At 43.2% G+C, this 72,089-nt stretch overlaps 1 protein-coding gene across 1 annotated transcript; it reads left to right on the forward strand.

Annotated features, from left to right (window-relative positions):
* Positions 1 to 6,311: 6,311 nt before the first annotated feature.
* Positions 6,312 to 48,232, forward strand: EHD2 (EH domain containing 2). The gene is made up of 5 exons (XM_063431286.1): positions 6,312 to 7,056; positions 11,453 to 11,550; positions 30,255 to 30,667; positions 37,542 to 37,703; positions 47,043 to 48,232. The coding sequence occupies exons 1-5, from the start codon at positions 6,656 to 6,658 to the stop codon at positions 47,577 to 47,579; spliced, it is 1,611 nt and encodes a 536-aa protein (XP_063287356.1). The 5' UTR covers positions 6,312 to 6,655; the 3' UTR covers positions 47,580 to 48,232.
* The last annotated feature ends 23,857 nt before the right edge of the window (positions 48,233 to 72,089 follow it).

A 72,089-nucleotide genomic window follows, 5' to 3' on the forward strand; every position in this document is an offset into this window, starting at 1 on the left:
CCCTCTTCTATTTTTCCTTTACCCTACTCTCTTTCACCTTGACCTTTCTCTCCCTCTTATTTCTTGGGGGGAGGCGGGAGGAGGCGGTCCGAAATCATAGCCAAGAAACGGGGAAGAGGAACGGTCTATTCATAGCGGTTCACCCTAGACAGACACATGCCCATTAAACTGGTTTCACTTAATGTTAAGGGCCTGAACGCACCCAAGAAAAGGCGGCTCTTATTTAGGGAACTTAAACGTTTAGACCCGGATATAGCTTTTATACAGGAGACACATCTCCCCAGATCGGCCAAGTTTGCACTTAAAGACCACACTTACAACACCACTTTTGAATCGAGAGCCCTCAACAAGAGGAATGGCGTAGCCATCCTAGTACATCGTAGATGCCCGATTAGCATTCATAGGGTGAATACAGACTCAGCAGGGCGTAGCATACACTTGGCAGGCTCCCTGTTTTCCCACACGATTCACGTCTCCAACGTTTACGCTCCCAACGACCCTTCCAAAGAGTTTTGGGCAGACCTCGCCAACGTTGTAAATACACTCCCGAATGGTATGGTGATAGTAGGCGGAGATTTTAATGCAGCTCCTTCCCCGGCGGTAGACAGAGGGCCATGCAGGGGACTTCCACGGTCCCATAGGAGAGGAGGCCAGGACAAGCTGCTTCATACGTTTATACAACAGTCGAGCCTTATAGACATCTGGAGAGCCCAGCACCCGGACACGAACGACTACACGTTTTACTCGCAGCCCCCATGATATTCCCGTATTCCAGGATCGACTTGTTCCTAGTTAACCCCCAGACTGTTTCTAGGATTTCGGACTCCACGGTGGGGTCCATATCCTGGTCGGATCATGCGGATTCTCCATTACCCTGGACAAACTGTGCGCGGCAACACCATGGACGTGGAGGCTGAATAATTCCCTGTTGCGGGACCCAGAGATAGTTGAAATTGTCCGCAGGGAATTAATCGATTACTTCCTTAGGGAAGCCGCATCGGGGATATCTCAAGCCGTAATTTGGGCGGTGCATAAGTCTGTCATTTGGGGTATACTCATCAGGGAAGCGACCCTAAAGAAACGCCGAAAAACCCAATTGCTGACATCGCAGATGAACGCTCTGAGATCGGCGGAACAGAGACACAAGTCGGACCCCACGCGGGCTACCTTGGAAATAGTACAAGGGTTGAGGCACAGTATACGCGACATACTTATGGATGACACCACGAGAGCCGTCTTGTGGTCTCGGCGGTCCTTTTATGAGAAGGCCAACAAAATGGACACCTTGTTGGCGAGATCCCTCAGGTCGCGTCCGCGGAACACGCATATTACTAGGCTTAAAGATGCTACGGGAGTTTACCGGACGGATCCCGATGATATCGCCAAAATATTCTCTGAATTTTACTCTGACCTATATAACCACTCAAGAGGTGAAGACACGGAACCTCAAAGACGAATGGAAGAGATCCAAGGTTTCCTATCTGGGATCCATCTCCCGACACTGAGCGAAGCCGATGTGACCACCCTTAGTAGCCAGATATCGGCGGAGGAAATAGATGCGGCAATATCGACTCTGAAGAGCAACAAGGCGCCTGGTCCGGACGGCTTCGATGGAAGTTACTATAAGACGTTCCGGGAAGAACTGGTACCCCACCTCGAATCATGGTTCAACGATCTACAGGACGGGGGGATCCCGGATCGAGACATGTCCCTTGCGAATATCGTCCTACTGCCAAAACCGGGAAAGGATGACTCCCTCACGGAGAATTTCCGCCCGATATCATTAATCAATCATGACTCCAAGATCCTAGCGAAGGTGTTAGCGATCAGACTGAACCCGATTCTCACTGGCCTGGTCCATCCAGACCAGGTGGGTTTCGTGCCAGGTAGGCAGTTGTTCGAGAATACGAGACGAAACATAGATCTTATAGAGAGACAATCTCGACTGCAAATCCCGACGTTGATGCTATCACTAGACGCTGAAAAGGCATTTGATAGAGTCAAATGGGCATTCCTATTCGAAACACTGCGCCAATTCGGGACTAATGTCAGGACTCAGGTTAGGATAACGGGAGCGAGGTCGATCCCATTCCCACTGAGCAATGGCACGAGGCAGGGCTGTCCCCTGTCACCGCTGCTATTTGTACTATCATTGGAACCTCTCATGCAAAAGATACGCACCACCCCAGAGATCAGGGGCATAGCGATACGGGGACAGGAATACGTAATCTCGGGATTCGCCGACGATGTATTACTGTCGTTGACAGCTCCGCTGAAGTCAATGACAACCCTGCGGAGGATATTGGCAGATTACGGCAAAGTGGCCGGTTACAAGGTTAACCTCCACAAGTCGTGCGCGCTCCCCATCGGGATGAGCGACGCCGAGACTACGCACATTGGGAGGGCATTTAACGTTCAAGTGGTGAAGGATCATATTAAATACTTAGGCATCTGGCTAACAGCTGCCTGTTACACCAACAGAACTATGTACCCCTAACTAGACAATTAATGCGTGACTTGGAGGAGTGTGTAGATAAACCGATTTCGTGGATCGGGAGGATTCATTCGGTAAAAATGAATATTTTGCCTAGGATACTTTCAAGCCCTCCCGATCCACTTGAACAAATCCAGCTTGGGGCCGCTCCAACAGGCAATCGGTAGGTTTATCTGGCAAAACAGGAAACATAGGACGTCGCGAAATATACTCTACAGGGCGAAGGAAAGGGGGGTCTGGGGCTGCCAAATCTCTATTATTACTATGTGGCGGCCCAGTTAGCCCAGATAGCGTTGTGGCATACGCCTCCTGCCGAGAGGCGGTGGGTGGACTGGGTGGAGTCCTCTTTGTTGAGCCCGGACCTCCCCCAATTCCTCATATGGACCCCAAAAGAATTTAGACCTCTAGACAGAGTCCCGTGCCAAGCGGTTCAGACCTCTTTGAAGGTCTGGGACACGGTCGCCCTTAAACATGATCTGACTACCGCTTTATCCCTGATGACTCCGTATTTGAGAAATAGAGATTTCCCCCCAGGTATGCAGGCCCGAGACTTTAGAGGTTTGGAAACCGCGGGACTGCAGAGACTGCATCACCTATATGTCAACCAGTCTATGGTCTCCTTCGAGGTTTTAAATGGCAGGACCCCGCTAAAGCCTTTCGACTACTTCCGTTATATTCAACTTCGGGATTATGCCCGAGCTGTCAGGATCAAACAAGCGGCACAGACGCCCTTTACGTTCTTCGAGAAGATGTGCTCTAGGGAACAGTTTCCGAGTGGACTCATCTCCTGTATATACGTTTACCTGAGTACGCACACCTCGGAATGGGGGACCATAAAATACACCGATCAATGGGAAACGGACTTAAACGAAGTGTTGGAAGGAGTCGAATGGCAAGAAATATGGGAGGCAGCCGTGACTTCTTCAGTGTGCGTAACCCTGCAGGTACAATCGTATAAGACCCTTTTTCGATGGTATACCACCCCGGCGACACTTTTCCGCATGGGTAAAGTTCCAACGGACGTATGCTGGAGAGGCTGCGGCCAGAAGGGTACGTATATTCATATGTGGTGGGAATGCCCAATAGCGCAGACATACTAGAAGAAGATAGCGACATTGTTAGGAGACATATTTGACAGGGGAGTAGAGCTAGACCCGTGGGTGTTCCTGTTATCGAGATCCCTGGAGAATTGGTCACGAACAGAACAAACCCTCCTCCACAAAATAACCCTTGCCGCAAGACGACCCTTAGCGCAAACGTGGCTACAGAGTGATGCCCCTACCATGGCATTCACAAAACATAAAATAAAGGACACTTTTCTGATGGATAAACTGACGGCTCAGGTTAGGGGGACCACCAGGAAATTTGAAAAGATTTGGGATCCGTGGGTTAATAGCATAGCTAACGACTGAGACGCGACCTGACTCGATCATTCTTGATCTAAACCTCACCTCACTGACGAAGCCAGGGGGATTGGACTCCCACCGCGCCACGTATATCCCGTGCCACAGTGGGATTGCTAACAGTGGCGCCTAGGACGGGTAGATAGTGGGGGGGGGGCTCCTCCCCTCCCCCTAGTATCGCTAATGGTATAGAGGTGCTGCTCGGACCGACCTTCCTCCCATAATCCGCCCCATTCCAATTAGCCTTCCCTCCCTCTCCCCTTCTTCTTTCCTCACCTCTCTCTCTCTTCATATATCCTTTTCCTCGAATCTTCGAGGAAACTTACCTTCTTTCTTTCTCTTGAATTTCCTATATTTTGAACTATCTTACGTAGCCAGTATAAGGGATTGCTGGCAACTGCCGGGGTTATGAGGGGCTTGCCGTATAGCTCGAGAAGCAAATGCGATTATTCATAATCCCCTTAGTGGTGCGGAATTGTGACTAAGTCATGATAGTTCCTTGTTTTGTTTTATCTTATTGTTTCAAGATTAAAAAAAAAACTAAAAACACTTTGTGAGATGTACAGCGATACTCAAAAACGCTTCGGCATGACTGGAAATTACGGGCAACATCATGTTGTACGAGCATGGACATTGGACTGTGACACACTCGCACAGTGCGTCTTCACGGAAGCGGCTTTTTCGGAATACCATTAGATAGATGCATATCAACATGCCAAATTTCTGCTCTGTTTTGTTGTTGTTTTTTTCTGTATGATATGTATCTGCTGTCTCGCAAAGCAAAAAATAAAGAATATAAAAAAAAAAAAGAAAATGATAACTTCAAGTAATTGCTGCTAAATTTGGTTCCACGAGCTATTGAATAATAAGGTGTACATATGAAAACATTTGGGAGCCGGGTTTCTAGCGCATACAGTTGAAACAGATAGGCAGCTCAAAAAAACAAACCAGAGTTTCTCCATTCTGGTCAAGGAGAGGGAATAGCACCTTGAGGTAGATAGTTCTCAGAGGTAACGGAATATGTGGAAACAAAAAAATATAGTTTAGTATGTCCCTCACAAATGAGAATTTGAGAAAAGAAAATGCACTTACATATTTTAGAGCCAGGGTAGCTGTACGAAGACGCGCGTTGGCGGTATAATCTCCACCTAGGGATATTCAGTGACTTTGTTAAAGTGCTTCAGTGCAAAAGACCTCCAGCCAGGTATGGTGGCTCAGGGTGGTATACACCCCACCTTGGGGCCTCGCAGGCTTGTAGGGGGATTCGTAATTTATATAAAAAACTGAAAGTAAAAAAAATATAGTGCTCCCTCATGTTACTGTACAATAATAAGAAATTGGAGAGGTACTCACAGGTAAAGAGCAAAAAATAAGGTTTTGCTCAATCCACAGCGTTTAGGTGTTATTTTCCCCATCAAAGGAATGTGTGTCCAGGCTCCAATCAGAATAAAGTCCAAGACGGTAATCAAATTTACTACTTTATTGAGTATCTAAAAGTTAATAAAACAATAAAGCAACACGTTTCACCTTCACAGAGGCTTTTTCAAAAGGTGTACTTAGTTTTTCACACATGCCTTCTCTGTTTTCGCTTTATTTTTGTTAAATCATGACACGGTGTAATATGTCATGTGTTGGTGTTCATTGAGGTTGTGTTTACCTAATTTTAGAACCTGCTAAGGAACAGGCGATTGTGATTATGCCCTGATATGTAAAACCACAGAATTCAAAGAGGGGGTATTTTCTTTTTCCCATGACTGTATCTCACTTTGCTACAATTCTGTGCACCGCAATTGTGGAACGACCTCCCGCACACTTTCAAATCTTCCCTAAGCCTAAAGTCCTTTAAGAGATCCCTCTCTACATACCTCAAAACAGAATGCACCTGTCGTGGTTGATTATATATTTCCTGCCTGTTCTATGTTAAATTTTGTATATATTGTATATTAATATTGTCTTTATATTTTATTGTACCTTAATTGTAACAATGCAATGATTTGTGGACCCAGGACATACTTGAAAACGAGAGAAATCTCAATGTATCTTTCCTGGTAAAATATTTTATACATAAATAAACACTGGATTGGAAACTTTCATTTAGTTGGCTGTGCTTCCAGATAATTTTTTTTGGTCTAAATTTTAAATTCACTTTGGAGTCCTGAAAAACCTCACTTTAGAAAATAATCCAGTTTGGTTTACTGACAATTCTCACTTTAGTAAATAAACCAGTTTGAAGTCAGCCTACAGATAGCGGTGCCTGAAGGTTTGCAATCAAGCCACTAGATGGCGGTGCAGATGCAGAGATCCCCCTTTTATAAGCCGTTATATTAGTGCATTCCTTGGGTGGGGTTGGCACCCACAGTGCAGATCATGGAGGGCAGTGCTCTCCCACTCAGTTATTCTTGTTCTATTGTATAATTCCAGCTGTTTTCCACATTGTCAGTTTGGCCCTAACATCATCTCCCATTACTTCTGTAACCTGCTAACCCTCTGCTCTCTTTTTGGAGAGAATTAAGGTGATCCCTCCTTTCCATGCAGCCCCCACTCCCTGCGTCCCACACCCTGTTCCTGCCTCTTTTTCCAGCCCTCCTGTGAAATGTCTGGGGAGGCTCTGTGTGTTGTATCATACTGAGATCTGGACAGGAGAGAGTGGGAGAGCAGAGGGCAGGACAGGTATAAAAGTCAAAGAGAGGGACAAGATTTTTGGAAGATTTTTTTAGTTTTTCTGTTCCTGTGGTTTGTCTTTACACCACGTCTAAACATGTTCAGCTGGATGGGTAAACATCAGAAGAAGGAGACCCCAGAAGTCATCCACACAGTGACGGAAGGTCTGAAGGACCTTTACAAGAAAAAGCTGAAGCCAGTAGAGGACTTGTATCGGTTCCATGACTTCCATTCTCCGGCGCTTGAAGATGCTGACTTTGATAATAAGCCCATGGTGCTTGTGGTGGGTCAGTACTCAACTGGGAAGACCACCTTCATCAAGTATCTCCTGGAGCAGGACATCCCTGGCAGCCGTATTGGTCCAGAGCCCACCACCGATTCCTTCATTGCAGTTATGCATGGGGAGACAGAAGGGGTAATCCCAGGCAATGCTCTCATGGTGGACCCCAATAGACCATTCCGCAAGCTCTCTCCTTTCGGCAACACTTTCCTCAACAGGTGAGTTGGGTTGGACCTGGTAGATCTTGACAGGTGCAGAAAATATCTCCGGTCAGGGTCCTACAGATATTAGTCTATTTCAGGATCACTTCAAAATTCACTGGGCCCTGTGGAGCTTGGTTACATTTTCCCGGGGGACGAGTCCCACATTTGAGTTGTGGGAGAAGTGGTAAAAAAAAAGTTCCCCTGTGTTTTCTGGGCTTATTCTGTAACAGCATGGATTCCAGTCATTGTCTGATTTCATTAGATGTAGGGTCTGTCCCCCTAGACTATACAATACAGGACATTGTGCACCCCCGATTTAAACGCAGGACACCTCCTCCCCACTTTCCCCTCCCTCGCCGAAAATTCCAAAATTATCAACCACTAAAGATTTCATGGTCTCACGCACACTATAAAGATGGGTCTAGCCCCCACTGTACAATACAGTACCTCAGAACACAGCACAATACAGGGTCTGACCTGTCTCAGGCTGTTTAATACAGGGTCTATCCTCCCCACACTGTAAATGAAAGAACCTTACCCCTTCTGTGAATACACAATCTATACACATTGTATAGTACAGACCTCACTCCTATCTCTATACATGTGTTGTATAGGGTCTTGCACTATCTGTACAGGACTAACCCTAACTATACAACACTGAACATCCTTCCCCCACACTGTACAATACAGAGTCTGATCTCCCTCATGTTGCACAATACAGAGTATGATCTCCCCCCACCCTGTACAATACAGGGTCTGATCTCCCCCCACCCTGATCTGATCTCCCCTTACTGTACAATACAGAGTCTAATCTCCCCCATACTGTACAATACAGAGTCTAATCTCCCCCCACCCTGTACAATACAGAGTCTGATCTCCCCATACTGTACAATACAGGGTCTGATCTCCCCACATTGTATAATACAGAGTCTGATCTCCCCATACTGTACAATACAGGGTCTGATCTCCCCACATTGTACAATACAGGGTCTGATCTCCCCCACACTGTACAATACATGGTCTGATCTCCCCATACTGTACAATACAGAGTCTGATCTCCCCCCAACTGTACAATACAGGGTCTGATCTCCCCCCAACTGTACAATACAGAGTCTGATCTCCCCCCAACTGTACGATACAGGGTCTGATCTCCCCCCAACTGTACAATACAGAGTCTGATCTCCCCCACACTGTACAATACAGAGTCTGATCTCCCCCACACTGTACAATACAGAGTCTAATCTCCTCACACTGTACAATACAGAGTCTGATTTCGTTCACACTGTACCATATAGGACCTAAACGCCACAATACTGTTCAGTGCAGCGTCTGATTTCTTAAACTATTTAATATGGAGTCTAACCTCCCCACACTGTACAATACAGAACCTGATGTCTACAATGTGCAATAAAGGTTTTAAACCTATAGACTGTAAGCTTGTTTGAGCAGGGTCCTCTTCAACTTATCGTTCCTGTAAGTTTTCTTGTAATTGTCCTATTTATAGTTAAATCCCCCCTCTCATAATATTGTAAAGCACTACGAAATCTGTTGGCGCTATATAAATGGCAATAATAATAATCTCCCCTTCTCAGAATAGTACCATGCCCGTTGTTTGTTTAGTGCAGGTTTATTCCCCACTTGTCTTGTGCACGTTTGGCCAGGGAGGTTGGCATGCTGATCCCTGGTGGTTTAGTAGGTGGAACAGGTGCCCTGGTAAACTGGTGGCAATGCTCTGACACATTCAGGGTGGTTGGGTCTCCTGGGAGGAATACACATTGATATCAATATTGGGGAGGTAGCAGTGGGCAGTGCCAGGCTGCATTAGCATTTTGTAGTCCTGGCATGGCTCTGGGTGCAGTGCCAGTCTGTATTAGCAGTTGGTAGGTGCTGCCGTGGCTCAAGGTGCAGTACCAGGCTGTATTAGATGATAGTAGGTTTTGGCATGACTCAGGGTCCAGTGCCAGGCTGTATTAGCAGTTGGTAGGTGCTGGCATGACTCAGGATACAGTGCCAGGCTGTATTAGCAGTTGGTAGGTCCTGGCATGACTCAGGATGCAGTGCCAGGCTGTATTAGATGATTGTAGGTTCTGGCATGGCTCTGGATGCGGTGCCAGGCTGTATTAGGCATGCTGGCATGACTCAGGATGTAGTACCAGGCTGTATTAGCAGTTGGTAGGTGCTGGCATGACTCAGTATGCAGTGCCAGGCTGTATTAGCAGTTGGTAGGTCCTGGCATGACTCAGGATGCAGTGCCAGGCTGTATTAGATGATTGTAGGTTCTGGCATGGCTCTGGATGCGGTGCCAGGCTGTATTAGCAGTTGGTAGGTGCTGGCATAGCTCTGGGTGCAGTGCCAGGCTTTATTAGCAGTTGGTAGGTGCTGGCATAGCTCTGGGTGCAGTACCAGGCTGTATTAGCAGTTGGTAGGTCCGGGCATGGCCCTGGGTGCAGTGCCAGGCTGTATTAGATTATGGAAGGTCCTGGCATCGCTCAGGATGCAGTGCCAGGCTGTATTAGCAATGAATAGGTGCTGGCATGGCTCAGTGTGCAGTGCCAGGCTGTATTAGTATTTGGTTGTCTCTGGCATGGCTCAGGATGCAGTGCCAGGCTGTATTAGTAGTTGGTTGGCTCTTGCATGGCTCAGGATGCAGTGCCAGGCTATATTAGCAGTTGGTAGATGCTGGCATGGCTCATGGTGCAGTGCTAGGCTGTAGTAGCAACTGGTAGGGCCTGGCAAGGCTCGGGGTGCAGTGCCAGGCTATAGTAGCAATTGGTAGGCGCTGGCATGGCTCCAGGTGCAGTGCCAGGCTGTATTAGCAGTTGTTAGGTCCTGGCATAGCTCAGGGTGCAGTACCAGGCTGTATTATCAATTAGTAGGTCGTGGTATGGCTCAGAGTGCAGTGCCAGGCTGTATTAGAAGTTGGTAGGTCCTGGCGTGGCTCTGCGTGCAGTGCCAGGATGTAGTAGCAGTTGGTGGGTCCTGGCGTGGCTCTGGGTGCAGTCCCAGGCTGTATTAGCAGTTGGTAAGTGCTGGAAGAGCTCTGGGTGCACTGCCAGGCTGTATTAGTAGTTGGTAGGTCCTGGCATAGCTCAGGCTGCAGTACCAGGCTGTATTATCAATTAGTAGGTCATGGTATGGCTCAGGGTGCAGTGCCAGGCTATAATAGAAGATGGTAGGTCCTTGCATGGCTCTGGGTGCACAACCAGGATGTAGTAGCAGTTGGTGGGTCCTGGTGTGGCTCTGGGCGCAGTGTCAGGCTGCATTAGCAGTTGGTGGGTCCTGGCATGGCTCTGGATGCAGTGTCAGGCTGTATTAGCAGTTGGTGGGTCCTGGCATGGCTCTGGATGCAGTGACAGGCTGTATTAGCAGTTGGTGGGTCCTGGCATGGCTCTGGATGCATTGACAGGCTGTATTAGAAGTTGGTGGGTCCTGGCATGGCGTTGGGCACAGTGCCAGGCTGTATTAGCAGAGCAGTTGGTGGGTCCTGGCATGGCTCTGGGTGCAGTGCTAGGATGTAGTAGCAGTTTGTGGGTCCTGGCACGGCTCTGGGCACAGTGCCAGGCTGTATTAGCAGTTGGTGGGTAATGGCATTGCGCTGGGTGCAGTGCCAGACTGTATTAGCAGAGCAGTTGGTGGGTCCTGGCATGGCTCTGGGCACAGTGCCAGGCTGTATTAGCAGTTGGTGGGTCCTGGCATGGCTCTGGATGCAGTGCCAGGCTGTATTAGCAGTTGGTAGGCCCTGGCATGGCTCTGGGCACAGTGCCAGGCTGTATTAGCAGTTGGTGGGTAATGGCATTGCGCTGGGCGCAGTGCCAGACTGTATTAGCAGAGCAGTTGGTGGGTGCTGGCATGGCTCTGGGCACAGTGCCCGGCTGTATTAGCAGTTGGTAGGCCCTGGCATGGTTTTGGATGCAGTGCCAGGCTGTATTAGCAGTTGGTAGGCCCTGGCATGGCTCGGGTGCAGTGCCAGGCTGTATTAGCAGTTGGTAGGTCCTGACATGGCTCGGTAGGTATGGTCAGTTGGTAGGTCCTGGCAGGGTTCAGCAGTGGGAGATCAGGAGGCTCTATATTGGAGAGTTTCCTGGTATCACAGGATCCAGTGTTGTATTACTAGACGGGCTCTGTTTATGTTTGGTGGGGAGGACTTCCTGAAACACGCATTGCCCTGACTAATTTATAAACATGGATGTACCCTGCATCCTCTGCTTGGGGATGGAGACTCATCATATCCAAGATTAGGATTTTAAAAGCAGAGTCTGGCTAACCCTATGTATTTATAGTATATTAAATCCAGGTTCTCTATTGCTATTACTCCACCCTGTGTCTCTCCCCATTGTCTGTCTCCACTACCAAACCCCTGAACCTCCACTGTGTGCCTCTATTACAACAGTAACTCCTATTTCCTTTATAGGTTTATGTGCGCCCATTTACCCAACAAAGTCCTGGAAAGCATCAGCCTAATAGACACCCCGGGCATCCTGTCTGGCACCAAACAACGTGTGTGCAGAGGTGAGTTAGATCCATCACGCCAAAATACCTTCTTCCTGTGTGTCTGATATACATATTAAATAAATATATAACGCCATTAAACATTTCCCCAGGTTAAACATTATAAGCAAATTCTTACCGGGCTCTATAAAGTACTATCACTACCTCTCTATGTCCTCCTGGGATCTGCTCTATAGAACTGAACACAATACTCTAGGTGAGATCTTACCAGGGATCTATAAAGTACTATCACTACCTCTCTATGTCCTCCTGGGATCTGCTCTATAGAACTGAACACAATACTCTAGGTGAGATCTTACCAGGGATCTATAAAGTACTATCACTACCTCTCTATGTCCTCCTGGGATCTGCTCTATAGAACTGAACACAATACTCTAGGTGAGATCTTACCGGGGATCTATAAAGTACTATCACTACCTCTCTATATCCTGGGATCTGCTCTATAGAACTGCACACAATACTCTAGGTGAGATCTTACCGGGGATCTATAAAGTACTATCACTACCTCTCTATGTCTGCTCTATAGAACTGAACACAATACTCTAGGTGAGATCTTACCAGGGATCTATAAAGTGCTATCACTACCTCTCTATATCCTCCTGGGATCTGCTCTATAGAACTGAACACAATACTCTCGGTGAGATCTTACCGGGGATCTATAAAGTACTATCACTACCTCTCTATGTCCTCCTTGGATCTGCTCTATAGAACTGAACACAATACTCTAGGTAAGATCTTACCGGGATCTATAAAGTACTATCACTACCTCTCTATGTCCTCCTGGGATCTGCTCTATAGAACTGAACACAATACTCTAGGTGAGATCTTACCGGGATCTATAAAGTACTATCACTACCTCTCTATGTCCTCCTGGGATCTGCACTATAGAACTGAACACAATACTCTAGGTGAAATACCGGTATATCTCTGTATGTCCTACCAGGATCTGCTCTATATTGTGCAAACAGTATTCTATAAAGGAATGTTCTCCTTTAACCCCTTAAGGACCAAACTTCTGGAATAAAAGGGAATCATGACGTGTCACACACGTCATGTGTCCTTAAGGGGTTAATCAAATATAAGTTTGTTTTTTTTTTTAATGTTTAAAGAATTATATCTAAATAGGATCATCTTGCTTGGATTGCTGAATGCCTTTATTTGGGTGTAAGATAATTTTAGAGCATTCCGTCTTTGTTTAGAAAGTTCTCTGGAGGGTCAGTTTTTGCTGTATATATCTTATTACCCCAGAGCAGTGTATTAATTCTACTTAGCAGTGAAGGCGGAGCCTATCAATTTTAGGAAAAACTTGACTTTTTGATAGATTAAGAGCAAAGTACGACATAGAAAAGCTGCATTTACAGGACGCACTCAACGTTTCACTATGTGAGGTATTCATCAGATCTCTATTTATTACAATTCATGTACGTCTTGTCTATTGTCTTCTGATGACATTATTTATCTTTTATCAATGTTTTCCCAGCATTTGGTTATTGGACATGAATTACCCATTTCATTCTTTTTTTTATTTTTTCATTTTATTGGAGCAGAGATAATGAGTATTTTTGCCGAATGAGGTAACGACAAGTCATCATAACAAGTACAGTGAGTGTATATATACAACCTTTTGTATATGAGCATACATGAGAGAGATTTTAATCGCACAGTGTTTGTTTACTGGAGTTAACTGAGAGTGTACGATGGGGTAGACTGTTAAGTCGTGGTGTCTTGCGGTATCCCGCTAAGTATGAGGACTCTATTCTTTTGTGGTCTCAGTGGTTGGGCGATTACCCTAGGTCCCGACGGGGAAGGGTGTCTCTTGCGGACCCCAGTGTATGGATCTGTAGGGATGCTACAGTTAGTTCTCAGTGGGGGAAGACAGTCAGGATATCGGCGTAGCTATGTGCTCTGGCTGGGAACGTAGAGAGAGCAGATTACGTGCCCTTTATTATCTGATGGTTTCATGGGTGGCATTCGTAGGACAGCTCGCTGGTGTAGGGCAGTGCGACTCAGGATTGCTGCGGGGGGAGGAGGGAGAAGATAATTGGGGCTGTTCCAGTAGGCCTGAAGCCACTGTCCCTTAGCTGACTGCCTGAGGGGACTCATGGATGGGATTCACCTATGTGTTGTCTTGTGATAATGCATAGCATAAGTACGGGCTATTGTTAATTGAACAGAAAAGTAAACAGAAAACTAAGCAGTAAATAAAGCCAGAACTGAATCAAGCCTCACAGCATGCATACAGCATGCAGTATCTGGTATAGGTCTAGTCCAGGAGACCAACAGTGGGAGTTCATGTGGTAACCGCCACGTAGGCGTCTGCAGAAGGACTCTGGGGCACAAATGGGGCTGTGTTAGCCGGGTCCCAGATATGCGGTCTGGCCTTGTCGCTGTTCCCCTGTTAATGAGAGAGTCTTGTTGGAGACCCAGATTTTCCAAAATAGCCTCTGCTCCTTCAAAATCATGGACAGGTTAGGAGAAGCCGCCCTGCAGTACCACCAGCGCGTGGGATCTCTTCCATCTCTAGGAGATGTCGCGCTCTCGGAGGAGTGCCGTGAAGGGCTGCAGCGTTTTTCGCCATGCAAGGGTGCTCCCTGATAAGTCTGCGTAAAATGTGAGAGATTAATTCTCAAAGCTGTAGGGAGATTTCACCCACTACTGCTGTCTTGTCTTGCCCATTTTGGAAGCGTACAATCAAGTTCCTTGGAGCTGTGACAGGTGCCTTGATCGGTCTTAGGATCCTAAATATTACCTCGATCATTACCGATTTTGCCATTTTGGGGGAGAGTAGGGCACTTAGTAGACGTCTCATTAAGTGTGGTAGTTCCGCTTCTGGTACTGCCTCTTCTACCCGTCTGATTTTAAGGTTCTTGCTGTGCCTGGAATTCTCCATCATTGCGAACCGTTGCTCCATGGTGACATGTTGATTTTGGAGCGTGTTTATCTCCTGTTGCAGGTGAGTGAGCTGTGCCTTAGCATTGTGGGAGTTGTCTTCTACAGTGCCCATGTGGACTGTCAGGCCTTGTAGATCTTTGTGGAACGTGGCCATATCCGCGTGGATGTCTCTCCGGAGGCCCGCCACCAGCTCCTGTATGTCGGCTTTTGTTACTGGCGTTGAGTCTGGTTTGGAGGCAGCGGGTCCCGGAGTTAAGTCGCCTCCCGCGAAGCGCTCCAAGGTTTGGTTGTCTGAGAAGTCGGAGCGCTCTTCCAAGTAGGAGGCCATCTTGGGCAGTGAGGTGCCATGTGCCTGCTGCCACATATCGCCGATGCTCATGCCCACTCTCGGTTTATCCGCCTTCTGTTTTTTTGTTTTTCGGCCAATGGCAATGTGGGCTGTCCGGGGGACCAGTTGGGGTTGCTTAATTAGGGGTAGGAGTTGTTAATAGCAGTAAAGATAGCCCATACGACCGCTCGGTTCTGTACCTGGCTCCACCCCTTTATTCTTTTTTTATGTACCGTTTATAGAGAAGCATTGTTTTAATCATCTGTTTATTGTTATGGTATTGGCCATGGGCCACAGTTCAAGGATCGTGGCCGTAGTGACATGGTATGATACGTGACATGGTGGGGGACATGCGGTCACACACCTGCAGCCTATTTCACGGTGACATGGGGTGGGGGTCACTGTCTGTTTACAGAAGGGAAGGTCAGTTTGGAGGCCGGATTCAGCACTTACTAACTGATCTAAACATTAAGCTCCATTGTTTATGGCAACATCCTGACTGGTTTCTGGCGTCGTGCCTCCTGGCGCTGGCCACTCTGTAAATACGGTGATGTCCTCCCAGACAACAGGTTCAGGATCTGACATAGATTCGGCATAAAAAACAGTTAAAGGACAATTATCACCTCAACACAATTTATTTTATACAATAATCCTTTCATCAAGTTTTAAAAGGAAATAGATTCTTTGTTAAATGAAGTATACGAAAAAGAAAAAAAATATAAATCTCATCCTTATCTTTAGTATATGATGGGATAATTCAGCCGTATGCATACACCTTGGGTCAGACAGTAATTGAATACAGACAGTTAGTCTCTATGGTTTGTCTCTATGGTCTTTCCGGCTTCACTCTGTGCACAGCGCAGTGACATCATCAGACCAATAACTGTCACATTCAAACACTGTCTGACCCAATAACTGTCACATTCAATCACTGTCTGACCCAATAACTGTCACATTCAGACACTGTCTGACCCAATAACTGTCACATTCAGACACTGTCTGACCCAATAACTGTCACATTCAGACACTGTCTGACCCAATAACTGTCACATTCAATCACTGTCTGACCCAATAACTGTCACATTCAGACACTGTCTGACCCAATAACTGTCACATTCAGACACTGTCTGACCCAATAACTGTCACATTCAATCACTGTCTGACCCAATAACTGTCACATTCAATCACTGTCTGACCCAATAACTGTCACATTCACACACTGTCTGACCCAATAACTGTCACATTCAATCACGGTCTGACCCAATAACTGTCACATTCAATCACGGTCTGACCCAATAACTGTCACATTCATACGCTGTCTGACCCAATAACTGTCACATTCAATCACTGTCTGACCCAATAACTGTCAAATTCAATCACTGTCTGACCCAATAACTGTCACATTCAATCACTGTCTGACCCAATAACTGTCACATTCATACACTGTCTGACCCAATAACTGTCACATTCAATCACGGTCTGACCCAATAACTGTCACATTCAATCACTGTCTGACCAAATAACTGTCACATTCAGACACTGTCTGACCCAATAACTGTCAAATTCAATCACTGTCTGACCCAATAACTGTCACATTCATACACTGTCTGACCCAATAACTGTCACATTCATACACTGTCTGACCCAATAACTGTCACATTCAATCACTGTCTGACCCAATAACTGTCACATTCAATCACTGTCTGACCCAATAACTGTCACATTCATACACTGTCTGACCCAATAACTGTCACATTCAATCACTGTCTGACCCAATAACTGTCACATTCAAACACTGTCTGACCCAATAACTGTCACATTCATACACTGTCTGACCCAATAACTGTCACATTCAATCACTGTCTGACCCAATAACTGTCACATTCATACACTGTCTGACCCAATAACTGTCACATTCAATCACTGTCTGACCCAATAACTGTCACATTCAATCACTGTCTGACCCAATAACTGTCACATTCATACACCGTCTGATCCAATAACTGTCACATTCAATCACTGTCTGACCCAATAACTGTCACATTCAAACACTGTCTGACCCAATAACTGTCACATTCATACACTGTCTGACCCAATAACTGTCACATTCATACACTGTCTGACCCAATAACTGTCACATTCAATCACTGTCTGACCCAATAACTGTCACATTCATACACTGTCTGACCCAATAACTGTCACATTCATACACTGTCTGACCCAATAACTGTCACATTCAAACACTGTCTGACCCAATAACTGTCACATTCAAACACTGTCTGACCCAATAACTGTCACATTCAATCACGGTCTGACCCAATAACTGTCACATTCATACGCTGTCTGACCCAATAACTGTCACATTCAGACACTGTCTGACCCAATAACTGTCACATTCATACACTGTCTGACCCAATAACTGTCACATTCAAACACTGTCTGACCCAATAACTGTCACATTCATACGCTGTCTGACCCAATAACTGTCACATTCAGACACTGTCTGACCCAATAACTGTCACATTCATACACTGTCTGACCCAATAACTGTCACATTCAAACACTGTCTGACCCAATAACTGTCACATTCAGACACTGTCTGACCCAATAACTGTCACATTCATACACTGTCTGACCCAATAACTGTCACATTCATACACTGTCTGACCCAATAACTGTCACATTCAATCACTGTCTGACCCAATAACTGTCACATTCAGACACTGTCTGACCCAATAACTGTCACATTCAAACACTGTCTGACCCAATAACTGTCACATTCATACACTGTCTGACCCAATAACTGTCACATTCAATCACTGTCTGACCCAATAACTGTCACATTCAATCACTGTCTGACCCAATAACTGTCACATTCACACACTGTCTGACCCAATAACTGTCACATTCAGATACTGTCTGACCCAATAACTGTCACATTCACACACTGTCTGACCCAATAACTGTCACATTCAAACACCGTCTGACCCAATAACTGTCACATTCATACACTGTCTGACCCAATAACTGTCACATTCAGACACTGTCTGACCCAATAACTGTCACATTCAATCACTGTCATACCCAATAACTGTCACATTCAATCACTGTCTGACCCAATAACTGTCACATTCAATCACTGTCTGACCCAATAACTGTCACATTCAATCACTGTCTGACCCAATAACTGTCACATTCAGACACTGTCTGACCCAATAACTGTTACATTCATACACTGTCTGACCCAATAACTGTCACATTCAGACACTGTCTGACCCAATAACTGTCACATTCACACACTGTCTGACCCAATAACTGTCACATTCATACACTGTCTGACCCAATATCTGTTACATTCAATCACTGTCTGACCCAATAACTGTCACATTCAGACACTGTCTGACCCAATAACTGTCACATTCAATCACTGTCTGGCCCAATAACTGTCACATTCAGTCACTGTGTGACCCAATAACTGTCACATTCAATCACTGTCTGACCCAATAACTGTCACATTCAGACACTGTCTGACCCAATAACTGTCACATTCAATCACCTTGCGGCTAACTGACAAGCCGGGCAGGCGTGCGGGCTGCTGGTTGGGCGGGCGGACGGCGCTGGCGAGGGAGCACTTTCCTCTGAGCGCTCTGCGCGCCGCCCGCAGAGAGTGATGCTGGGAGCCGGAATATGACGTCATATTCCGGCTCCAGGTGACCAGCATCACTCTGCGCCCGCGAGAGAGCTGAACAGAGAGCTCAGGGGAAAGTGCTCCTTACTCATTGAGAAAGCTCTGAGATGGGCTAATCCGTTGTGGGAGAATGATAATCCATTAGTCTATAACTATAATGCCTTTGTAGCTGCTTTTAAAAGAACTTTTGATCCCCCTGGCAGGAGGGTCAATGCAGCCAGATTACTGTTGCACCTTAGACAAGACAACCAAACACTTGTGGATTACGCACTAGAGTTCAGGTCTTTGGCGGCAGAGGTAAAATGGAATGAACAGGCCTATATAGACGTATTCTTAAATGGATTATCTGATGTAATACTTGATGAGGTAGCGACAAGAGAGCTTCCCGAGAATCTGGAGGACTTAATTTCCTTTATCTCTCGTATTGACGAACGTCTAAGGGAGAGACAAAATACTCGAGATAGAACCGGTAAATCTTCCTTTACACTAGCACCATCATTTCAAATTTCTGAAACCAAAAATCCACAGGTTTCAGAACCTATGCAGTTAGGCCTTACTCGTCTATCAGAGGAGGAGAGACAGTACAGGAGAAGGGAGGGACTGTGTATGTATTGTGGGGCCAGAGGTCATGTACGTTTGAGCTGTCCCAGTCGTCCGGGAAACGCTCGCACCTAAGTTTCTCTAGAGGACAGACCTTGGGTGTTTCGATTTTGTCCTCTACTCATAACTACAAAGAACATAGACTCCTATTACCGGTCTCTTTAACTTGGGAGAAGGGAACTTTAGAGACTATGGCATTGATAGACTCCGGCGCTGCTGAGAGTTTTATCGACCAAGAGTTTCTCACCAACACACACTATCCCATCCCAGTTAAGGAAGACACCCTTGGCTGTTGAAGCCATTGATGGTAGACCTTTAGTTGAGCCTGTGATTTTCCGGGAGACCATACCTCTTTACTTAACTACTGGTATTCTACACAAGGAGGAAATATCCCTACTACTCATTTCATCTCCTTCTGTTCCCATAGTCCTGGGATACTCCTGGCTTAAGAGACATAACCCCGTTATAGATTGGAGATCAGGGGAGATAGTTTCGTGGGGTCAGGATTGTCAAGAGAATTGTTTAAAGAAAGTGTCACCTCTTTGTAGTGTCAACTCACTTAATAACGCTACCGACTCTACCAAAGTACAGATACCGTCCCTGTATCAAGATTTAAAGGCAGTATTTGACAAAGGAAAGGCTGATACCTTACCACCACATAGGCCTTTTGATTGCAAAATTAATTTACTTTCTGGTACCATGCCCCCCAGGGGTCATGTATACCCTTTGTCTACGAATGAAAACTTAGTTCTAGAGGAGTATATTCGTGAGAACCTAGACAAGGGGTTCATTAGAAGATCCTCCTCTCCTGCTGGGGCTGGATTTTTTTTTGTTAAAAAGAAGGATGGTTCTTTAAGACCCTGCATTGACTACCGAGGTCTTAACAAGATAACCATCAGAAATGTATATCCGATTCCCTTGATCACCGAGCTTTTTGATCGATTAAAAAGTTCTAAAATTTTCACTAAGTTAGACCTTAGAGGTGCTTATAATTTGGTGAGAATTCACGACGGTGACGAGTGGAAAACTGCATTCAATACTCTATATGGGCACTATGAGTATACTGTAATGCCTTTTGGTCTCTGCAATGCCCCGGCGGTATTTCAGGACCTTATTAATGAGGTTCTTAGGGAGTTTCAAGATGACTGTGTGATTGTATACCTTGATGATATACTTATACATTCCAGGGATATTGAGACTCACCACGGACAAGTCAGAAGGGTTTTACACAAACTCCTTCAGCATGGCTTATACTGCAAACTAGAGAAATGCAGCTTTGACCAATCACAAACTACCTTTCTTGGTTATGTGATTTCTGGGGAAGGGTTTGAAATGGACCCGGAGAAGCTCCAATCCATACTAGATTGGCCTTTACCTAAGGGTCTCAAGGCTATCCAGAGATTTATTGGTTTCTCCAATTACTACAGGCGTTTCATTAAGGGATACTCCTCTATCATTGCTCCCATCACCAATATGACCAAACAAGGGGCTGACACTAAGAATTGGTCTACTGAAGCACTTCTGGCTTTTAAGACACTCAAGGAGCTGTTTGCTTCCGCACCAATTTTAGTTCACCCTGATACTACACTACCTTTCCTACTCGAAGTTGACGCTTCTGAGACAGGTATAGGTGCTGTTCTGTCCCAAAGGTTGGGTGTAGATAAACCATTACATCCTTGTGGATACTTTTCCAAAAAGTTGTCAGGTACTGAAAGCAGATATGACATTGGTGACAGGGAACTACTAGCGGTTATAATGGCCTTGAAGGAGTGGAGACATTTATTGGAGGGTACTTTGCATCCTGTTACTATTTTGACAGATCATAAAAACTTATCCTATATTGGAGAGGCTAAACGACTATCATCTAGACAGGCTCGTTGGTCCATATTTCTCACTCACTTCAACTACGTACTCACATATAGGCCAGGTTCTAAGAATTCTAAAGCCGACGCCTTATCTCGCCAGTATGAACCTGCTGCCGTATCTGAGCCGGTTTTGTCCTCTATAGTACCCAAGTGTAACATTATTGCTAACACTACTCTCAAAGTCCATTCTCCGCTACTTGATCAGATAAGGAGCTTGCAGCATCTGGCACCTAGACTGACTCCGGCCTCCAGACTTTTCGTTCCTCCTGAACTCCAATTGGAGCTCTTACAGTGTCTTCACGAGAGTAAGGTGGCCGGTCATCCGGGTGTTCGCAAGACGTACTCTTTGATCTCCAAAGATTTCTGGTGGCCTTCGCTACGGAAGGATATTAAGGATTTTATCGGAGTTTGTGTGGTCTGTACTAAAACTAAATTACCGCATTCGCTTCCTTGTGGTCTTCTGCAGCCTCTGGAAATTCCTGGCAAACCTTGGTCCTGTGTGGCAATGGACTTTATTGTGGATTTGCCTGTTTCTAAAAAGCACACTGTTATCCTCACCGTAGTCGATAGGTTTACCAAGATGGCACATTTCGTACCGTTGCCTAAACTCCCGACTTCTCCTGAATTGGCGGAAATCTTTGCTAAAGAAATTTTTCGCTTGCATGGGATTCCCTCGGAGATCACTTCTGATAGAGGCTCCCAATTTGTTTCACGCTTTTGGAGATCATTCTGTTCTCAATTAGGCATCAAATTGAATTTTTCCTCCGCCTATCATCCTCAGTCTAACGGAGCTGCCGAGCGTACCAACCAGGAGATTGAGCAATACCTACGTTGTTTTGTTTCCGAACACCAGGACGATTGGGTCGGTTTGATTCCTTGGGCGGAGTTTGCGCACAACAATCTCGTTTGTGACTCTACGCATTCAAGCCCCTTCTTCATGAACTATGGCTTTCACCCATCTATTCTTCCCTCGGTTTCTCCTTCCCAAGGAGTGCCGTCGGTTGATGTCCATGTGGCCAATTTGAGGAAGTTGTGGGATCAGACTCGACAGATTCTTCTACACAATTCTATGCTGGTTAAGAAACATGCTGACAAACGTAGAAGGGCGGCTCCGAATTTTGTTCCAGGCGATAGAGTTTGGTTGAGTACTAGGAATATTCGCCTTAAAGTTCCTTCCATGAAATTCGCTCCTCGTTATATTGGTCCCTACAGGATCTTGACTCGAATTAATCCAGTGGCGTATCGTCTAGCTCTCCCAGCCGCTTTACGCATCCCAAACTCCTTTCACGTGTCATTGCTGAAACCTCTAATCTGTAACAGATTCTCCTCCACAATCGCCCCTCCGCGCCCTGTTCAGGTGGAGGGTCAGGAGGAGTATGAGGTTAACTCCATTATTGATTCTCGTGTCTCCCGGGGGAGAGTACAATATTTGGTTAACTGGAGGGGTTATGGTCCTGAGGAGAGGAGTTGGGTACCACAAGAGGATGTTCATGCTCCTCACCTTCGCAGGGCATTTCACTCCCGCTTTCCATCTCGCCCCGGCTCCTTCCGCCCGGTGGGCGTATCTGAGAGGGGGGGTACTGTCAGGGTACCTGAAGCCTCTACCTCTAAGAGAGGTAGAGACTTAGAAGTTTATCCGTCCGGACGGCATGTCTCCTCGGTTCCTCGCGGTTCTCCCGGTCTTGCAAACGCCGGCCGCGAGGGAGCCACTTCCTTTTATAGCAGGAGGCTCAGAGGCCGACGTCATGACGCCAACCCGGAACACCCTGTCACTCAAATCAGTGGAGACGAATCAGGACTCGCCGGAGGCGTGTCTTCTCTCCCTAACCAGCATACTTAACAGTGGCTATCTCATTTACTCATTGCCCTGTCGTGGTTCTAGTCCGCCTAGTCTCACAGTGCTTTGTTATTCTCTTGTCTTTTGGTTCCGACCCGGCTTTGATATTTCCTCTCCTGTCTTTCTGTTATCCTTGACCCGGCTTGTCTCTCGCTTACCTGTCTTCTCGTTCCCTCGACCTCGGCTTGTCTCTGACCATTCTATCGTAGTTATACGTTAAGTCCGGCCATTCTAAGGACCGGTATACGTATCTGCTGCTCTTTGTACTCTGCGTGTTGGATCCCTGACCCGATCCTGACAATGTCTTAGTGAGTGTGTCTGTTAGTGAGTGTGTGTTTCTGTTAGTGAGTGTGTGTGTTGTCTGTTAGTGAGTGTGAGTGTGTTTGCCTGTTAGTGTGTGTGTGTGTGTGTCTGTTAGTGTGTGTGTGTGTGTGTGTGTCTGTTAGTGAGTGAGTTTGTGTCTGTTAGTGAGTGTGTGTGTGTCTGTTAGTGAGTGTGTTTGCCTGTTAGTGTGTGTGTGTGTGTGTCTGTTAGTGAGTGTGTGTGTCTGTTAGTGAGTGTGTGTGTGTTAGTGAGTGTGTGTCTGTTAGTAAGTGTGAGTGTGTTTGTTAGTGTGTGTCTGTTAGTGAGTGTGTTTTTCTGTTAGCTAGTGTCAGTGAATGTGTATGTGTGTATTTAGAAGGGGCAGGGGGGACGGGTTGGCAAGGGTGGAGGGGTGTGGGGGGGCACCTGAGTTTTGTCCTGCCTAGGGCAGCACAAAACCAGGATACACCACTGGGTAGGAGTCTGATCTGTCACATTCTGGGGCTGTCAGATTGCTGGGCTGTCACATTCCAGGGTTTTCATATGCCGGGGCTGTGAAATTGCTGGCCTGTCACATCCCAGGACTGTTACATTCTGTGGCTGCCTGTCACATTCCGGGGCTGTCAGATTGCTGGGCTGTCACACTTCAGGTGTTTTAGAGTTTGGGCTGTCAGATTTCTAGGCTGTCACAATCCTAGCCTGTCACATTCCAGGGCTGTCAGATTGCTGGGCTGTCACCTTCCTTTGATGTGAGATTGCTGAACTGTCACATTCCAGGGCTGTCACATTGTGGGGCTGTCACGTGCTGCTCTCTGTCTCTCTATTGGGTTGTTGCTAGGAATCCTAAATAAACAGAGGTGTTCCCCCTGGGAAGCAATGGAGGGAGTGGGAGGATGGTAAGGGGGGTTACCCATTGCCTGAAGTCATGGAAAGAGGAAGGGAGGGAGAGATGGGGAGGCCATTCCCCGGACAGTGAGACATGGAATAAGCAAGGGGCGAGGAGGTTCCCCTGTTATGGCACAATCTATGCGTGTGTGTTTCTGTCTCTCTGTGTGTTATATGAGGTAATAGGCCACAGATTTTACATTTTTCAGTTTATTATTTAGTTTTGATGATTTTTTTGCAACAATCTGATAGAATGTATTTATTATTTAAGAAACTGTGACGCTTCCTGCTCCATTTGGTGCATTGCCATATGTATTGACCCTGTGGGTCGCATCCTTTCTAATTTTGACACTTCTTACAGCCAGAGTGAGTTGCATCATTCCATGGATCCACAGTAGATGGGTCTCTCCGGAGATATCTCATCATAGATGTTTTGGTGTTGCCTTTTCTTAAATACCCATTCTGGGTTATAAAAGACCAGTCCACAATCCATTCCACGCCCTGTCATGACCAGTCCACTTTCTCCATTCCATGCCCTGTCGTGACCAGTCCACGCTCTGTTCCAGCCCTGTCATGACCAGCCCACGCTCTCCATTCCATGCCCTGTCATGACCAGCCTACACTCTGTTCCGGGCTCTGTCGTGACTATCCATGTTCCGTTCCGTTCGGTGTCCTTCCATGATCAGTCCGTGCTCTGTTCCACGCCCTGTCATGACCACTCCACGCTCCATCCCGTGCCATGACGTGACCAGTCCGCGCTCCAGACCTGTCATGACCGGTCCGCGCTCCGTTCCAGCCCTGTCATGACCAGTCCGCGCTCTGTTCCAGCCCTGTCATGACCGGTCCGCGCTCTGTTCCAGCCCTGTCATGACCGGTCCGCGCTCCGTTCCAGCCCTGTCATGACCGGGATGCACTCCGTTCCAGCCCTTTCATGATTGGTCCGCGCTCCGTTCCAGCCCTGTCATGATCGGTCCGCGCTCCGTTCCGTGCCGTGTCGTGACTATCGGTGTTCCGTTCCGTGTCCTGCCATGATCAGTCCATGCTCCATTCCAGCCCTGTCATGACCAGTCCACGCTCCGTTCCAGCCCTGTCATGACCAGTCCATGCTCCATTCCAGCCCTGTCATGACCAGTCCACGCTCCGTTCCAGCCCTGTCATGACCAGTCCACGCTCCATTCCAGCCATGACGTGACCAGTGCACGTTCCGTTCCAGTCCTATCATGACCAGTCCACGCTCCGTTCCAGCCCTGTCATGACCAGCCCACGTTCCGTTCCAGCCCTGTCATGACCAGTCCATGCTACGTTCCAGCCCTACGATGACCAGTCCACGCTCCGTTCCAGCCCTATCATGACCAGTCCACGCTCTGTTCCAGCCTTATCATGACCAGTCCATGCTCCGTTCCAGCCCTGTCATGACAAGTCCACGGTCTGTTCCAGCCATGACGTGACCTGTCCGCGCTCTGTTCCATGCCCTATCGTGACTATCCGTGTTCTGTTCCAGCCCTGTCATGACCAGTCCACGCTCTGTTCCAGCCCTATCATGACCAGTCCACGCTCTGTTCCAGCCATGTCATGACCAGTCCACGCTCCGTTCCAGCCCTATCGTGACTATCCGTGTTCTGTTCCAGCCCTGTCATGACCAGTCCACGCTCTGCTCCAGCCATGACGTGACCAGTTCACGCTCCATTCCAGCCCTATCATGACCAGTCCACGCTCAGTTCCAGCCCTGTCATGACCAGTCCACGCTCCATTCCAGCCCTATCATGACCAGTCCACGCTCAGTTCCAGCCTTGTCATGACCAGTCCACGCTCTGTTCCAGCCCTGTCGTGACCAGTCCACGCTCCTTTCCATGCCCTGTCGTGACCTTTCCGCGCTCTGTTCTGTGAACTTACACTGCTAATATTTTTTTCTGGTTTTGACTCAGGTCTGTTATTAGACTTTTCTGACTCCTGTAATCTTTTGGCCTTTTACTAGCTCTGTGTGTTTCTTTATCCCCTTGACTTGTCTCTGTTTACGCACTGTGTTCTTGCAGACTGTATTGCTTGTTTTGCTATTAGGTTAAGCCCGGGCACACTAAGAATAGGTAATAAGTCACTATTGTTCCTTCTTCCTCAACTGTTTACCCAGAGTTTGTGAGTTAGGGTATAATAACTACACCTTGACGGCAACAAATCCATAAACAAACAAACATAAAATATAAAACAGCAAAATATAACATTATATAAAAATACAAAATAACAGAATATAAAACTATATAACAAAGTACAACATGACATTAAATATAAACTGCAATACATATAATCAAATATAAAATAAAATACCACAAAACATAGGCTACTACAACATATAAAATAACACAACGTAACAGAAATCTCCCATTTCTCCTCTGTCTGCGGCGCTCAGGTACTGACCGAACCTTGGAAGAATGTCCATCTCATCTATTCTCCCATTATTAAATGCTACATATTATTTATAAATTGTTTTACCAGGATGGATACATTGACATTTCTCTCGTTTTCAAGTATCTCCTGGATTATACTACAGTATTATATCACAGTATTATATCACAGTATTATATTACAGTATTATGTTACAGTATTATACTACAGTATTATATCACAGTATTATATTACAGTATTATGTTACAGTATTATACTACAGTATTATACTACAGTATTATACTACAGTATTATATCACAGTATTGAATTACAGTATTATGTTACAGTATTACATTACATTATTATGTTACAGTATTATATTACAGTATTATGTTACAGTATTATATCACAGTATTATGTTACAGTATTATATTACAGTATTATGTCACAGTATTATGTTACAGTATTATATTACAGTATTATGTTACAGTATTATATCACAGTATTATGCCTGTAGTTTATCAGTGACATTTTCTGTACATGCAGTTTTTATTTATAGGTGAGTGTATTCCATGTAATATAGTTATTAATATTTTGGGTGATAGAATCTGGTTGGTAAACTTTTTAATCGGATTCAATATGTTTTCTCTCCCACCCCATCTCTGTCCATCGTTGCCCCTCCTGACTGTAACGTGTCTTATCTCCATCCCGGATACCTCACATCACACACCCAGACTTACAAGCAAAATCCTCAGACTCTCCATATTCTCTTAGCACAACCCGCCCACCCAGGTTCCTACTAATTTCATAGCATGTTCCTCCGGCTGCTAGAGATATTACTCAATTACCCCCTCATTCTCTTTACACTAACAGTAGCTGCAACGTTCCTTTAATATCTCTGGCCGTCACTTCCAATCCCCCTGCTTCTTCTTGTCTCAAGTCCTCATTATATGCTTTAGATTGTAAGCTCACTTGCTATCTAACTAGGTAGTTTGTATAAAAGCTTAAATGGCTGGATCACAGGGCCTTCCTTACCTTTTGTATTGGTCTGTGTGTTTTTTATGTTCTCCTCTAATTGTACAGCGCTATGGAATATGTCAGCACGTAATAAATAATATCATAGAATAACGCATTATATAACATTTAAAATACCACAAAGCATAAGATAATGCAATATAATATCATAGAACATAAAATAACACTCGGACTGGTCTTTTTTTGTCGTTCCCCTATTACAGTTGGGGTGAAAGTTTTCTGCCTCGCTCAGATAATGGGGTACAAGCTGTATATTTTGGGAGAAGGGCTGGGTTGCCAGCACCATTAAGGGGGTGGCGGTTTAAGGACACGTGGGGTGGGGAATCTTTCCCCAGAGGTACAAGTTCTGCTTTCCTCATTATCCTCCAGAACAATCGCCATAATTACCGCCTATTGTTTGCAGGTCCATTAACCCTCGTCCCTGGAATAATTACCTAAATGCAAACTTCCTCTCCGTTCTCACATCAACACTTACTTAAATAGCTCGGAGAGATGGGGGGAGTGACTGGAGGGTCTCACCGGATTCATAGCTAGAATCTAGCCAGAGGGCCCCCCGAACTCATTAGGTTGGTACCGTGGGACTTTACGCCAAATCCTGTGCCGTTTCTGAGTGTTTTTTACAAATTGCCAATTTTCAGAAATTCTAAGTGAATTGAAAGAGAATTAGAAATTTAGGGTCAAAAATGTGAATTGTAAACACTGTCCACCCGCTATGCTTCTGGTTGGTTATTCTGGTTTAAGGTTTGAAATTAATTTTATATTCCCGCTAATTCTCCCTTTAGTGAATAACTGAATCGTTTTCATATAAAAGTAAATCAATGTTGGAACTTCTCACACATATATAAATACCCATTGCTCTCTCTTTAGTTTTATTCATTGCAGTCTCTTTAACTTCCTGCTTTACTGTCTCTTTAACTTCCTGCTTTACTGTCTCTTTAATTTCCTACATCACTGTCACTTTGACTTAATCCATCACTGTCTATTTAATCCCATTAACTGCTGTCTCTTTAACTGTCAGAATCACTGTCATCTCTTTAACGTCCTACATTGCTGTCTCTTTAACTTTATCTGTCTCTTTAACTTAATTAATTGCTGTCTCTTTAACTTCACAAGTTTAACTGTCTGAATCACTCTCTTTAACATCAACCACTGCTGTCTCTTTACCATCGCCCACTGCTGTCTCTTTACCATCACCCATAGCTGTCTCTTTGACATCACCCATAGCTGTCTCTTTACCATCACCCATAGCTGTCTCTTTAACATCGCCCATTGCTGTCTCTTTACCATCACCCATAGCTGTCTCTTTAACATCGCCCATTGCTGTCTCTTTAACATAACCAATAGCTGTCTCTTTACCATCGCCCATTGCTGTCTCTTTACCATCACCCATTGCTGTCTCTTTACCATCACCCATTGCTGTCTCTTTACCATCACCCAAAGCATGGCTCCTGCTCCCCCCATACACCCTGAGCCCTGGGCTGTGTACAGATACTCTGACTCACTCTGGAATGTGGCACAGACTGAGAGGGACTGGTACGGCCTGGAATCTGTCTAATTAGTGTTAGATACACATGGTGCTGAGTGTGCACTCCACATACTCCCACTCACACCTCATACATCAAACAACATGCAGGTAATTCTGGAACATTTTATTTCACTCAAATTCACATTATTATTATTATTATTATTGAAAAAAATAACTGACAAAGTTCAGTAATGGTTGTAAAACCTCACACGCTGTGATCTATACAAACCCCACATCTAAACATGGCCCTATTGGTGTGTAGCCCCTATTCCCTGCAGTGCGGATCCCACTACGTGGACCCAAACAGGACCTCCGGTCTGGGGTCACTTCTAAATCATCTTTAAAATGCTGTCTGTCTGTCTTATGTCACAGGACTCGATAAGGTTCACCCACTGGCACAGAATGGGTTAAATATGTGTGTTCCTATTGCATCTTCCCCATCCAGCCCCCCCTCGCAATCCACCCCCCTTTGCATGGCTTCAGTGGCCCTCCGACTCTGCCTGTTTCAAATCTCCAAAAAAGGCAGCGGGTTGGGTGAATTTTCTGGAAAGTCTGAGTCCTGGAGAGGTGGGGAACGGAGGGAGCGGACGGGAGCTGGGATTGCCAAGGAAAGAAATCATATGGGAAAAATGAGATCATAGCCTGGGTAACAATACAATACCCCCTTATCTCGCTCTGCCATGCTGGGGCAAGTCCATTCAGTGCCATCCGTTACCTGCTCCCTTTCTACGTCTCCAATCAAAAGAGAAAAAAATAATACTCCAGATATATTAATGCAATCTGTTTCTGAGTAAAACAAACTCTCTTAGTCTTTCTTCTTCTTCCCTCGTCCACTCGCACATTTCACTGGGCCACTATCAATTGCGCTTTATTGCACATACAGAGTTTAACCCCTTTGCTGCTGGAGCTGTAACCCCACCTCCATATCATTTCTTTGCAATGTCAGTCATGTGAGTCAATCCGAAAGCACACCTCCGGAGGGAGAAAGGTAACTGTAGTGGTTATGGTGGCTGTACTGGTCGGAATTTTTGGAGCAACCCATTAACTTTTGTAATAGAATTTCTTATTTTATGTAATATCTCCACATTAAATACGCAAAGTTCTGCAGAATATGATGGCGATACATAAATGTCAATAGTAATAATAATATTTGTCCCAGGAAACGTTATGTTTCCATGATTACTAGTTATATTGACCAGAAGGATTTGTCACGGCTGCCGATGATAGGTAAGTTTTCTATGTGTCCGCTAAATGTCCTGATTTGTCATAGGTGACTGGACTGGTGAGTTATATAGTGATTTATGTGCACTACTTTTTTATGACGCGATGTGTGCGTGGTGTATTAATGATCAGTCTCTCATTGCAGGCTATGACTTTCCTGCTGTCCTCCAGTGGTTTGCGGAGCGAGTTGACCGCATCATCCTTCTCTTTGATGCCCACAAGCTGGAGATATCTGACGAGTTCTCTGAAGCCATCCGAGCTCTGAATGGCAACGAGGACAAGATCCGAGTGGTCCTAAACAAAGCCGACATGGTGGAGACCCAGCAGCTAATGCGGGTCTATGGAGCACTTATGTGGTCTTTGGGCAAAGTGTTCAATACTCCGGAGGTCCTGAGGGTCTTCATAGGATCGTTCTGGTCGGAACCACTGATGATTTCTGATCACCGCCATCTCTTCGAGTTGGAAGAGCAGGATCTGTTCCAAGACATCCAGAACCTTCCCAGGAATGCAGCCCTGCGTAAACTCAATGACCTGGTCAAAAGGGCTCGACTTGTTAGAGTAAGAAATTGCCTTTAGCTTCACAACACTGGCATCAATGATAATGACATATATTGTTGGTCCCTCCCAGGTGATATGTTTAAGGGTCAGTCCCTCCCAGGATCACAGCGTAGCGACAGTGACATGTTGAAGGGTGGGTCCCTCCCAGGGTCACAGTGTACTAATGACAGTGACATGTTTAAGTGTCAGTCCCTCCCAGGGTCACAGTGTACTAAGGACAGTGATATGTTTAAGGGTCGGTCCCTCCCAGGGTCACAGGGTACTAATGACAGTGACATGTTTAAGGGTCGGTCCCTCCCAGGGTCACAGTGTACTAATGACAGTGACATGTTAAGGGGTCCCTCCCTCCCAGGGTCACAGCGTACTAATGACAGTGACATGTTTAATGGTCAGTCCCTACCAGGGTCACAGCGTACTAATGACAGTGACATGTTTAATGGTCAGTCCCTCCCAGGGTCACAGTGTACTAATGACAGTGACATGTTTAATGGTCGGTCCCTCCCAGGGTCACAGTGTACTAATGACAGTGACATGTTTAATGGTCAGTCCCTCCCAGGGTCACAGTGTACTAATGACAATGACATGTTTAAGGGTCAGTCCCTCCCAGGGTCACAGTGTACTAATGACAGTGACATGTTTAATGGTCAGTCCCTCCCAGGGTCACAGTGTACTAATGACAGTGACATGTTTAATGGTCGGTCCCTCCCAGGGTCACAGTGTACTAATGACAGTGACATGTTTAATGGTCGGTCCCTCCCAGGGTCACAGTGTACTAATGACAGTGACATGTTTAATGGTCAGTCCCTCCCAGGGTCACAGCGTACTAATGACAGTGACATGTTTAATGGTCGGTCCCTCCCAGGATCACAGTGTACTAATGACAGTAACATGTTTAAGGGTCGGTCCCTCCCAGGGTCACGGTGTACTAATGACAATGACATGTTTAATGGTCGGTCCCTCCCAGGGTCACAGTGTACTAATGACAATGACATGTTTAAGGGTCAGTCCCTCCCAGGGTCACAGCGTACTAATGACAGTGACGTGTTTAAAGGTCAGTCCCTCCCAGGGTCACAGCGTACTAATGACAGTGACATGTTTAATGGTCGGTCCCTCCCAGGGTCACAGTGTACTAATGACAGTAACATGTTTAAGGGTCGGTCCCTCCCAGGGTCACGGTGTACTAATGACAATGACATGTTTAATGGTCGGTCCCTCCCAGGGTCACAGTGTACTAATGACAATGACATGTTTAAGGGTCAGTCCCTCCCAGGGTCACAGCGTACTAATGACAGTGACGTGTTTAAAGGTCAGTCCCTCCCAGGGTCACAGCGTACTAATGACAGTGACATGTTTAATGGTCGGTCCCTCCCAGGGTCACAGTGTACTAATGACAGTGACATGTTTAATGGTCAGTCCCTCCCAGGGTCACAGTGTATTAATGACCGTGACATGTTTAATGGTCGGTCCCTCCCAGGGTCGCAGCGTACCGACAGTGACATGTTTAATGGTCAGTCCCTCCCAGGGTCACAGTGTACTAATGACAGTGACATGTTTAATGGTCGGTCCCTCACAGGGTCACAGTGTACTAATGACAGTGACATGTTTAATGGTCAGTCCCTCCCAGGGTCACAGTGTACTAATGACAGTGACATGTTTAATGGTCAGTCCCTCCCAGGGTCACAGTGTACTAATGACAGTGATATGTTTAATGGTCAGTCCCTCCCAGGGTCACAGTGTACTAATGACAGTGACATGTTTAATGGTCAGTCCCTCCTAGGGTCACTGTGTACTAATGACAGTGACATGTTTAATGGTCAGTCCCTCCCAGGATCACAGTGTACTAATGACAGTGACATGTTTAACGGTCAGTCCCTCCCAGGGTCACAGTGTACTAATGACAGTGATATGTTTAATGGTCAGTCCCTCCCAGGGTCACAGTGTACTAATGACAGTGACATGTTTAACGGTCAGTCCCTCCCAGGGTCACAGTGTACTAATGACAGTGACATGTTTAATGGTCAGTCCCTCCCAGGGTCACAGTGTACTAATGACAGTGACATGTTTAACGGTCAGTCCCTCCCAGGGTCACAGTGTACTAATGACAGTGACATGTTTAATGGTCAGTCCCTCCCAGGGTCACAGTGTACTAATGACAGTGACATGTTTAATGGTCAGTCCCTCCCAGGGTCACGGTGTACTAATGACAGTGACATGTTTAAGGGTCGGTCCCTCCCAGGGTCACAATGTACTAATGAAGGTGACATGTTTAAACCTCATGCCTTCCCATTACATTAATATCTGAGCAAATAACTCGCTTTATACTGATAATAGTAATAGTTGACTTAATGCAGATTTCCTGCACAGATCGTGGCCCATCCTTACACCCCAATACCAAGGTTTAGGGTACAGCTGCTCCCAATGCTCTGTAGGGAGGGGCGCACCGTGAAGGGATTTGCAGATGAAACATTTGCTTTTTGTACATAATTTTGGCAGCAGAGCTGGGAAAATCATCTGCAACAAAAGCCAACACATTCCACACCATTTACTCAGCCGAGGACGAGGGGAGGGAGTGTGAGCAGAGAGACAGGAGAGAGGAGTGAGAGAGAGAATGGTGAGGGAGAGAGTGAGTGAAGGGTGAGGGAGAGAGTGAGTGAAGGGTGAGGGAGAGAGTGAGTGAAGGGTGAGGGAGAGAGTGAGTGAACGGTGAGGGAGAGAGTGAGTGAAGGGTGAGGGAGAGAGTGAGTGAAGGGTGAGGGAGAGAGTGAGTGAAGGGTGAGGGAGAGAGTGAGTGAAGGGTGAGGGAGAGAGTGATGTGAGAGTGGAATGTGTGAAGAGTGTAGGAGAGCTATGTGCTACATTTTGGGGCATGCATTACACAGATCAGTATTTGGGGGTGCATGCGTTACACAGATCGGTATTTGGGGGTGCATGCGTTACACAGATCGGTATTTGGGGTGCATGCATTACACAGATCAGGTATTTGGGGTGCATGCATTACACAGATCAGGTATTTTGGGGTGCATGCATTACACAGATCAGGTATTTGGGGTGCATGCATTACACAGATCAGGTATTTGGGGTGCATGCATTACACAGATCAGTATTTGGGGTGCATGCATTACACAGATCGGTATTTGGGGTGCATGCATTACACAGATCAGTATTTGGGGTGCATGCATTACACAGATCAGGTATTTGGGGTGCATGCGTTACACAGATCAGTATTTGGGGTGCATGCGTTACACAGATCAGTATTTGGGGTGCATGCATTACACAGATCAGTATTTGGGGTGCATGCGTTACACAGATCGGTATTTGGGGTGCATGCGTTACACAGATCGGTATTTGGGGTGCATGCATTACACAGATCGGTATTTGGGGTGCATGCGTTACACAGATCGGTATTTTGGGGTGCATGCATTACACAGATCAGGTATTTGGGGTGCATGCATTACACAGATCGGTATTTGGGGTGCATGCGTTACACAGATCGGTATTTTGGGGTGCATGCATTACACAGATCGGTATTTGGGGTGCATGCGTTACACAGATCAGGTATTTGGGGTGCATGCGTTACACAGATCAGGTATTTGGGGTGCATGCGTTACACAGATCGGGTATTTGGGGGTGCATGCATTACACAGATCAGGTATTTTGGGGTGCATGCGTTACACAGATCAGGTATTTGGGGGTGCATGCATTACACAGATCAGGTATTTGGGGTGCATGCATTACACAGATCAGGTATTTGGGGTGCATGCGTTACACAGATCGGTATTTGGGGGTGCATGCATTACACAGATCAGGTATTTGGGGGTGCATGCATTACACAGATCAGGTATTTGGGGGTGCATGCATTACACAGATCAGGTATTTGGGGTGCATGCATTACACAGATCAGGTATTTGGGGTGCATGCGTTACACAGATCGGGTATTTGGGGGTGCATGCATTACACAGATCAGGTATTTGGGGTGCATGCGTTACACAGATCAGGTATTTGGGGGTGCATGCGTTACACAGATCAGTATTTGGGGGTGCATGCGTTACACAGATCAGGTATTTGGGGTGCATGCATTATACAGATCAGGTATTTAGGGGTGCATGCATTACACAGATCAGGTATTTGGGGTGCATGCGTTACACAGATCGGTATTTGGGGGTGCATGCATTACACAGATAGGTATTTGGGGTGCATGCGTTACACAGATCGGTATTTGGGGGTGCATGCGTTACACAGATCGGTATTTGGGGGTGCATGCGTTACACAGATCTGTATTTGGGGGTGCATGCGTTACACAGATCAGTATTTGGGGTGCATGCGTTACACAGATCGGTATTTGGGGGTGCATGCATTACACAGATAGGTATTTGGGGTGCATGCATTACACAGATCGGTATTTGGGGGTGCATGCGTTACACAGATCGGTATTTGGGGGTGCATGCGTTACACAGATCTGTATTTGGGGGTGCATGCATTACACAGATAGGTATTTGGGGTGCATGCATTACACAGATCGGTATTTGGGGGTGCATGCGTTACACAGATCGGTATTTGGGGGTGCATGCGTTACACAGATCTGTATTTGGGGGTGCATGCGTTACACAGATCGGTATTTGGGGTGCATGCATTACACAGATCAGGTATTTGGGGGTGCATGCATTACACAGATCGGTATTTGGGGGTGCATGCGTTACACAGATCGGTATTTGGGGGTGCATGCGTTACACAGATCGGTATTTGGGGGTGCATGCGTTACACAGATCGGTATTTGGGGGTGCATGCGTTACACAGATCGGTATTTGGGGGTGCATGCATTACACAGATAGGTATTTGGGGTGCATGCATTACACAGATAGGTATTTGGGGTGCATGCGTTACACAGATCGTATTTTGGGGTGCATGCGTTACACAGATCGTATTTGGGGGTGCATGCGTTACACAGATCGTATTTGGGGGTGCATGCGTTACACAGATCGGTATTTGGGGGTGCATGCGTTACACAGATCGGTATTTGGGGTGCATGCGTTACACAGATCAGGTATTTGGCAGTCGAGGTATCAGACAGCATAGTTTTGTTTATTTGGGTCAGAGATGCTTTTATTGTTTTTTGCTGGAGAGCAGAAGGAAAGATCTTATCGCTTCCTGCCACCCTCTCCTGTCGCCAGCGTCTGCTTTGTGCTTTAATGAGGAGAGATTTTCTAATTCGGGGGGGGGGGCATCTCCCCAAACTCAGCCACCATCTGTGATATCACTTAAAGAGGACAAGGTTTATCTGTCTATCTAGATATCCGTCTGTCTGTCTAGATATCCGTCTGTCTATCTAGATATCCGTCTGTCTATCTAGATATCCGTCTGTCTGTCTATCTGTCTAATCTAGCTATATTCTATCTGTCTGTCTATCTAGATATACAAACATAAATTTACAGGAAGAGTTCTACTGAAAAATGGGTAGTAAGTGTGTGGTTTATAAGGTACAGGGTGCTCTTAAAGGAAGGAAATCTGTTCCCAAACCAGATATATAAATGTAATAAAAATAAGAAATGATCCCAAGGCACACCACGGTTTTGCACATAAAAAGAGTATTTATTCATGCATTGAAAATACAACAAGATATCATTATAGCAGAGAGAAAGTGTATAGTATAGTGCTAAACCAGTATATAGTACCAAAACCACAATGTAAGTAAAGTGCGAAATGCAAAAACCCATTAAAAAGGAGAAATGAAACCCCAACATTTCGGCTGTGAAGCCTTCATCTGAGGTTCCATTGTGGGATATTGTTGTTACTAAATCCGTCCAATCACTGGGTTATTTACTATAGTCAGGATTTAAAGTGAGTGAAAGGCCAAAGTAACCAAACTGGTAGCTCTCCATCTGGTTCCGCTACCTTGGCCTAAATTTTAAATTCACTCTGAATTCTCCCTTTAGTGAATATCCTTATCGGTGTCTCCTGTATTTGTTATATTTGCTCTCTGCGACACGTTCCATGTGTGAGCTGATTACAGTTACAAGTGCACCCCTAGACGGCATGGTTTGTACGCCTCCCAGGTGGGCTGTGAAGGGTTTATCCTGCAGTAAGTGATTTGCTCTGGGTGTCAAGAGCCAGTCAGTCCTAGAGGAAGCCAGGGGGTGTCATTTAAGCATCCTGTTCCCACTGAAGTGTTAGATGTCTCCCGCTCCCCCATTAAGTCCTTCCTGGTATTCTGTGCATCAATGTCATGGCGCAGCCATCCTTGCCAATTCTAGCAGGAGACGTGTCTTGGACAGGAAGAGACTGGGACACCGGCAGATGTGACGTACGGCCACCACGCTGTATAAGTCGGACGGTGACACCAGAGAGATTTATCAAACTGTCATGTTTTGAGAAATGGGAAAATGATGTAAAGGTGGAGCAATCGCCATGGAAACCAGTGAGTGCAGGGACATTCGATATTAATTCACTTTCTGGAAGGCAACACTTTGATAAATCTCCCGCAGTGTGTATTCTGCAACACTTGACTTGTATCACCCACAAATCAAACAGATCTGATTTAAAGGAATACTATAGGAATCTAAACATATATTCCTAGCGCCATAGTGTCCTACTACCCATCTAGGTGTCCGACCTCCATCTTACCCACATTGTTGGGAGAGTCAATCAATGCACAGTCAGTTTGGGGTTGATTCATTAAACGATAAATTGGGGAGAAATCACAAGCAGAGTTATGATACATTTTAGATGAAATTGGAAGAGCTGGAAGCCTTACCCAAATCCGCTATTTTTCCAGCTTTGATTAGAATGTTGTCGCTGTTTCCATGACTAAGCCCAGGCTTTACGGGGGTCAAGGGTGATGTTTGTGATTGGTGGTGACTCTGTGTCTCCGTCCCCCCAGGTCCACGCTCACATTATAAGCTATCTGAAGAAAGAGATGCCTGTTTTTCGTAAAGACAATAAGAAGAAGCAGCTAATTAATATGCTTCCCGTCATTTTTGCCAAAATCCAACTCGAGCACCACATCTCCCCTGGAGACTTCCCTGACTGCGATAAAATGCAGGTAAGTCCTCCTTGGCCACCATGTACAATGCATAGATATGATCTACTCTATATAGATACATAATACAGCAATCTACCCAGACAGCATTCTATATAGATACATTATACAGCGATCTACCCAACCGGCATTCTATATAGATACTTTATACATTGATCTACCCAGCTGGCATTCTATATAGATGCATTATACAGCGATCTACCCAGACAGCATTCTATATAGATACATTATACAGTGATCTACCCAGACAGCATTCTATATAGATACATTATACAGCGATCTACCCAGACTGCATTCTATATAGATACATTATACAGCGATCTACCCAGACAGCATTCTATATAGATACATTATACAGTGATCTACCCAGACAGCATTCTATATAGATACATTATACAGCGATCTACCCAGACAGCATTCTATATAGATACATTATACAGTGATCTATCCAGACAGCATTCTATATAGATACATTATACAGCGATCTACCCAACCGGCATTCTATATAGATACATTATACAGCGATCTACCCAGACAGCATTCTATATAGATACATTATACAGCGATCTACCCAGACAGCATTCTATATATATACATTATACAGTGATCTACCCAGACAGCATTCTATATAGATACATTATACAGTGATCTACCCAGCCGGCATTCTATATAGATACATTATACAGTGATCTACCCAGCCGGCATTCTATATAGATACATTATACAGTGATCTACCCAGACAGCATTCTATATAGATACATTATACAGCGATCTACCCAACCGGCATTCTATATAGATACATTATACAGCGATCTACCCAGACAGCATTCTATATAGATACATTATACAGTGATCTACCCAGCCGGCATTCTATATAGATACATTATACAGTGATCTACCCAGACAGCATTCTATATAGATACATTATACAGTGATCTACCCAGAGAGCATTCTATATAGATACATTATACAGCGATCTACCCAGACAGCATTCTATATAGATACATTATACAGCGATCTACCCAGACAGCATTCTATATAGATACATTATACAGTGATCTACCCAGCCGGCATTCTATATAGATACATTATACAGTGATCTACCCAGACAGCATTCTATATAGATACATTATACAGCGATCTACCCAGACAGCATTCTATATAGATACATTATACAGTGATCTACCCAGCCGGCATTCTATATAGATACATTATACAGCGATCTACCCAGCCAGCATTCTATATAGATACTTTATACATTGATCTACCCAGCTGGCATTCTATATAGATGCATTATACAGCGATCTACCCAGACAGCATTCTATATAGATACATTATACAGTGATCTACCCAGACAGCATTCTATATAGATACATTATACAGCGATCTACCCAGACTGCATTCTATATAGATACATTATACAGCGATCTACCCAGACAGCATTCTATATAGATACATTATACAGTGATCTACCCAGACAGCATTCTATATAGATACATTATACAGCGATCTACCCAGACAGCATTCTATATAGATACATTATACAGTGATCTATCCAGACAGCATTCTATATAGATACATTATACGGCGATCTACCCAACCGGCATTCTATATAGATACATTATACAGCGATCTACCCAGACAGCATTCTATATAGATACATTATACAGCGATCTACCCAGACAGCATTCTATATATATACATTATACAGTGATCTACCCAGACAGCATTCTATATAGATACATTATACAGTGATCTACCCAGCCGGCATTCTATATAGATACATTATACAGTGATCTACCCAGCCGGCATTCTATATAGATACATTATACAGTGATGTACCCAGACAGCATTCTATATAGATACATTATACAGCGATCTACCCAACCGGCATTCTATATAGATACATTATACAGCGATCTACCCAGACAGCATTCTATATAGATACATTATACAGTGATCTACCCAGCCGGCATTCTATATAGATACATTATACAGTGATCTACCCAGACAGCATTCTATATAGATACATTATACAGTGATCTACCCAGACAGCATTCTATATAGATACATTATACAGCGATCTACCCAGACAGCATTCTATATAGATACATTATACAGCGATCTACCCAGACAGCATTCTATATAGATACATTATACAGTGATCTACCCAGCCGGCATTCTATATAGATACATTATACAGTGATCTACCCAGACAGCATTCTATATAGATACATTATACAGCGATCTACCCGGCCAGCATTCTATATAGATACATTATACAGCGATCTACCCAACCGGCATTCTATATAGATACATTATACAGTGATCATTCTATATAGATACATTATACATTGATCTACCCAGACAGCATTCTATATAGATACATTATACAGTGATCTATCCAGCCGGCATTCTATATAGATACATTATACAGTGATCTACCCAGACAGCATTCTATATAGATACATTATACAGCGATCTACCCAGACAGCATTCTATATAGATACATTATACAGTGATCTACCCAGCCGGCATTCTATATAGATACATTATACAGCGATCTACCCAGCCAGCATTCTATATAGATACTTTATACATTGATCTACCCAGCTGGCATTCTATATAGATGCATTATACAGCGATCTACCCAGACAGCATTCTATATAGATACATTATACAGTGATCATTCTATATAGATACATTATACATTGATCTACCCAGACAGCATTCTATATAGATACATTATACAGTGATCTATCCAGCCGGCATTCTATATAGATACATTATACAGCGATCTATCCAGACAGCATTCTATATAGATACATTATACAGCGATCTAACCAGCCGGCATTCTATATAGATACATTATACAGTGATCTACCCAGACAGCATTCTATATAGATACATTATACAGCGATCTACCCAGCCAGCATTCTATATAGATACATTATACAGCGATCTATCCAGACAGCATTCTATATAGATACATTATACAGTGATCTACCCAGACAGCATTCTATATAGATACATTATACAGTGATCTACCCAGCTGGCATTCTATATAGATACATTATACAGCGATCTACCCGGCCAGCATTCTATATAGATACATTATACAGTGATCTACCCAGCCGGCATTCTATATAGATACATTATACAGTGATCTACCCAGCCGGCATTCTATATAGATACATTATACAGCGATCTACCCAGACAGCATTCTATATAGATACATTATACAGTTATCTACCCAGACAGCATTCTATATAGATACATTATACAGCGATCTACCCAGACAGCATTCTATATAGATACATTATACAGCGATCTACCCAGACAGCATTCTATATAGATACATTATACAGTGATCTACCCAGCCGGCATTCTATATAGATACATTATACAGTGATCTACCCAGCCGGCATTCTATATAGATACATTATACAGTGATCTACCCAGACAGCATTCTATATAGATACATTATACAGCGATCTACCCAACCGGCATTCTATATAGATACATTATACAGCGATCTACCCAGACAGCATTCTATATAGATACATTATACAGTGATCTACCCAGCCGGCATTCTATATAGATACATTATACAGTGATCTACCCAGACAGCATTCTATATAGATACATTATACAGTGATCTACCCAGAGAGCATTCTATATAGATACATTATACAGCGATCTACCCAGACAGCATTCTATATAGATACATTATACAGCGATCTACCCAGACAGCATTCTATATAGATACATTATACAGTGATCTACCCAGCCGGCATTCTATATAGATACATTATACAGTGATCTACCCAGACAGCATTCTATATAGATACATTATACAGCGATCTACCCAGACAGCATTCTATATAGATACATTATACAGTGATCTACCCAGCCGGCATTCTATATAGATACATTATACAGCGATCTACCCAGCCAGCATTCTATATAGATACTTTATACATTGATCTACCCAGCTGGCATTCTATATAGATGCATTATACAGCGATCTACCCAGACAGCATTCTATATAGATACATTATACAGTGATCTACCCAGACAGCATTCTATATAGATACATTATACAGCGATCTACCCAGACTGCATTCTATATAGATACATTATACAGCGATCTACCCAGACAGCATTCTATATAGATACATTATACAGTGATCTACCCAGACAGCATTCTATATAGATACATTATACAGCGATCTACCCAGACAGCATTCTATATAGATACATTATACAGTGATCTATCCAGACAGCATTCTATATAGATACATTATACAGCGATCTACCCAACCGGCATTCTATATAGATACATTATACAGCGATCTACCCAGACAGCATTCTATATAGATACATTATACAGCGATCTACCCAGACAGCATTCTATATATATACATTATACAGTGATCTACCCAGACAGCATTCTATATAGATACATTATACAGTGATCTACCCAGCCGGCATTCTATATAGATACATTATACAGTGATCTACCCAGCCGGCATTCTATATAGATACATTATACAGTGATCTACCCAGACAGCATTCTATATAGATACATTATACAGCGATCTACCCAACCGGCATTCTATATAGATACATTATACAGCGATCTACCCAGACAGCATTCTATATAGATACATTATACAGTGATCTACCCAGCCGGCATTCTATATAGATACATTATACAGTGATCTACCCAGACAGCATTCTATATAGATACATTATACAGTGATCTACCCAGACAGCATTCTATATAGATACATTATACAGCGATCTACCCAGACAGCATTCTATATAGATACATTATACAGCGATCTACCCAGACAGCATTCTATATAGATACATTATACAGTGATCTACCCAGCCGGCATTCTATATAGATACATTATACAGTGATCTACCCAGACAGCATTCTATATAGATACATTATACAGCGATCTACCCGGCCAGCATTCTATATAGATACATTATACAGCGATCTACCCAACCGGCATTCTATATAGATACATTATACAGTGATCATTCTATATAGATACATTATACATTGATCTACCCAGACAGCATTCTATATAGATACATTATACAGTGATCTATCCAGCCGGCATTCTATATAGATACATTATACAGCGATCTATCCAGACAGCATTCTATATAGATACATTATACAGCGATCTAACCAGCCGGCATTCTATATAGATACATTATACAGTGATCTACCCAGACAGCATTCTATATAGATACATTATACAGCGATCTACCCAGCCAGCATTCTATATAGATACATTATACAGCGATCTATCCAGACAGCATTCTATATAGATACATTATACAGTGATCTACCCAGACAGCATTCTATATAGATACATTATACAGTGATCTACCCAGCTGGCATTCTATATAGATACATTATACAGCGATCTACCCGGCCAGCATTCTATATAGATACATTATACAGTGATCTACCCAGCCGGCATTCTATATAGATACATTATACAGTGATCTACCCAGCCGGCATTCTATATAGATACATTATACAGCATTCTATATAGATACATTATACAGTTATCTACCCAGACAGCATTCTATATAGATACATTATACAGCGATCTACCCAGACAGCATTCTATATAGATACATTATACAGCGATCTACCCAGACAGCATTCTATATAGATACATTATACAGTGATCTACCCAGCCGGCATTCTATATAGATACATTATACAGTGATCTACCCAGACAGCATTCTATATAGATACATTATACAGCGATCTACCCGGCCAGCATTCTATATAGATACATTATACAGCGATCTACCCAACCGGCATTCTATATAGATACATTATACAGTGATCATTCTATATAGATACATTATACATTGATCTACCCAGACAGCATTCTATATAGATACATTATACAGTGATCTATCCAGCCGGCATTCTATATAGATACATTATACAGCGATCTATCCAGACAGCATTCTATATAGATACATTATACAGCGATCTAACCAGCCGGCATTCTATATAGATACATTATACAGTGATCTACCCAGACAGCATTCTATATAGATACATTATACAGCGATCTACCCAGCCAGCATTCTATATAGATACATTATACAGCGATCTATCCAGACAGCATTCTATATAGATACATTATACAGTGATCTACCCAGACAGCATTCTATATAGATACATTATACAGTGATCTACCCAGCTGGCATTCTATATAGATACATTATACAGCGATCTACCCGGCCAGCATTCTATATAGATACATTATACAGTGATCTACCCAGCCGGCATTCTATATAGATACATTATACAGTGATCTACCCAGCCGGCATTCTATATAGATACATTATACAGCGATCTACCCAGACAGCATTCTATATAGATACATTATACAGTTATCTACCCAGACAGCATTCTATATAGATACATTATACAGCGATCTACCCAGCCAGCATTCTATATAGATACATTATACAGCGATCTACCCGGCCAGCATTCTATATAGATACATTATACATTGATCTACCCGGCCAGCATTCTATATAGATACATTATACAGCGATCTACCCAGACAGCATTCTATATAGATACATTATACTGTTATCTACCCAGACAGCATTCTATATAGATACATTATACATTGATCTACCCAGACAGCATTCTATATAGATACATTATACAGCGATCTACCCAGCCAGCATTCTATATAGATACATTATACAGCGATCTATCCAGACAGCATTCTATATAGATACATTATACAGTGATCTACCCAGACAGCATTCTATATAGATACATTATACAGTGATCTACCCAGCTGGCATTCTATATAGATACATTATACAGCGATCTACCCGGCCAGCATTCTATATAGATACATTATACAGCGATCTACCCAGCCGGCATTCTATATAGATACATTATACAGTGATCTACCCAGCCGGCATTCTATATAGATACATTATACAGCGATCTACCCAGACAGCATTCTATATAGATACATTATACAGTTATCTACCCAGACAGCATTCTATATAGATACATTATACAGCGATCTACCCAGCCAGCATTCTATATAGATACATTATACAGCGATCTACCCGGCCAGCATTCTATATAGATACATTATACATTGATCTACCCGGCCAGCATTCTATATAGATACATTATACAGCGATCTACCCAACCGGCATTCTATATAGATACATTATACAGTGATCTATCCAGCCAGCATTCTATATAGATACATTATACATTGATCTACCCAGACAGCATTCTATATAGATACATTATACAGTTATCTACCCAGACAGCATTCTATATAGATACATTATACAGCGATCTACCCAACCGGCATTCTATATAGATACATTATACAGCGATCTACCCAACCAGCATTCTATATAGATACATTATACAGTGATCTACCCAGCCGGCATTCTATATAGATACATTATACAGTTATCTACCCAGACAGCATTCTATATAGATACATTATACAGCGATCTACCCAGACAGCATTCTATATAGATACATTATACAGTTATCTACCCAGACAGCATTCTATATAGATACATTATACAGCGATCTACCCAGCCAGCATTCTATATAGATGCATTATACAGCGATCTACCCAACCGGCATTCTATATAGATACATTATACAGTGATCTATCCAGCCAGCATTCTATATAGATACATTATACATTGATCTATCCAGCCGGCATTCTATATAGATACATTATACAGCGATCTGCCCAGACAGCATTCTATATAGATACATTATACAGTTATCTACCCAGACAGAATTCTATATAGATACATTATACAGCGATCTACCCAGACAGCATTCTATATATATACATTATACAGCGATCTACCCAGACAGCATTCTATATAGATACATTATACAGCGATCTACCCAGACAGCATTCTATATAGATACATTATACTGTTATCTACCCAGACAGCATTCTATATAGATACATTATACAGCGATCTATCCAGACAGCATTCTATATAGATACATTATACAGCGATCTACCCAGCCAGCATTCTATATAGATACATTATACAGCGATCTACCCAGACAGCATTCTATATAGATACATTATACAGTGATCTATCCAGCCGGCATTCTATATAGATACATTATACAGTGATCTATCCAGCCGGCATTCTATATAGATACATTATACAGTGATCTATCCAGCCGGCATTCTATATAGATACATTATACAGTGATCTATCCAGCCGGCATTCTATATAGATACATTATACAGCGATCTACCCAGCCAGCATTCTATATAGATACATTATACAGTGATCTACCCAGACAGCATTCTATATAGATACATTATACAGCGATCTACCCAACCGGCATTCTATATAGATACATTATACAGTTATCTACCCAGACAGCATTCTATATAGATACATTATACAGCGATCTACCCAGACAGCATTCTATATGGATACATTATACAGCGATCTACCCGGCCAGCATTCTATATAGATACATTATACATTGATCTACCCAGACTGCATTCTATATAGATACATTATACAGTTATCTACCCAGACAGCATTCTATATAGATACATTATACAGCGATCTACCCGGCCAGCATTCTATATGGATACATTATACAGCGATCTACCCGGCCAGCATTCTATATAGATACATTATACATTGATCTACCCAGACTGCATTCTATATAGATACATTATACAGTTATCTACCCAGACAGCATTCTATATAGATACATTATACAGCGATCTACCCGGCCAGCATTCTATATAGATACATTATACAGTGATCTACCCAGACAGCATTCTATATAGATACATTATACAGCGATCTACCCGGCCAGCATTCTATATAGATACATTATACAGCGATCTACCCAACCGGCATTCTATATAGATACATTATACAGCGATCTACCCGGCCAGCATTCTATATAGATACATTATACATTGATCTACCCAGACTGCATTCTATATAGATACATTATACAGTTATCTACCCAGACAGCATTCTATATAGATACATTATACAGCGATCTACCCGGCCAGCATTCTATATAGATACATTATACAGTGATCTACCCGGCCAGCATTCTATATAGATACATTATACAGTGATCTACCCAGACTGCATTCTATATAGATACATTATACAGCGATCTACCCGGCCAGCATTCTATATAGATACATTATACTTTTCAGTGTGTCCTCCATTTGTTTTACTTCTGATTCACTGCTATCCTGTGTGTCTCCTGTCCTCCAACAGAAGCAACTGATGATTCATGATTTCAAGAAGTTCCATTCTCTGAAACCTCCGATGATTGAAGCTCTGGACGAGATGTTGACCGTTGACATTGCTAAGCTAATGCCTCTCCTGCGCCAGGAAGACATTGATACAGCAGATAATGTGGTCCAAGGTGGAGCCTTTGATGGTACTCACAACGGTCCTTTTATTGAGGGGATTGCTGATGGTCTCCTTGATGGTGTTGATGATGATGATTGGGTAGTTACGAAAGACAAACCAAAATATGATGAGATATTCTTCAACCTAGCCCCCACCGATGGCAAACTGAATGGCACAAAAGCCAAAAACTGGATGGTAACAACTAAACTGCCCAACTCAGTGCTTGGGAAAATCTGGAAACTCTCTGATGTTGACCGTGATGGCATGCTTGATGATGAAGAGTTTGCCTTAGCTAGCCATTTGATTGAGGTGAAACTGGATGGTCATGGGCTGCCCTCTGAGCTTCCAAGACACCTGGTCCCACCATCCAAGAGAAGACAGAAAGGCTCTGCTGAATGAGACCACACACCAACCCTCCTACAAGCAACTGTGCCACGGTTGATCATGTTAACTCCAACTTCTTGTGCCCTGACATATTTGATATTCCTCACTGATATATGTCTAGTTTTCAGGGACACTTTTCATCAAATGTTACTAACAAAATGAAATAGCTTTAAATGTATATCTGCATCAATATTACGCGACTCATAGGAACCTGTCAAATTTCCAAGTTGCCAAATGTGGGAGAGTGGAAGGTATTTATCATTAATGACCATGGCACATCATTTCCATCAGAACAAGGGACTCTGGCCTCCAATGATTGACCACAGGTCTTTATATAAATAACAGGGTCATGAAGAACATCAAGTCACAAGCCCAGTCTCAGCATCAACGTATTATGTGGACCTGTGACCTGAATTCCTGTACTGTGAAATCTTTACAGAGACCATCACCATCGGGATGTCACATAAGTCATAGTTTCAGGGTTTTTTGTGAAGTTTGTGTATCTGAAGCAATTTTTTCACAAATATAAATGTTTAGCAAAATATTTCATGTAAGTAATATGAAGCAAACTGGTCTGTCCTCCACCTGCTTAATTGCCCTTCTCCGTGCCATCTATGTGCCTTCTCCATGCCATCTATGTGCCTTATCCATGCCATCTATGTGCCTTATCCAGGCTCTCTATGTGCCTTATCCATGCCATCTATGTGCCTTATCCAGGCTCTCTATGTGTCTTATCCAGGCTCTCTATGTGCCTTATCCATGCCATCTATGTGCCTTATCCAGGCTCTCTATGTGCCTTATCCATGCCATCTATGTGCCTTATCCAGGCTCTCTATGTGCCTTATCCAGGCTCTCTATGTGCCTTATCCATGCCATCTATGTGCCTTATCCAGGCTCTCTATGTGCCTTATCCATGCCATCTATGTGCCTTATCCAGGCTCTCTATGTGCCTTATCCAGGCTCTCTATGTGCCTTATCCAGGCTCTCTATGTGCCTTATCCATGCCATCTATGTGCCTTATCCAGGCTCTCTATGTGCCTTATCCATGCCATCTATGTGCCTTATCCAGGCTCTCTATGTGCCTTATCCATGCCATCTATGTGCCTTATCCAGGCTCTCTATGTGCCTTATCCAGGCTCTCTATGTGCCTTATCCAGGCTCTCTATGTGCCTTATCCATGCCATCTATGTGCCTTCTCCATGCCATCTATGTGCCTTCTCCATGCCATCTATGTGCCTTATCCATGCCATCTATGTGCCTTATCCATGCCATCTATGTGCCTTCTCCATGCCATCTATGTGCCTTCTCCATGCCATCTATGTGCCTTCTCCATGCCATCTATGTGCCTTCTCCATGCCATCTATGTGCCTTATCCAGGCTCTCTATGTGCCTTCTCCATGCCATCTATGTGCCTTATCCAGGCTCTCTATGTGCCTTCTCCATGCCATCTATGTGCCTTATCCATGCCATCTAGGTGCCTTATCCAGGCTCTCTATGTGCCTTATCCAGGCTCTCTATGTGCCTTATCCATGCCATCTATGTGCCTTCTCCATGCCATCTATGTGCCTTCTCCATGCCATCTATGTGCCTTATCCATGCCATCTATGTGCCTTCTCCATGCCATCTATGTGCCTTATCCAGGCTCTCTATGTGCCTTCTCCATGCCATCTATGTGCCTTATCCATGCCATCTATGTGCCTTCTCCATGCCATCTATGTGCCTTATCCATGCCATCTATGTGCCTTATCCATGCCATCTATGTGCCTTCTCCATGCCATCTATGTGCCTTCTCCATGCCATCTATGTGCCTTCTCCATGCCATCTATGTGCCTTATCCAGGCTCTCTATGTGCCTTCTCCATGCCATCTATGTGCCTTATCCAGGCTCTCTATGTGCCTTCTCCATGCCATCTATGTGCCTTATCCATGCCATCTATGTGCCTTATCCAGGCTCTCTATGTGCCTTCTCCATGCCATCTATGTGCCTTATCCAGGCTCTCTATGTGCCTTCTCCATGCCATCTATGTGCCTTATCCAGGCTCTCTATGTGCCTTCTCCATGCCATCTAGGTGCCTTCTCCATGCCATCTATGTGCCTTATCCAGGCTCTCTATGTGCCTTATCCAGGCTCTCTATGTGCCTTCTCCATGCCATCTATGTGCCTTATCCAGGCTCTCTATGTGCCTTCTCCATGCCATCTATGTGCCTTATCCATGCCATCTATGTGCCTTATCCATGCCATCTAGGTGCCTTATCCATGCCATCTAGGTGCCTTCTCCATGCCATCTAGGTGCCTTCTTGTATGATGAATGTGCCATATCTATAGGATCCCATATCTTTGTGCAATACCCATGGAGTCTTTGTGCCATATCCATGCCATCTATGTGCCTTCTCCATGCCATCTTTGTGCCATATCCATGCCATCTATGTGCCTTCTCCATGCCATCTTTGTACCATATCCATGCCATCTATGTGCGTGGTGACATTGTAAAGTCCATACCCCCGTGCTGTAAAATGAATACATGTTTCCCCATCTTGTGCTCTATAGCTATATAACCGCCCGTACCAATAGTATAGTTTTAGGCAAGAAAAGTATGATTTTGTTTTATCTTTTTTTAAATGGGAATCCGTAATAATGTTCCCATCCATCTGGTGAATCGTTTTTTTGTGGAGGCTGAGAGATTCCTGGGTGAGGACACGATCCATCAGACGGCCAGGAATAGTCTTCACTTGTGACATATGACTACTATGAAAATCTGGTGCTTGCACACATACTATGTAAATGCACATTATACTTAGTTAACCTCGTTTGTTGTTTAGGTGATCTGGTCGCATCCCATTCAGGTTTATTAGTTGCATTTTGCTTTCTTGATCATTTTACAGCCAGAGACCCCATCCCATCTGTGGGGAACCAGCTGTTACCAAAATTACCTAAAACACTTGAGCAGTGCCTGCCCCTCCTGCGGCCATACATACCTGCCTCTGTACCTACAACATCACACAGCTTTGTGCACAAGCTATGGACACAGATTGTAGCCACAGTTTTTGGTTTAATTTTGTAAAAGGCATTTTCTTTTCCTTTCTTTTTATCTCTTGACGGGAGAATTAAACATTATTTGTGGAATTTAACATCCTTCTCTGTTTAGATTATGTTCTGGGCCATGATTTCCATTGTACCACATTGGCACCCGAATAGCCCCCTGGATATGTACTGGGGCCCCAGGCCTGAATAATAATGTATTTCAGTGTAAGTTTGCAGGAAAGCGGGAGCGTTAGTTCCATGCTATGAGCTACCATTGTATACTGTTTATCTGTTCAGATACCTGGCAGCGAGGTAGCCTCCAAAATGTATTTTCTTCATCCAAAATCAATATGCATTTCACCAGCTTCTGAAATGAACGTTAAATAAACTCCCTCTCCGCTGATTGAGCAGGTAGTTGGGTCGCATGGCAGGCTGTCCTTTTTTCTGCCCATCGGTTCTGACACAATGAACATTGGGGAAGAGTTGAGCTTGACACTTGCTTCCAATAAGTGGACGCACTGTGCACTCTTCCACCCCAGCCTACAGGAATTCTCAGATATTTCTCTTCTCCGACCAGTCTTGCAGCTCAGGTTTAATCAGCTGTCCCCAGTGGAACAGAACTATGTAATCCACTGGCGACCCTGGTGGGTCACGAAGACTGATTTCAAAGACACTTCTGTCGCGCTTGCTTTGGAGGGCACCATAGTGTGGCCTTTTGGGGCCCTTTAAAAAACTTCTGGACATGCTGCGTCCCTAATGTGTAAATCGATTGCCAGCACATGGACTGACCATCCATGGGCGATATTTGACCAGAATCTGTCCCAGCATGCTCCAGACATGATTATAATATGTTTTGTTGGCCCCTTTAATAACTGGAGGTATATACACGTGTGGTTGTTATTATAAGCCACTGATAGAGATTTAGTGAAAGCTTGTGTATGTGTAGGGAGTGCAAGGTAACAAATCTAAAGAGTGACTGTAAGATGAATGACTGTTACTGATAGCAGAAAAGAGAGCAATACATGGTTATTCCAGACAACTTGAAAGGAGGAAGGAAACAGTCATAACAGCTCTGGGAACAGAAATCAGGACATTATCTTATCTCACATGCTGATCTCAGGAAGGGAGAGGTGACAAGGTCCCAGGGAGAGCTTTCTGATCACTTTCAGACACTACAAACTATTTGCAGATAATGTTAGTCAATGTTCAGGGATTAAACAGTAGTGGAGACATTAACCCTTTGTGAACAAGCCATATGTCATGATCTTGAGGTTTGCCTGCCCTCTGCTCCTTAAGGGTTTAATGAACCATTTTTGGGGTTTAAAATGCATTATTAGAATAGAACAATGGTCACCCCATCCACAATAGTATAGAGTGGGGTGCAGTACCTTGGGAGACTGTGAATATCCATGTCCTTCCTGCCAAGTGCCTATGTCACACTGGGCACAGAGAACCTCTTGGGATTGAGAACCTCTAGAAATGAGGAAACCTATAGGGCATGAAGAACCTCTAGGGCATAGAGAAACCTTTGGGATGGAGAACCTCTAGGGCAGGCATAGGCAACCTTCGGCACTGCAGATTTTTGGACTACACCTGCCATGATGCTTTGCCAGCATTATTGGTGTAAGAGCATTATGGGGGATGTAGTTCACAACATCTGGCATGCTGAAGGTTGCCTATCCCTGCTCTAGGGCATGGATAACATCTATAATTGTAGCACCTGTACTGATGGAAAACCTCTAGGGCAGGGATAGGCAACTTTCGGCACTCCAGATGTTGTGGACTACATCCCCCATAATGCTCTTACACAAATAATGCTGGCAAAGCATCATGGGAGGTGTAATCCAAAACATCAGCAGTGCCGAAGGTTGCCTATGCCTCCTCTAGGGCATGGGGAGCTTCTAGGGATGGAGAATCTCTAGGGCATTGGGGACCTTCTAGAAATGGAGAACCTCTAGGGCATGGGGAGCTTCTAGTGATGGAGAACCTCTAGGGCATGGGGAACTTCTAGTGATGGAGAACCTCTAGGGCATGAGGAACTTCTAGTGATGGAGAACCTTAGGGCATGGGGAGCTTCTAGGGATGGAGAATCTCTAGGGCATTGGGGACCTTCTAGAAATGGAGAACCTCTAGGGCATGGGGAGCTTCTAGTGATGGAGAACCTCTAGGGCATGGGGAACTTCTAGTGATGGAGAACCTTAGGGCATGGGGAACTTCTAGTGATGGAGAACCTCTAGGGCATGAGGAACTTCTAGTGATGGAGAACCTCTAGGGCATGGGGAACTTCTAGTGATGGAGAACCTCTAGGGCATGGGGAACTTCTAGTGATGGAGAACCTCTAGGGCATGGGGAACTTCTAGTGATGGAGAACCTTAGGGCATGGGGAACTTCTAGTGATGGGGAACTTCTAGTGATGGAGAACCTTAGGGCATGGGGAACTTCTAGTGATGGGGAACTTCTAGTGATGGAGAACCTCTAGGGCATGGGGAACTTCTAGTGATGGAGAACCTTAGGGCATGGGGAACTTCTAGTGATGGAGAACCTCTAGGGCATGGGGAACTTCTAGTGATGGAGAACCTTAGGGCATGGGGAACTTCTAGTGATGGAGAACCTCTAGGGCATGGGGAACTTCTAGTGATGGAGAACCTCTAGGGCATGGGGAACTTCTAGTGATGGAGAACCTCTAGGGCATGGGGAACTTCTAGTGATGGAGAACCTTAGGGCATGGGGAACTTCTAGTGATGGAGAACCTCTAGGGCATGGGGAACTTCTAGTGATGGAGAACCTTAGGGCATGGGGAACTTCTAGTGATGGAGAACCTCTAGGGCATGGGGAACTTCTAGTGATGGAGAACCTCTAGGGCATGGGGAACTTCTAGTGATGGAGAACCTCTTGGGATGCACTTACTGCGCTCAATACAATTCAAAGGAGTTTATTGGCTAAGCAGTGATGGACAAATGGAAAGTTTGTCAAAATTGCCAAGATTGTAAAAAAAAAGAAACACAGAACACAGCCAAGTGTAATACTGACCTTAGCTACTGGGTGATTGTAGAAACGTCTTGGGCCACTGGATGGTGGAACAAGTAACCAACCGAGGAACGGTCTTGTGAGGATACTACCAGATTATTTAACCATACATGGAATGGTCACCTGGTAAAAAAAAATGATAAAATTATCAGAATATGAAACAGGATGTGAGTTTATAACGAGGCAATTCATTGATTCAACATTGCTGTTATAGCGTGCTCCCTAATAAAGAGACAGACCAGGTCAAATATATTACTATACTACTAGAACTACTACACTGCTAGGATTATAGCGCTGGGGATGGTCTCTTAGTAAGGAAAACGAGAGCCGGATCTGTGTCCAATTTTACTTTAACACGTACAATCCTTTCCTTATTCCCAGTTTTGGGGTATAATCCCTACTACTGGGAATCAGGCCGATGACAAACTATCTTATAGAGAGTTAGAAATACATTTTATTTTTAAACTTTCATGGCTTTTTCAATCATATCTTTGGCAGTAAAGCTTTATTTTATACAAGGACTATTAGTGGGAAATGTACATTAAAGTCCAGGACATCTGGATTGCAAACACTGGGGCAGTTCTGCATTTAAATGACATGTCTGTGGCTGCTGTTAACCCTCTCTGTCCCTTGCCGCACCCTGTATAAGCTGATAGTTTGCGGAATAAGCAGTGGCTGTGTGTCCTGTCTGCAGCTATTGCATCTCTCTCTGCACAGAGTTTATTTAAAGACACAGCGTGAATGCCTGTATCTGTCACCTCTGTCTGTGTTATTACTGGACTGTATCCAAAGCGGCCAACGCCTCCAAGGTGTGTACTTACCTCACCGTCCTTCAATAAATGGCATTTACCCACCTCCGGGTCTCCTCCGTGTCATGTTATTAGGGCGACCGCTCTGTGGGAAGCCATAGCAAACGTGTGTTCTCTGAATATAAACAGAATTCAGGAGAAAAATAACATTTCTAAATAAAACGCACCTGCGGATTCTCTGTCCTGCAAACCCTTTCATTAACACCTAGGTTACCGAAAAGCAACAGCACCATATTTTACTGAAATGGACCGGAACCAACATCTATCTCACATGCTGAGATGGACCGGAACCAACACCTACCTATCTCACATGCTGAAATGGACCGGAACCAACACCTATCTCACAGGCTGAAATGGACCTGAACCAACACCTATCTCACAGGCTGAAATGGACCTGAACCAACACCTATCTCACAGGCTGAAATGGACCTGAACCAACACCTATCTCACAGGCTGAAATGGACCTGAACCAACACATCTATCTCACATGCTGAAATGGACCGGAACCAACACCTATCTCACAGGCTGAAATGGACCTGAACCAACATCTATCTCACATGCTAAAATGGACCAGAACCAACACCTATCTCACAGGCTGAAATGGACCGGAACCAACACCTACCTATCTCACATGCTGAAATGGACCTGAACCAACACCTATCTCACAGGCTGAAATGGACCTGAACCAACATCTATCTCACATGCTGAAATGGACCTGAACCAACATCTATCTCACATGCTGAAATGGACCGGAACCAACACCTATCTCACAGGCTGAAATGGACCTGAACCAACATCTATCTCACAGGCTGCAATGGACCGGAACCAACATCTATCTCACAGGCTGAAATGGACCTGAACCAACACCTATCTCACAGGCTGAAATGGACCTGAACCAACACATCTATCTCACATGCTGAAATAGACCGGAACCAACATCTATCTCACAGGCTGCAATGGACCGGAACCAACATCTATCTCACAGGCTGAAATGGACCTGAACCAACATCTATCTCACAGGCTGAAATGGACCTGAACCAACATCTATCTCACATGCTGAAATAGACCGGAACCAACACCTATCTCACAAGCGTTTTCAGAAAATAAATTTTGCAGGTTACACAGCGTTTGGGAAAATGTCAGAATTGTGCAAGTGGGCTGAACTGTAGGTAAATGTTTTAGTAAATTAATATAGCACCAACATTACCTGTAGCGCTGAACTTATTATCATTAAAATAGCACCAACATGATCTGTAGCACTGAGCACATTTAGAAAGGGTGTAACAACAGAAGCTGCAGAGTTATTTATTAAGGTGTAAAATATACGGAATATAAAGTAAATTTAAATTTGAAGGTCACAAAAGCCAAACTGAAACATGGCTGCCTGGGAGAATTTTCCAGTTTGGTAAATCGGAGTTTAGTGAATAATCCCGGCTAGTCTGAGGGATAGGAGCAACAGGAAATGGTATTTTGGGAGTCCGGTCCATACACTAATGGTTTTATTATACAGCTATTTGACAGCCCGGTCCATACACTAATGGTTTTATTATACAGCTATATGACAGCCCGGTCCATACAGTAATGGTTTTATTATACAGCTATATGACAGCCCGGTCCATACACTAATGGTTTTATTATACAGCTATATGGCAGCCCGGTCCATACACTAATGGTTTTATTATACAGCTATATGGCAGCCCGGTCCATACACTAATGGTTTTATTATACAGCTATATGACAGCCCGGTCCATACACTAATGGTTTTATTATACAGCTATATGGCAGCCTGGTCCATACACTAATGGTTTTATTATACAGCTATATGGCAGCCCGGTCCATACACTAATGGTTTTATTATACAGCTATATGGCAGCCTGGTCCATACACTAATGGTTTTATTATACAGCTATATGGCAGCCTGGTCCATACACTAATGGTTTCATTATACAGCTATATGGCAGCCTGGTCCATACAGTAATGGTTTTATTATACAGCTATATGGCAGCCCGGTCCATACACTAATGCTTTTATTATACAGCTACATGACAGCCCGGTCCATACACTAATGGTTTTATTATACAGCTATATGGCAGCCTGGTCCATACAGTAATGGTTTTATTATACAGCTATATGACAGCCCGGTCCATACACTAATGGTTTTATTATACAGCTATATGGCAGCCTGGTCCATACAGTAATGGTTTCATTATACAGCTATATGGCAGCCCGGTCCATACAGTAATGGTTTTATTATACAGCTATATGGCAGCCCGGTCCATACACTAATGGTTTTATTATACAGCTATATGGCAGCCCGGTTCATACACTAACGGTTTTATTATACAGCTATACGGCAGCCTGGTCCATACAGTAATGGTTTTATTATACAGCTATATGGCAGCCCGGTCCATACAGTAATGGTTTCATTATACGGCTATATGGCAGCCCGGTCCATACACTAATGGTTTTATTATACAGCTATATGGCAGCCCGGTTCATACACTAATGGTTTTATTATACAGCTATACGGCAGCCTGGTCCATACAGTAATGGTTTTATTATACAGCTATATGGCAGCCCGGTCCATACAGTAATGGTTTCATTATACGGCTATATGGCAGCCCGGTCCATACACTAATGGTTTTATTATACAGCTATATGGCAGCCCGGTCCATACAGTAATGGTTTCATTATACGGCTATATGGCAGCCCGGTCCATACACTAATGGTTTTATTATACAGCTATATGGCAGCCCGGTTCATACACTAATGGTTTTATTATACAGCTATATGGCAGCCCGGTCCATACCCTAATGGTTTTATTATACAGCTATATGGCAGCCCAGTCCATACACTAATGGTTTTATTATACAGCTATATGGCAGCCTGGTCCATACACTAATGGTTTTATTATACAGCTATATGACAGCCCGGTCCATACACTAATGGTTTCATTATACAGCTATATGACAGCCCGGTCCATATAGTAATGGTTTTATTATACAGCTATATGGCAGCCCGGTCCATACAGTAATGGTTTTATTATACAGCTATATGGCAGCCTGGTCCATACACTAATGGTTTGATTATACAGCTATATGGCAGCCTGGTCCATACACTAATGGTTTCATTATACAGCTATATGGCAGCCTGGTCCATACAGTAATGGTTTTATTATACAGCTATATGGCAGCCTGGTCCATACACTAATGGTTTCATTATACAGCTATATGGCAGCCTGGTCCATACAGTAAAGGTTTTATTATACAGCTATATGGCAGCCCGGTCCATACACTAATGGTTTTATTATACAGCTATATGGCAGCCCGGTCCATACAGTAATGGTTTTATTATAAAGCTATATGGCAGCCCGGTCTATATACTAATGGTTTTATTATACAGCTATATGGCAGCCCGGTCCATACACTAATGGTTTTATTATACAGCTATATGACAGCCCGGTCCATACACTAATGGTTTTATTATACAGCTATATGGCAGCCTGGTCCATAAACTAATGGTTTTATTATACAGCTATACGGCAGCCTAGCCCATACACTAATGGTTTTATTATACAGCTATATGACAGCCCGGTCCATACCCTAATGGTTTTATTATACAGCTATATGACAGCCCGGTCCATACACTAATGGTTTTATTATACAGCTATATGGCAGCCCGGTCCATACCCTAATGGTTTTATTATACAGCTATATGGCAGCCCGGTCCATACCCTAATGGTTTTATTATACAGCTATATGGCAGCCCGGTCCATATAGTAATGGTTTTATTATACAGCTATATGGCAGCCTGGTCCATATACTAATGGTTTTATTATACAGCTATATGGCAGCCCTGTCCATACACTAATGGTTTTATTATACAGCTATATGGCAGCCCGGTCCATACACTAATGGTTTTATTATACAGCTATATGACAGCCCGGTCCATACAGTAATGGTTTTATTATACAGCTATATGGCAGCCCGGTCCATACACTAATGGTTTTATTATACAGCTATATGACAGCCCGGTCCATACACTAATGGTTTTATTATACAGCTATTTGACAGCCCGGTCCATACACTAATGGTTTTATTATACAGCTATATGACAGCATGGTCCATACACTAATGGTTTTATTATACAGCTATATGGCAGCCCGGGTCCATACACTAATGGTTTTATTATACAGCTATAGGACAGCCCGGTCCATATAGTAATGGTTTTATTATACAGCTATATGACAGCCCGGTCCATACACTAATGGTTTTATTATACAGCTATATGGCAGCCCGGTCCATACACTAATGGTTTTATTATACAGCTATATGGCAGCCCGGTCCATACACTAATGGTTTTATTATACAGCTATAGGACAGCCCGGTGCATATAGTAATGGTTTTATTATACAGCTATATGACAGCCCGGTCCATACACTAATGGTTTTATTATACAGCTATATGGCAGCCCGGGTCCATACACTAATGGTTTTATTATACAGCTATATGGCAGCCTGGTCCATACACTAATGGTTTTATTATACAGCTATATGGCAGCCCGGTCCATACACTAATGGTTTTATTATACAGCTATATGGCAGCCCGGTCCATACACTAATGGTTTCATTATACAGCTATATGGCAGCCTGGTCCATACAGTAATGGTTTTATTATACAGCTATATGGCAGCCCGGTCCATACGCTAATGGTTTTATTATACAGCTATATGGCAGCCCGGTCCATACACTAATGGTTTTATTATACAGCTATATGGCAGCCCGGTCCATACAGTAATGGTTTTATTATAAAGCTATATGGCAGCCGGTCCATATATTAATGGTTTTATTATACAGCTATATGGCAGCCCGGTCCATACACTAATGGTTTTATTATACAGCTATATGGCAGCCTGGTCCATACACTAATGGTTTTATTATAAAGCTATACGGCAGCCTAGCCCATACACTAATGGTTTTATTATACAGCTATATGACAGCCCGGTCCATACCCTAATGGTTTTATTATACAGCTATATGACAGCCCGGTCCATACACTAATGGTTTTATTATACAGCTATATGGCAGCCTGGTCCATACACTAATGGTTTTATTATACAGCTATATGGCAGCCCGGTCCATACACTAATGGTTTTATTATACAGCTATATGGCAGCCCGGTCCATACACTAATGGTTTTATTATACAGCTATATGACAGCCCGGTCCATACACTAATGGTTTTATTATACAGCTATATGGCAGCCTGGTCCATACACTAATGGTTTTATTATACAGCTATATGGCAGCCCGGTCCATACCCTAATGGTTTTATTATACAGCTATATGGCAGCCTGGTCCATATACTAATGGTTTTATTATACAGCTATATGGCAGCCCGGTCCATACACTAATGGTTTTATTATACAGCTATATGGCAGCCTGGTCCATACACTAATGGTTTTATTATACAGCTATATGGCAGCCCGGTCCATACACTAATGGTTTTATTATACAGCTATATGACAGCCCGGTCCATACACTAATGGTTTTATTATACAGCTATATGACAGCCCGGTCCATACACTAATGGTTTTATTATACAGCTATATGACAGCATGGTCCATACACTAATGGTTTTATTATACAGCTATATGGCAGCCCGGGTCCATACACTAATGGTTTTATTATACAGCTATAGGACAGCCCGGTCCATATAGTAATGGTTTTATTATACAGCTATATGACAGCCCGGTCCATACACTAATGGTTTTATTATACAGCTATATGGCAGCCCGGTCCATACACTAATGGTTTTATTATACAGCTATATGGCAGCCCGGTCCATACACTAATGGTTTTATTATACAGCTATATGACAGCCCGGTCCATACACTAATGGTTTTATTATACAGCTATAGGACAGCCCGGTCCATATAGTAATGGTTTTATTATACAGCTATATGACAGCCCGGTCCATACACTAATGGTTTTATTATACAGCTATATGGCAGCCCGGTCCATACACTAATGGTTTTATTATACAGCTATATGGCAGCCCGGTCCATACACTAATGGTTTTATTATACAGCTATATGACAGCCTGGTCCATACACTAATGGTTTTATTATACAGCTTTATGACAGCCCGGTCCATACACTAATGGTTTTATTATACAGCTATATGACAGCCCGGTCCATACACTAATGGTTTTATTATACAGCTATAGGGCAGCCCGGTCCATACACTAATGGTTTTATTATACAGCTATAGGACAGCCCGGTGCATATAGTAATGGTTTTATTATACAGCTATATGACAGCCCGGTCCATACACTAATGGTTTTATTATACAGCTATATGGCAGCCCGGGTCCATACACTAATGGTTTTATTATACAGCTATATGGCAGCCTGGTCCATACACTAATGGTTTTATTATACAGCTATATGGCAGCCCGGTCCATACACTAATGGTTTTATTATACAGCTATATGGCAGCCCGGTCCATACACTAATGGTTTCATTATACAGCTATATGGCAGCCTGGTCCATACAGTAATGGTTTTATTATACAGCTATATGGCAGCCCGGTCCATACGCTAATGGTTTTATTATACAGCTATATGGCAGCCCGGTCCATACAGTAATGGTTTTATTATAAAGCTATATGGCAGCCGGTCCATATATTAATGGTTTTATTATACAGCTATATGGCAGCCCGGTCCATACACTAATGGTTTTATTATACAGCTATATGGCAGCCTGGTCCATACACTAATGGTTTTATTATACAGCTATATGACAGCCCGGTCCATACCCTAATGGTTTTATTATACAGCTATATGACAGCCCGGTCCATACACTAATGGTTTTATTATACAGCTATATGGCAGCCTGGTCCATACACTAATGGTTTTATTATACAGCTATATGGCAGCCCGGTCCATACACTAATGGTTTTATTATACAGCTATATGACAGCCCGGTCCATACCCTAATGGTTTTATTATACAGCTATATGACAGCCCGGTCCATACACTAATGGTTTTATTATACAGCTATATGGCAGCCTGGTCCATACACTAATGGTTTTATTATACAGCTATATGGCAGCCCGGTCCATACACTAATGGTTTTATTATACAGCTATATGGCAGCCCGGTCCATACACTAATGGTTTTATTATACAGCTATATGACAGCCCGGTCCATACACTAATGGTTTTATTATACAGCTATATGGCAGCCTGGTCCATACCCTAATGGTTTTATTATACAGCTATATGGCAGCCCGGTCCATATAGTAATGGTTTTATTATACAGCTATATGGCAGCCTGGTCCATATACTAATGGTTTTATTATACAGCTATATGGCAGCCCGGTCCATACAGTAATGGTTTTATTATACAGCTATATGGCAGCCTGGTCCATACACTAATGGTTTGATTATACAGCTATATGGCAGCCTGGTCCATACACTAATGGTTTCATTATACAGCTATATGGCAGCCTGGTCCATACAGTAATGGTTTTATTATACAGCTATATGGCAGCCTGGTCCATACACTAATGGTTTCATTATACAGCTATATGGCAGCCTGGTCCATACAGTAAAGGTTTTATTATACAGCTATATGGCAGCCCGGTCCATACACTAATGGTTTTATTATACAGCTATATGGCAGCCCGGTCCATACAGTAATGGTTTTATTATAAAGCTATATGGCAGCCCGGTCTATATACTAATGGTTTTATTATACAGCTATATGGCAGCCCGGTCCATACACTAATGGTTTTATTATACAGCTATATGACAGCCCGGTCCATACACTAATGGTTTTATTATACAGCTATATGGCAGCCTGGTCCATAAACTAATGGTTTTATTATACAGCTATACGGCAGCCTAGCCCATACACTAATGGTTTTATTATACAGCTATATGACAGCCCGGTCCATACCCTAATGGTTTTATTATACAGCTATATGACAGCCCGGTCCATACACTAATGGTTTTATTATACAGCTATATGGCAGCCCGGTCCATACCCTAATGGTTTTATTATACAGCTATATGGCAGCCCGGTCCATACCCTAATGGTTTTATTATACAGCTATATGGCAGCCCGGTCCATATAGTAATGGTTTTATTATACAGCTATATGGCAGCCTGGTCCATATACTAATGGTTTTATTATACAGCTATATGGCAGCCCTGTCCATACACTAATGGTTTTATTATACAGCTATATGGCAGCCCGGTCCATACACTAATGGTTTTATTATACAGCTATATGACAGCCCGGTCCATACAGTAATGGTTTTATTATACAGCTATATGGCAGCCCGGTCCATACACTAATGGTTTTATTATACAGCTATATGACAGCCCGGTCCATACACTAATGGTTTTATTATACAGCTATTTGACAGCCCGGTCCATACACTAATGGTTTTATTATACAGCTATATGACAGCATGGTCCATACACTAATGGTTTTATTATACAGCTATATGGCAGCCCGGGTCCATACACTAATGGTTTTATTATACAGCTATAGGACAGCCCGGTCCATATAGTAATGGTTTTATTATACAGCTATATGACAGCCCGGTCCATACACTAATGGTTTTATTATACAGCTATATGGCAGCCCGGTCCATACACTAATGGTTTTATTATACAGCTATATGGCAGCCCGGTCCATACACTAATGGTTTTATTATACAGCTATAGGACAGCCCGGTGCATATAGTAATGGTTTTATTATACAGCTATATGACAGCCCGGTCCATACACTAATGGTTTTATTATACAGCTATATGGCAGCCCGGGTCCATACACTAATGGTTTTATTATACAGCTATATGGCAGCCTGGTCCATACACTAATGGTTTTATTATACAGCTATATGGCAGCCCGGTCCATACACTAATGGTTTTATTATACAGCTATATGGCAGCCCGGTCCATACACTAATGGTTTCATTATACAGCTATATGGCAGCCTGGTCCATACAGTAATGGTTTTATTATACAGCTATATGGCAGCCCGGTCCATACGCTAATGGTTTTATTATACAGCTATATGGCAGCCCGGTCCATACACTAATGGTTTTATTATACAGCTATATGGCAGCCCGGTCCATACAGTAATGGTTTTATTATAAAGCTATATGGCAGCCGGTCCATATATTAATGGTTTTATTATACAGCTATATGGCAGCCCGGTCCATACACTAATGGTTTTATTATACAGCTATATGGCAGCCTGGTCCATACACTAATGGTTTTATTATAAAGCTATACGGCAGCCTAGCCCATACACTAATGGTTTTATTATACAGCTATATGACAGCCCGGTCCATACCCTAATGGTTTTATTATACAGCTATATGACAGCCCGGTCCATACACTAATGGTTTTATTATACAGCTATATGGCAGCCTGGTCCATACACTAATGGTTTTATTATACAGCTATATGGCAGCCCGGTCCATACACTAATGGTTTTATTATACAGCTATATGGCAGCCCGGTCCATACACTAATGGTTTTATTATACAGCTATATGACAGCCCGGTCCATACACTAATGGTTTTATTATACAGCTATATGGCAGCCTGGTCCATACACTAATGGTTTTATTATACAGCTATATGGCAGCCCGGTCCATACCCTAATGGTTTTATTATACAGCTATATGGCAGCCTGGTCCATATACTAATGGTTTTATTATACAGCTATATGGCAGCCCGGTCCATACACTAATGGTTTTATTATACAGCTATATGGCAGCCTGGTCCATACACTAATGGTTTTATTATACAGCTATATGGCAGCCCGGTCCATACACTAATGGTTTTATTATACAGCTATATGACAGCCCGGTCCATACACTAATGGTTTTATTATACAGCTATATGACAGCCCGGTCCATACACTAATGGTTTTATTATACAGCTATATGACAGCATGGTCCATACACTAATGGTTTTATTATACAGCTATATGGCAGCCCGGGTCCATACACTAATGGTTTTATTATACAGCTATAGGACAGCCCGGTCCATATAGTAATGGTTTTATTATACAGCTATATGACAGCCCGGTCCATACACTAATGGTTTTATTATACAGCTATATGGCAGCCCGGTCCATACACTAATGGTTTTATTATACAGCTATATGGCAGCCCGGTCCATACACTAATGGTTTTATTATACAGCTATATGACAGCCCGGTCCATACACTAATGGTTTTATTATACAGCTATAGGACAGCCCGGTCCATATAGTAATGGTTTTATTATACAGCTATATGACAGCCCGGTCCATACACTAATGGTTTTATTATACAGCTATATGGCAGCCCGGTCCATACACTAATGGTTTTATTATACAGCTATATGGCAGCCCGGTCCATACACTAATGGTTTTATTATACAGCTATATGACAGCCTGGTCCATACACTAATGGTTTTATTATACAGCTTTATGACAGCCCGGTCCATACACTAATGGTTTTATTATACAGCTATATGACAGCCCGGTCCATACACTAATGGTTTTATTATACAGCTATAGGGCAGCCCGGTCCATACACTAATGGTTTTATTATACAGCTATAGGACAGCCCGGTGCATATAGTAATGGTTTTATTATACAGCTATATGACAGCCCGGTCCATACACTAATGGTTTTATTATACAGCTATATGGCAGCCCGGGTCCATACACTAATGGTTTTATTATACAGCTATATGGCAGCCTGGTCCATACACTAATGGTTTTATTATACAGCTATATGGCAGCCCGGTCCATACACTAATGGTTTTATTATACAGCTATATGGCAGCCCGGTCCATACACTAATGGTTTCATTATACAGCTATATGGCAGCCTGGTCCATACAGTAATGGTTTTATTATACAGCTATATGGCAGCCCGGTCCATACGCTAATGGTTTTATTATACAGCTATATGGCAGCCCGGTCCATACAGTAATGGTTTTATTATAAAGCTATATGGCAGCCGGTCCATATATTAATGGTTTTATTATACAGCTATATGGCAGCCCGGTCCATACACTAATGGTTTTATTATACAGCTATATGGCAGCCTGGTCCATACACTAATGGTTTTATTATACAGCTATATGACAGCCCGGTCCATACCCTAATGGTTTTATTATACAGCTATATGACAGCCCGGTCCATACACTAATGGTTTTATTATACAGCTATATGGCAGCCTGGTCCATACACTAATGGTTTTATTATACAGCTATATGGCAGCCCGGTCCATACACTAATGGTTTTATTATACAGCTATATGACAGCCCGGTCCATACCCTAATGGTTTTATTATACAGCTATATGACAGCCCGGTCCATACACTAATGGTTTTATTATACAGCTATATGGCAGCCTGGTCCATACACTAATGGTTTTATTATACAGCTATATGGCAGCCCGGTCCATACACTAATGGTTTTATTATACAGCTATATGGCAGCCCGGTCCATACACTAATGGTTTTATTATACAGCTATATGACAGCCCGGTCCATACACTAATGGTTTTATTATACAGCTATATGGCAGCCTGGTCCATACCCTAATGGTTTTATTATACAGCTATATGGCAGCCCGGTCCATATAGTAATGGTTTTATTATACAGCTATATGGCAGCCTGGTCCATATACTAATGGTTTTATTATACAGCTATATGGCAGCCCGGTCCATACACTAATGGTTTTATTATACAGCTATATGGCAGCCTGGTCCATACACTAATGGTTTTATTATACAGCTATATGGCAGCCCGGTCCATACACTAATGGTTTTATTATACAGCTATATGACAGCCCGGTCCATACACTAATGGTTTTATTATACAGCTATATGACAGCCCGGTCCATACACTAATGGTTTTATTATACAGCTATATGACAGCATGGTCCATACACTAATGGTTTTATTATACAGCTATATGGCAGCCCGGGTCCATACACTAATGGTTTTATTATACAGCTATAGGACAGCCCGGTCCATATAGTAATGGTTTTATTATACAGCTATATGACAGCCCGGTCCATACACTAATGGTTTTATTATACAGCTATATGGCAGCCCGGTCCATACACTAATGGTTTTATTATACAGCTATATGGCAGCCCGGTCCATACACTAATGGTTTTATTATACAGCTATATGACAGCCCGGTCCATACACTAATGGTTTTATTATACAGCTATTTGGTAGCCCGGTCCATACACTAATGGTTTTATTATACAGCTATATGACAGCCCGGTCCATACCCTAATGGTTTTATTATACAGCTATATGACAGCCCGGTCCATACACTAATGGTTTTATTATACAGCTATATGGCAGCCTGGTCCATACACTAATGGTTTTATTATACAGCTATATGGCAGCCCGGTCCATACACTAATGGTTTTATTATACAGCTATATGGCAGCCCGGTCCATACACTAATGGTTTTATTATACAGCTATATGACAGCCCGGTCCATACACTAATGGTTTTATTATACAGCTATATGGCAGCCTGGTCCATACACTAATGGTTTTATTATACAGCTATATGGCAGCCCGGTCCATACCCTAATGGTTTTATTATACAGCTATATGGCAGCCTGGTCCATATACTAATGGTTTTATTATACAGCTATATGGCAGCCCGGTCCATACACTAATGGTTTTATTATACAGCTATATGGCAGCCTGGTCCATACACTAATGGTTTTATTATACAGCTATATGGCAGCCCGGTCCATACACTAATGGTTTTATTATACAGCTATATGACAGCCCGGTCCATACACTAATGGTTTTATTATACAGCTATATGACAGCCCGGTCCATACACTAATGGTTTTATTATACAGCTATATGACAGCATGGTCCATACACTAATGGTTTTATTATACAGCTATATGGCAGCCCGGGTCCATACACTAATGGTTTTATTATACAGCTATAGGACAGCCCGGTCCATATAGTAATGGTTTTATTATACAGCTATATGACAGCCCGGTCCATACACTAATGGTTTTATTATACAGCTATATGGCAGCCCGGTCCATACACTAATGGTTTTATTATACAGCTATATGGCAGCCCGGTCCATACACTAATGGTTTTATTATACAGCTATATGACAGCCCGGTCCATACACTAATGGTTTTATTATACAGCTATAGGACAGCCCGGTCCATATAGTAATGGTTTTATTATACAGCTATATGACAGCCCGGTCCATACACTAATGGTTTTATTATACAGCTATATGGCAGCCCGGTCCATACACTAATGGTTTTATTATACAGCTATATGGCAGCCCGGTCCATACACTAATGGTTTTATTATACAGCTATATGACAGCCTGGTCCATACACTAATGGTTTTATTATACAGCTTTATGACAGCCCGGTCCATACACTAATGGTTTTATTATACAGCTATATGACAGCCCGGTCCATACACTAATGGTTTTATTATACAGCTATAGGGCAGCCCGGTCCATACACTAATGGTTTTATTATACAGCTATAGGACAGCCCGGTGCATATAGTAATGGTTTTATTATACAGCTATATGACAGCCCGGTCCATACACTAATGGTTTTATTATACAGCTATATGGCAGCCCGGGTCCATACACTAATGGTTTTATTATACAGCTATATGGCAGCCTGGTCCATACACTAATGGTTTTATTATACAGCTATATGGCAGCCCGGTCCATACACTAATGGTTTTATTATACAGCTATATGGCAGCCCGGTCCATACACTAATGGTTTCATTATACAGCTATATGGCAGCCTGGTCCATACAGTAATGGTTTTATTATACAGCTATATGGCAGCCCGGTCCATACGCTAATGGTTTTATTATACAGCTATATGGCAGCCCGGTCCATACAGTAATGGTTTTATTATAAAGCTATATGGCAGCCGGTCCATATATTAATGGTTTTATTATACAGCTATATGGCAGCCTGGTCCATACACTAATGGTTTTATTATACAGCTATATGGCAGCCTGGTCCATACACTAATGGTTTTATTATACAGCTATATGACAGCCCGGTCCATACCCTAATGGTTTTATTATACAGCTATATGACAGCCCGGTCCATACACTAATGGTTTTATTATACAGCTATATGGCAGCCTGGTCCATACACTAATGGTTTTATTATACAGCTATATGGCAGCCCGGTCCATACACTAATGGTTTTATTATACAGCTATATGACAGCCCGGTCCATACCCTAATGGTTTTATTATACAGCTATATGACAGCCCGGTCCATACACTAATGGTTTTATTATACAGCTATATGGCAGCCTGGTCCATACACTAATGGTTTTATTATACAGCTATATGGCAGCCCGGTCCATACACTAATGGTTTTATTATACAGCTATATGGCAGCCCGGTCCATACACTAATGGTTTTATTATACAGCTATATGACAGCCCGGTCCATACACTAATGGTTTTATTATACAGCTATATGGCAGCCTGGTCCATACCCTAATGGTTTTATTATACAGCTATATGGCAGCCCGGTCCATATAGTAATGGTTTTATTATACAGCTATATGGTAGCCTGGTCCATATACTAATGGTTTTATTATACAGCTATATGGCAGCCCGGTCCATACACTAATGGTTTTATTATACAGCTATATGGCAGCCTGGTCCATACACTAATGGTTTTATTATACAGCTATATGGCAGCCCGGTCCATACACTAATGGTTTTATTATACAGCTATATGACAGCCCGGTCCATACACTAATGGTTTTATTATACAGCTATATGACAGCCCGGTCCATACACTAATGGTTTTATTATACAGCTATATGACAGCATGGTCCATACACTAATGGTTTTATTATACAGCTATATGGCAGCCCGGGTCCATACACTAATGGTTTTATTATACAGCTATAGGACAGCCCGGTCCATATAGTAATGGTTTTATTATACAGCTATATGACAGCCCGGTCCATACACTAATGGTTTTATTATACAGCTATATGGCAGCCCGGTCCATACACTAATGGTTTTATTATACAGCTATATGGCAGCCCGGTCCATACACTAATGGTTTTATTATACAGCTATATGACAGCCCGGTCCATACACTAATGGTTTTATTATACAGCTATAGGACAGCCCGGTCCATATAGTAATGGTTTTATTATACAGCTATATGACAGCCCGGTCCATACACTAATGGTTTTATTATACAGCTATATGGCAGCCCGGTCCATACACTAATGGTTTTATTATACAGCTATATGGCAGCCCGGTCCATACACTAATGGTTTTATTATACAGCTATATGGCAGCCCGGTCCATACACTAATGGTTTTATTATACAGCTATATGACAGCCTGGTCCATACACTAATGGTTTTATTATACAGCTTTATGACAGCCCGGTCCATACACTAATGGTTTTATTATACAGCTATATGACAGCCCGGTCCATACACTAATGGTTTTATTATACAGCTATAGGGCAGCCCGGTCCATACACTAATGGTTTTATTATACAGCTATAGGACAGCCCGGTCCATATAGTAATGGTTTTATTATACAGCTATATGACAGCCCAGTCCATACACTAATGGTTTTATTATACAGCTATATGGCAGCCCGGGTCCATACACTAATGGTTTTATTATACAGCTATATGGCAGCCTGGTCCATACACTAATGGTTTTATTATACAGCTATATGGCAGCCCGGTCCATACACTAATGGTTTTATTATACAGCTATATGGCAGCCCGGTCCATACACTAATGGTTTTATTATACAGCTATATGGCAGCCCGGTCCATATAGTAATGGTTTTATTATACAGCTATATGGCAGCCCGGTCCATATAGTAATGGTTTTATTATACAGCTATATGGCAGCCCGGACCATATAGTAATGGTTTTATTATACAGCTATATGACAGCCCGGTCCATACACTAATGGTTTTATTATACAGCTATATGGCAGCCTGGTCCATACAGTAATGGTTTTATTATACAGCTATATGGCAGCCCGGTCCATATAGTAATGGTTTCATTATACAGCTATATGGCAGCCCGGTCCATACACTAATGGTTTTATTATACAGCTATATGGCAGCCTGGCCCATACACTAATGGTTTTATTATACAGCTATATGGCAGCCTGGTCCATACACTAATGGTTTTATTATACAGCTATATGGCAGCCTGGTCCATACACTAATGGTTTGATTATACAGCTATATGGCAGCCCGGTCCATACACTAATGGTTTTATTATACAGCTATATGGCAGCCTGGTCCATACACTAATGGTTTGATTATACAGCTATATGGCAGCCCGGTCCATACACTAATGGTTTTATTATACAGCTATATGGCAGCCTGGTCCATACACTAATGGTTTTATTATACAGCTATATGACAGCCCGGTCCATACAATAATGGTTTTATTATACAGCTATATGGCAGCCCGGTCCATACACTAATGGTTTTATTATACAGCTATATAGCAGCCTGGTCCATACAGTAATGGTTTTATTATACAGCTATATGACAGCCCGGTCCATACAGTAATGGTTTTATTATACAGCTATATGGCAGCCCGGTCCATACACTAATGGTTTTATTATACAGCTATATGGCAGCCTAGCCCATACACTAATGGTTTTATTATACAGCTATATGGCAGCCTGGTCCATTCACTAATGGTTTTATTATACAGCTATATGGCAGCCTGGTCAATACACTAATGGTTTTATTATACAGCTATATGACAGCCCGGTCCATACACTAATGGTTTTATTATACAGCTATATGACAGCCTGGTCCATACAGTAATGGTTTTATTATACAGCTATATGACAGCCCGGTCCATACAGTAATGGTTTTATTATACAGCTATATGGCAGCCCGGTCCATACACTAATGGTTTTATTATACAGCTATATGGCAGCCTGGTCCATACACTAATGGTTTTATTATACAGCTATATGGCAGCCCGGTCCATACACTAATGGTTTTATTATACAGCTATATGGCAGCCTGGTCCATACAGTAATGGTTTTATTATACAGCTATATGGCAGCCCGGTCCATACACTAATGGTTTTATTATACAGCTATATGACAGCCTGGTCTATACACTAATGGTTTTATTATACAGCTATATGGCAGCCTAGCCCATACACTAATGGTTTGATTATACAGCTATATGGCAGCCTAGCCCATACACTAATGGTTTGATTATACAGCTATATGGCAGCCTGGTCCATACACTAATGGTTTTATTATACAGCTATATGGCAGCCTGGTCAATACACTAATGGTTTTATTATACAGCTATATGACAGCCCGGTCCATACACTAATGGTTTTATTATACAGCTATATGACAGCCCGGTCCATACACTAATGGTTTTATTATACAGCTATATGGCAGCCCGGTCCATACAGTGATGGTTTTATTATACAGCTATATGGCAGCCCGGTCCATACACTAATGGTTTTATTATACAGCTATATGGCAGCCCGGTCCATACACTAATGGTTTAATTATACAGCTATATGACAGCCCGGTCCATACACTAATGGTTTTATTATACAGCTA

The sequence above is a fragment of the Pelobates fuscus genome, chromosome 9, assembly GCF_036172605.1.
Source record: "Pelobates fuscus isolate aPelFus1 chromosome 9, aPelFus1.pri, whole genome shotgun sequence".
Lineage (NCBI taxonomy): Eukaryota > Metazoa > Chordata > Amphibia > Anura > Pelobatidae > Pelobates > Pelobates fuscus.

Excerpts from the sequence above, each read along its gene's own strand:
- EHD2 (XM_063431286.1), top strand. The coding sequence starts at position 6,656 with ATGTTCAGCTGGATGGGTAAACATCAGAAGAAGGAGACCCCAGAAGTC. Across the intron at positions 7,057-11,452 it reads GGCAACACTTTCCTCAACAG|GTTTATGTGCGCCCATTTAC; the intron begins GTGAGTTGGGTT and ends TTTCCTTTATAG. Across the intron at positions 11,551-30,254 it reads CAAACAACGTGTGTGCAGAG|GCTATGACTTTCCTGCTGTC; the intron begins GTGAGTTAGATC and ends CTCTCATTGCAG.